This window comes from Chiloscyllium plagiosum, unplaced genomic scaffold (assembly GCF_037043375.1).
Source record: "Chiloscyllium plagiosum isolate Xiang-an unplaced genomic scaffold, Cpla_swu_hap1 HiC_scaffold_52, whole genome shotgun sequence".
In the NCBI taxonomy this organism is placed as follows: Eukaryota; Metazoa; Chordata; class Chondrichthyes; order Orectolobiformes; family Hemiscylliidae; genus Chiloscyllium; species Chiloscyllium plagiosum.
Genome location: NW_028270190.1, coordinates 8,633,534 through 8,705,622, shown reverse-complemented (window position 1 = coordinate 8,705,622; position 72,089 = coordinate 8,633,534). Strand labels below are relative to the sequence as shown.

The window sequence follows — 72,089 nt, the reverse complement described above, 5'->3', positions numbered from 1 at the left end:
AGTGAGAGCCTTTTTCCTCGGATGGAGATTGCTAGCACGCAGGGGCATAGTTTAAACTGAGGGACGATGCATATAGGACAGATATCAGAGATAGATTCTTTACTCAGAGAGTAGATTAGATTAGATTAGATTACTTACAGTGTGGAAACAGGCCCTTCGGCCCAACAAGTCCACACCGCCCCGCCGAAGCGCAACCCACCCATACCCCTACATTTACCCCTTACCTAACACTACGGACAATTTAGCATGGCCAATTCACCTGACCTGCACATCTTTGGACTGTGGGAGGAAACCGGAGCACCAGGAGGAAACCCACGCAGACACGGGGAAAACGTGCAAACTCCACACAGTCAGTCGCCTGAGGCGGGTATTGAACCCGGGTCTCTGGCGCTGTGAGGCAGCAGTGCTAACCACTGTGCCACCGTGCCACCCACGTAGGAAGGGCGTGGAATATCCTGCCTGCATCAGTAGAGGATTCACTAAATTAAAGGGCATTTAAATGGTTACTGGATAAACATATGGATGATAATAGAATAGCGTAGGATAGATGGGCTTCAGATTGATTTCACAGGTCGGCACAATATCGAAGGCCGAAGAGCCTGTACTGCGCTGTGTTGTTTTATGTACTAACACACCCTACTTTGTAAGCTAGTTCGATCTCTCAAACATTCTGCATCTATGTTCTATCTCTCGTTGTAAGACTGAGACTGAGAATGTGAGGCCAGTATTGGGTTGCACTTGCAGATGCGTTGATGGACGGGAAAGCAAGGTTGTGAATGGAATTGATTTTGATTGTGAGGGATTCTTGAATTTATTGAGTTGATAACGGACTTTTGTTTCTCTGATGCCATCTACTACCGATCAGTAGAAACAATATCAATGTATGTTAGTAATTTTCTTTCACTGAAGTGAAATATTATTGATGTATTTGAATAGGCACGGAACCCATTTACAGAAATCCCTAGATCCCTTAACATGTTAAATCAATTCTTGGAGCCTGTCCAATGCAGTATTCTGGAGCGGAGCATTCTCCACACCTGACTGGGTATTCCACATCACACCTTCTGACATGAAACTCGGTATTCTCCACTGCAGCCAGCTTTTCCCGATTTCCTGATGTCTGCTCTGATCCGCATCATGTGCAAATATTTTACTGAATACAAAATACTTGTTAATGTCTAGTTCATTCCATATGTCCCGAAATGGAACCTTTGCAAGGCAGGGATGATCTCACAATTCCCCGTGTTACTGAAACAGTGATCTAGACATGGGCTGTAGGTGGTGTAGAGAATGATACAGCCCACTGGCTGGTTATTGTGCTGGGTTGTGTTATTCAGCAGAGTTTGGAAAAGCTGAGCTACGGTGCGGTTCCCGTTGATCTGGGCGCGGTTCAGCAATTTACTTTCTGGGCAATGACTGCCGCTGTTCGGGAAGACAGCGAGGTCATTTCCACCTGGTTGGTTCAGGAAAATGTTCACATCGCAGGTAATAAAAACATGTCTTGATATGCGGGAGTTCAGCTCTACATCTAAGTTTATCTTTCTGCACTGGGAAGCAGGTAAACCCAGCAAGAAGGTGAAACGTCCTCTCCCATAATCAGACGCCCGGTGCCCAGTCATCATGCAGAAACTGAAAGGGGCAAATTCAGGGTGCGAGTCAGGGAATGGAATTTGGGTGAAACATTCTCTGTCCAGTGTCAATGGGCCCAGCTTGAGATGTGTTACTTAGAACAACGCCAGTTATCTTAGAGACATCGGGAAAGAACAATAATTCACATTTCATATTTATTCATTGGAAGGTCAGTGTTGCTTCACTTTGTATCCCTATCCCAGTGTTGTAGTAAATTCTGGGATCAGCGAGGGGTTTAAACAGAGATCCGGGTAATGTGACAGAGGGCAGAACAATGTTACTTATTTTTGTACAAATCCTCCAGCAATGAATCAGAGAATGCCACGAGCATTCTGGAAAACTTGCTGTAGCTTCATTTTAAGGTCCTTTTCCTGATGCCCTACTTGATGCCACATGCCACATGTGATGATTAGAAATAGATAGAGACAGGGAGATAGAACGAGAGAGAATGCGAGATTTAGGAACTGTCAGCTGCAATGGGAGGCCATAGAGTCATAGAGATGTATCGCATGGAAACAGACCCTTCGGTCCATGCCGACTAATATCCTAATCCGATCTACTTCCACCAACCAGCACCCAGCCCATAGCTCTCCAAACCCTTCATATTCATATACCCACCCAGACGTCTTTTAGGTTTTGCAATTGTACTCGCCTCCAACACATCCTCTGGCAGATCATTCCATGCATGTACCACCCTCTGCGTGAAAAAGTTGCCCCTTAAGTCTTCTTTATATCTTTCTGCTCACACCCGAAACCTATACTCTCCAGTTCTGGTCTCCCCGATCCCAGGGAAAGGACTTTGTCTATTTATCATACCCACGCCCCTCATAATTTTGTAAACCTCTATCAGGTCACCCCTCAGCCTCCGATGGTCAAGGGCAAACTGCCCCAGACTGTTCAGCCTCTCCCTATAGCTCAAATCCTCCAACCCTGGCAACATCCTTGTAAATCTTTTCTGAACCGTTTCAAGTTTCCCATCATCTTTCATATAGGAAGGAGACCAGAGTTGCATGCAATATTCCAAAAAAATGGCCTAAGCAATGTGCTTAACATGACTTCCCAACTCCAGGGTTCAAGACTCTGACCAATACAAGAAAGCATACCAAACGCCTTCTTCACTATCCTATCTACCTGCGTGTCCACCTTCAAGAAGCTTTCAACCTGCACTCCAAGATCTCTTTGTTCTGCAACACTCCCTAGGACCTTAAAATTAAACGTAGGCGTCTTGCTAAGATTTGCTTTCCCAAAATGCAGCACCTCGTATTTATCTGAATTAAACACCATCTGCCACTTCTCAACCCTTTGGCCCATCTGATCAAGTCCCCGTTGTAATCTGTGATATCCTTCTTCGCTGTCCACCACACCTCCAATGTTGGTGTCAGCTGCACACTTACGTACCATACCTCTTATGCTCGCATCGGAATCATTTACACAAATGACAAAAAGTTGAGGACCCCGCAGCGATCCTTGTGGCACGCCACTGGTCACAGGCCTCCTGTCTGAGAAACAACCTTTCATCACCATTCTCTGTCTTCTATCTTTAAGCCAGGTCTGTATACAAATGGCTAGTTCTCCCTGCATTCTGTGAGATCTAATCTAACTAAACAGTCTCCCAATGGGAATATTGTCAACGCCTTACTAAACCCCATATAGATCACGTCTACTGCTTTGCCCTCATCAATCCTCTCTGTGATTTCTTCAAAAAAATCAATCGAGACTGTGTGAAAGGTTCCTCAAATGCTGGAATAAATTTTAATCGTTCAGATTTTACGTCTGCCTGTGGTATTCCGTTAATCTGACAAGGATGAAACACCTGGCAAAATGCAACTACATCCTTGTGTAATGCAGGCCAGTATAAATGTCATTGTATTTTAGCCTGTGTTTCCCTCAAGTGGTAGCGCATGCAGCACTAGCAGCACCTCCTTTCTATACCCGACTGGCAAAACGATTTGATGAATGTCTGACTATTATCATTTGCTTGAATGCATGATTGTCTGCATTTCCTCATTAATATATCATATTTTAAGTAATAGCAGACAGGAATGGATTCATTTTCTTTCTCGGTAAATACGCTTTGATCTAACTCTGCAACTTGCTGCTGTAATTCAATCAGCTTAGTAAAGCAAAAGATGCTTGCATGTTAACCGGTTTGCTCCTTTTCTATTCCACTTTAGTGATCAAAACAGGTTTTGGATAACACGACGTCAGTTTATTTATTTGTGCCTTTTAAAGCCTCCTGCTTCAATTTATGCCTCTGTGATCTGTGATCACGCAATCAGGAAAGATTCCTGGATAAACACTCTCTAGGTCTTCAGTTGCCGTCATCGCCACTGCCTTTTCAATGAGAGTAGGCATCACACCTATTGGGAATCCGTTTTATCATTTGCAAGGACAAATTGTATTCCTAGATCTGAGAACTTTTCCAGTACTCCGACCTCAAATTTTCCACTCTTCTCTAGATTCTCTGGCCTCACTTCTCATAATTGAGTGCTTTATGTCTCACCATGAATTCCACTTACCAATATATTTTCTGGCAATAATCATTCAGGGGTGAGTATCTTTTCGTTCTTCAGTATTACAGAGTGAGAGAATCATTTGTCTCTTCATGTTGTAACCTCCTTACCTACTGCTCCTGGCCTATGCGAAGAAAACACGACACTTGCATGTATATTTCGAGCAGATCTGACACTTCGTCCTTAATCAACCTCTGATCGTCCTGTACACTCTGACGCAGTTGTTTAACTTCCCTTGTGCTTTTTGGTACTTGTCCAACTAGTTTGATTTTCTGACATTTGACTTAATCCTACCCAACCAACACTGTGATTTCGTGTGACCCACTTTATTGCAATAAAAACACCAGAGCTTTTTACGTTCTTTATCCCATTCAATCGTTTAATTTGTACCCTGTGGTAAGTTATCTTTATGATCTTCACTGAGACCGACATTTCCTTTTCCACCTGAGGATTTCTCTTTACCCCAGTTACTGTCCCTCATGGACTAAAATTGATTCTGGAAGCCAAACCGTGTTTTATGGACCAGCTCATAATCATCAGCACTTCCGCTGCTAACCTTGCTATTTTAACTGTTTGCTCTTCCACATGAGTTCACGCTTTTCAGGCAGTGAATTTTTTGAATTCCTCCAAAATAATTACTTCTCCGAGGGCATCATAGGTTTGCTCTATTTTTAAAGCTCTAATCCATCTCTTGAAATTAGTATGACCCATCCTTTCAAACTCAGTATAGGTTTGTCCAGAGACTTTCCTTAGATTCCTGAAACGTTGCCGATAGGCTTCTAGTGCAAGCTAATACGTACTTTAAATGGCCCTTTCCACCTGCTCAAACTCGCCAGATGCATCGTCTGATCGCAATGCGAAGACCTCATGAACACGATCTACATGTGTTGTTTGGATCAACAAAACCCACGTGGTCACTATCCACTGCATTTGCTTCGCCATTCTTTCAAATAAGATGAAATAGGCTTCTACATCTTTCCCATCAAATGTACGCAATGATTGAACATACATAAACAGTTTCCCATCAGGTTTTCGGGACCATGGATTTGCTGAGCCCCACTGTCTTCCTCACTAGAGTTGCCTTCAATCTTCTTCTCAATATTTTTAAGCGCATTTTCCTTTCGAAGCGTCAGTTTTTGAAGTTCAAAGTTCCTCTCTTTTTCTTTCTCGTCTGCGAAAGCTCTTTGTTGTTTTTCTTTCTCTTCTGCTTTTAACCGTCCCTCAAACTGTTTGTTTTCTGCGGCCGTTTCCTTCTCTCTCGCTCTAACTCAAACTGCTTTATTTGCAGTTGAGTTGTTGCCATCTCTACATTTACTGATGGTGTTTGAAGCAAAGTTAAATTCTGAACTACTGCTGGAATCATCTAATCTTTCCTCACATTAGGTTTTAAACAGATAAAACTTTATTCACAAAATTACGGAATGAAACATAAAGAACAGTTTAAAGAACAGTTTCTTTCCAAACTAGACTGAATGATGCTGTTCCTGAAATACACAACAGTCCAAAAAACAAACCCGCTTAAACACAAAGTCAAAATGAAGCAAAGACTTCCAGTCAAAGTTAGAAAGGGAGAAGGAGAGTGCGAGTCTCCCAGCGTGTTTTCACACAGCTCCATTGCTGAACGAACTGAAACAAGACTTCAGCTTTTAGGACTGACCACTCCCCTTTCATTCATGCGTTCACATATAAACAAAAAGGCATCTCAGTAAACCCTTACATCTCTGTTCCAAATCAGTCATTTTGAAGCCCGAATTTTATAAACGACACCAGGAAAAACATCGAGGACACTGTTTCTGTCAGAAAGGGAACAGCTTTTAGAAAAAAAGGACCAGCTTTGTGACAATGAACCGAAAAGGTTAGAGAAATGGGAGGGAGTGGGGTGTAGGGGCTAGACGTTTCAGAGAACGGGAGGGGTGTAGAAGTTCGAGGTTACAGAGATAGAGATGGGGTGCAGGGGCTGAAGGGGGTTACAGAGTTAGGGTGCAGTGTAGGAGCTGGAGGAAGTTATAGCGATAGGGCGGGGGTGTGGGGGCTGGAGGGAGTTATAGAGATGGGTGGTGTGGTGGCTGCAAGGAGTTGTAGAGATAGAGAGGGGGTGTGGCGGCTTGAGTGTGTTGCAGAAATAGCTAAATAGTGGAGGGACTGGAGGGGGATGCGAGATAGTGAGGATGTTTAGGGGCTGGAGGAGCTTAAAGAGATAGGGAGTGGGTGACGGTGCTCGAGGGGGTTACAGAGATTGGTCGGGGGAGTAGGCGCTGGAGGGGGTTAGTGAAAAGGAGGTTGTCTGGTTTGAAAGGGTTTACAGAGATAAGGAGAGGATGCAAAGGCTGGCGGAGTTTGCAGAGATAGTCAGAAGGTGTCGTGGATGGAGGGGTTCTGCAGGAAGGGAAAGGCTGTAAGGGTCGAAGGTGGTTACAGAGAAAAGGAGGGGTGTAGGGAATAGAGTTTACTGAGTTAAAAAGGGGGGTGTACTGGCTGGAAGAGTTGACAATGATCCAGAGGGAGTATACGGGCGAGACGTTAAACCGCTCGGGAATGGAGTTGGGGCTGGAAAGGTTGACAGAGACAGGGAGGAAATGAGAGAGATATGCAGTGTTTTAGGGGCTGGAAAAGTGACAGAGGTGGCATGGAGTTGAGAGAGATAGGGAGTAGTGTAGTTGCTGGAAAAGCTGAATGAGATAGGAAGGAAGTGAGAGAGATAGGTATGAGTGTAGGGACTTGTAAAGCTGACAGAAAGGGATAGGGATTGGTGTAGGAGCTGAAGGAAGTGACACAGGGAGGCAGGCCTGTCGGACCTGGAGGAGGTCTGCCTTGAAGGAATTTGTGCATCGTGAGGGTCAGAGTAGATGGCAGAGGTTACAGAGATAGGGAGTGTTGTGGAGCCTCTAAGAGGTGACAGAGATAGGGAGAAATGGAAGCGCAGGAACGAGTTTAATGAGATAGCGATGGGTGTAGGGGCTGGAGGATGTGACTTAAATAGGGAGAGGTTTAGGGTCTGGAAGATGTGGCAGAGATTGGGAGAGTTGTAGGGCCTGAAGGTTGTTAGAAAGGTAGGGAAGGCGAAAGGGGCCTGAAGGTGTCAGAGAGATGTAAGTGGTAAAGGAATTGGAGGAAATTAGAAAGACATGAAAGACTGCAACGCCAGGATGGTAGGGGGAGATTTAGGGAAGAGTGTAAATTTGGAGGAATTTTCGATGATCGATAGGTCTGGGATAGACGATGAATATTACGTAGGAGAAAGGCGACTGACTGTGTGGAGTTTGCACGTTCTCCCCGTGTCTGCGTGGGTTTCCTCCGGGTGCTCCGGTTTCCTCCCACAGTCCAAAGATGTGCAGGGTCAGGTGAATTGGCCATACTAAAATTGTCCATAGTGTTAGGTAAGGGGTAAATGTAGGGGTATGGGTGGGTTTCGCTTCGGCGTGTCGGTGTGGACTTGTTGGGCCGAAGAGCCTGTTTCCACACTGTAATGTAATGTAATCTAATCTAATCTAATCTAATCTAAAAAGTGAGGTCTGCAGATGCTGGAGATTAGAGCTGAAAATGTGTTGCTGGAACAGCGCAGCAGGTCAGGCAGTATCCAAGGAGCAGGAGAATCGACGTTTCGGGCATAAGCCCTTCTTGAGGAATTCCTCAAGAAGGAGAGTAACCCCTCTCCTTCAATCCCATGGTGACAGACGAAACACTCACATGCAGACCTCCTGCTGACCTCCTGCTGACACCCCTCCCTCAGCCTCATAGTGTCAGATCAAACACTGATACGGAAACCACTTGGTCACCCCTCTCCCTCAGTCCCATGGTGTCAGATCAAACACTGACACGGAGACCTCCTGCTGACTTCCCTCCCTGAGCTTCACAGTGCCAGATCAAACACCGACACGGGAACCTACTGCTGATTTGCCTCCCTTATACTCACGGTGTCAAATCAAACACTGACAAAGAAACCTGCTGCTCACTCCCTTCCGTCAGCCTCACGATGTCAGTTCAAACACTGACATGGGAACCTCCTGTTGACTCGCCTCCCTCAGCCTCACGGTGTCAGATCAAACACTGACAGGGAAATCTCCTGCTGAATCCCCTCACTCAGCTTCAAGGTTTCAGATCAAAAATCAACACAGATACTCTTGCTGACTCTCCTCCCTCAACTGAAGGATCAGTGTTCGTCCATATTGAAAAACACTTACAGGAAGCACTGAGAGAGTAGCGAAAGTAGAAACTGTATACGGGTTGGCCACTTCAAAACCACCACCAAGAGCTGCTCAGCAGTAGTATTGCTGATCGAAATGGTCGGTCAAAAGGACACAGCTGTTAGATTGGGTCTGCACTGGATGGGGAGGGTCTAGATTAGAGTGGTGCTGGAAAAGCACAGCAGTTCAGGCAGCATCATTGGAGCAATAATATCGACGTTTTGGGGAAAAGCCCTTCATCTTTTGCCCAAAACGTCGATTTTACTGCTCCTCGGATGCTGCCTGAACTGCTGTGCTTTTCCAGCACCACTCTAATCTAGAATCTGGTTTCCAGCATCTGCAGTCATTGTTTTTACCTGCTGGATGGGGAGGGAGCGACAAAGGGGAGGGAACATCTTTGACCTCAATCTACCAGCTGCAGACACATTATCCAGTGACCATATTGATAACAGTGATTACCGCAGACAGCATTTGTAGAGACAAAGTCCCACTTTGACATTGTAAATACCCTCTGTCATTGTGTGACACTTTCACTGTGCTGAACGGGGCAGATTTCGAATAGATCTAGTAACTGAACTCTTGGCTGTATGTGATGATTCGGGTCAGTACCAACAGCAGCAGATTTGAGCTCCTGCACAATTTTGACCATCACTGCCTGGCATATGCTGCACTTTACACTGACCATTTAGCGAGTGCATTAACCCTTGCTCAATGGAGAATACAGGAGCGCCTGACAAGAGCAGTACCAGGTACACCTAAAAATGAGGTGAATTTTACAAACAGGACCGCATACTCACCAAATCGCGTAAACTGCAAGTGATACAAAGATTTAGCCAATGAATCACACCTAATGTCTGCAATCCTGTCACATGCAGACAGGTGAACAGTAGCAGACAATTAAACAACTCATTCGAGAAAGTGGATCCACAAATATTGCCTTCCTCAATGGTGGAAGAGACCAGCACAACATTAGAAAACAAAATACTGAAACATTCACAAAAATGTTCAGACAAAGTGTCGATGCAATTACCTGTATTAGTCTCCTGCAGATGACAGTCTTCAGCTGAATCGATTCCTTTTTGCATGGTATCTGCAAGCGGTTGGAGAGATTGGAGAATGCAAAGGCTCTGGGCCCTCAAAACATTCCATTGAAGCTGTTCTTGCTCGAATTCAGCACTGGCACCTTCGTGACAATGTTGGGAAACTGGACACACAGAGACAGAACATCAGACAATCAATGATTGCCCCATTGGTTTAGAACAAATAACATAGAGCAATACAGTACAGAACACGCCCTTCGGCCCTCGATATTGCGCCGATCTGTGAACTATTCTCAGCTCACTCCCCCTCCACTCTATCCAAAAATCATCCATGTGCTTATATAAGGATTGTTTAAATCACCCGAATGTGGCTGAGTTGACTACATTAGCAGGTAGGGCATTCTACGCCTTTACCATTCTCTGCGTATAGAACCTGCCTCTGACATCTGTCTTAAATCCATCACACCTCAATTCGTAGTTATGCCGTTTCGTACAAACTGACGTCATCATCCTAGGAAAAAGCCTTTCACTGTCTCCCTTATCTAATCCTCTGATCATCTTGTATGTCTCTGTCAAATCCCCACTTAGCCTTCTTCTTTCCAATGAGAATAGACTCAAGTCTCTCAGCCTTTCCTCATAAGACCTTCCCTCCAGACCAGACAACATCTTGATAAATCTCCGATGCACCTTTTCCAATGCATCCACATCCTTAATGTAATGGGACCAAAAGAACCGTACACAATATTCCAAGTGTGGCCGCACCAACGTTTTGTACAGTTGCAGTGTGATATTGCGGTTCCGGAACTCAATCCCTCTAACAATGAAACCTAACACACCATATGCCTTCTCAACAGCACTATCCACCTGGGTGGCAACTTTCAGGGATCTATGCACATGGACTCCAAGATCCCTCTGCACATTCACACTTCCAAGAATCTTTCCATTGACCCAGTACTCTGCCTTCCTGTTATTCTTCCCAAAGTGCATTACCTCACAATTAGCTGCATTGAACTCAATTTGCCACCTCTCAGATCAATTCTGCAGTTGATCCAACTCCCCCTGCAACCTATAACATTTTTACAAACTGTCCACTGCTCCACCGACTTTAGTGTCGTCTGCAAATTTACTAATCCATCCACCGATGCCTGCGTCCAAGCAATTTATAAAAATGACTAGCAGCAGTGGTCCCAAAACAGATCCTTATGGCTCACCACTAGTAACTGGACTACAGACCGAATATTTTCCATCAACCACCACTTACTGCCTTCTTTCAGAAAGCCAGTTTCTAATCCAAACTGCTAAATTACCCTCAATTCCATGTCTCTGCATTTTCTACAACAGCATACCATGTATACCACATCAACTGCCCTATCCTCATCGACATTCATAAACTGATGGAAGATGTCATCTACAGTGGCGTCATCAGCAAGTCCTCATCACTAACCTGCTCACTGAAGCGCAGTGTGTGTTCTGCCAATGCCACTCATCCTGTGACCTCATTGAAGCCTTGATTTAAAGAAAGACAACAAGAAAACACACAGCTGCATTCTAGAGGTGAGGCAAGAGTCACTGCACTTAACATCATCATACTTGCCTTTGAAAACCTGTGGCATCAAGGATTAAGAGCAAATGGGAATACAGAGAAAACTCTGCACTGGTTTAAGATATACGTTGTACAAAAGAAGGTGTTAGGATTTGGTGGGTTTGGGAAATGGAAAAGTAAGGCACCATACTCTTCAGGGTTGATAGGGTTGTTCTTTCGTGTGACAGAGACCTCTGGTGGTAGTTTAACTGGATAGTCATCATGCCTCAAGTAAGGGAAAGGTTATTTCGGACTTTCCTTATAGTTATCTCAGTAAATGCAGGAATTGAACTCACACTGTTTGCATTAACCTGTAAGATAAACTGGACATTCACCTGATTGAGCTAACCAAGTCCCCACTGAGCTCCTTCGGGTAGATATTCGAATATTAATCTTTTCAATAATGCTATTACACAGCTTTGGAGCAGACTGAACATGAAGCAAGCACGGTGTCTCAGTGGTTAGCCCTGCCGCCACACAGCACCAGGGAACCGGGTTCGCTCCCAGCCTCGGACGACTGTCTGTGTGGAGTTTGCACATTCTCCCCGTTTCGACGTGGGTTTCCTCTGGGTGCTCCAGTTTCCTCCCACAGTCCAAAGATGTGCAGGTTAGGTGTAGTGGCATGCTAAATTGCCCATAGTGTTAGGTGCATTAGTCCGAAGGAAATGAGTCTGGATGGGTTACTCTTCGGAGGGTCAGTATGGACTTGTTGGGCCAAAGGGCCTGTTTCCACACTGTAGGGAATCTAAAAAAAAAGCTTCCCAGATTTGATGGAGTGACACTATCAGTGAGATATAAGAGTGCCCTCTGCCCTCTGTCCTCGGCCCAGCAGTTTTTAAGTGCTTCATAAATAGCCATCCATCTACCATAAACTCACAAGTGTGGGTGTTCGCCAATGATTGCACAATGATCACGATTTGACAATGTTCGCGATTATGCATGTATGCAAAACGTGCAAGCGTGTGCACAAAAGTGACAAGTGACATCTGCATTACACACGATACAGAACTGAAGCATCATCCACTACCAATATCCCGGGGATTAATGTTAACCAGAACTGGACTGACCAGATGAACTAATTCTCCATGTCTGTGAAGCCTTTATCTCTGAAACGTCGACTCTCCTGCACCTTGGATGCTGTCTGACCTGCTGTGCTTTTCCAGCGCGCCACATTTTGACCTATAGACATTCATTGGTAACAACAAAATGTCAGGGGCGAGGAACTCGGCCGGAATAACTTGCATCATGATTTTCAAAAGCCTGCCCACCATCTATAAGACACAAATTGAATATGTGTGTTAATACACAATTCCTCCATTTGTCTGGCTGAATGCAGGTTCACTCATCATCCACTGACACACAGTAGCAGCAGTGCCTGCCATCTCCGTGGTAATCTGCAGAAATTTACCAAGGCTCCTTACGAAGTCCCTCTGAAACCGCGACCACCATAATTGGACAAGGGCAGCAGATATATAGAAGTTCCATTCCAAGCCACCCAAAACCCTGATTTGGAAATGCATTGCTGTTCTTTCAACTTCACTCACTCATGACCGACAGCACATGCAGCGGCTCAACGTGTCAGCTCAACCCCACTTTCTCAGGGGCAACAATGGACAGGCAGTAAATACTGGCCCAATGACCTTCCATGAATAAATCAGAATGAAAAATGTTGCCTAAACATGATCTATACTGGACTCTGAGTTTTGGGTTTTGTGAGCGGATGATGGTTGGGTCCAGTCAGTGCCTTGCCTGTTGTGAATTGCTAAAGTGATATTCTGTTTGAAACAATCTGTCAATTGTTCAGAGGCATGGCTTGCATACTAAACATCACACAGACACTGACATTTTCATGTCATATTGACTGGCATGGTGGCTCACTGGTGAGCACGGCTGCCTCACAGCACCGGTGTCCCAGGTTCAATTCCTGCCTTGGGGACTGTTTGTGTAGACTTTGCACGTTCGACCTATGTCTGCGTGGGTTTCCTCCCAAAATCCAAAAATGTGCAGGTCAGGTGAATTGGCCATGCTAAATTGCCCATCGTGTTTGTTGCATGAGTCAGAGGGAGATGGGTCTGGCTGGGTTGCTCTTCGGAGAGTCGTTGTGGACCCTTTGGGCCAAAGGGCTTGTTTGCACACTGTCAGTAAACTAATCTAATTTTAATGAGTTGTGAAATATATAGAATCATTTGAAAATGCAATTGTATGCGACTGTAGAATGTTCAAACACACAGTGGTGCTGTTGCGTGAAAATGTTTGTGTGACTATTAACAATCAATATTAGTACAAGCAAAATGTTTGCATATTTTCAAAGTCCTTGCACTTAAGAATAATTTACTCTTGGGTGTGAAAGGCCCTTACTGAGATTTGTACACGACTTTTATCATATTATCGTCATAAAACGTATTGAGGGATTGTGTGAATAACTGTCCAGCTCCAGTTTGAAAGCTGTTTGGACAGATTTTGGAGATGGTCACATAGAGGTCGTGGTGAGGCTCAGTGGCACGGTGTCTTAATTGATGCTTTCTTCAATGCCATTTTCAACAGCTTTGCTGGCTGCAAGATGATATGTTGGAGGCTGAGGGAGGGGAGTCAACAGGAGGTTCCCATGTCAGTGTTTGATCTAACATCGTGAGGCTGACGGAAGGGAGTGAACAGCAGGTTTCCGTGTCAGTGTTTGATTTGACCCCGTTAGGCTAAGGGAGGCAAATCAGCAGTAGGTTCCCGTGTCGGTGTTTGATCTGGCACCGTGAGGCTCAGGGAGGGGAGACAGCAGGAGGTTTCCCTGTCAGTGTTTGATCTGACAACGTGAGAATGAGGAAGGCGAGTCCACAGGAGGTTCCCATGTCAGTGTTTGAACTGACATGGTGAGGCTGACGGAAGGGAGTGAGCAGCAGGTTTCTGTGTCAGTGTTTGATTTGACCCCTTGTGGCTAAGTGAGGCAAATCAGCAGCAGTTCCCCGTGTCGATGTTTGATCTGGCACCATGAGGGTGAGGGAGGGGAGTCAGCAGGAGGTTTCCGTGTCAGTGTTTGATCTGACGTTAAGATGCTGAGGGAAGGGAGTCAGCTGGAGGTTTTTGTGTCAGTGTTTAATCTGTCACCATGAGGCTGAGGGAGAGGGGTTACCAAGAGGTTTCCGGGTCAGTGTTTGACCTGACGCCATGAGGCTAGGGAGAGGAGTCAGGAGGAGGTTTCCATGTCAGCATTTGATCTAACACAATGAGGCTTACTTATGTCACATTGTTACTTGAACTGTCTGTGGGGTAGCTCTCCCAACTCTGGCCCGAGCACACAGACGTTAGGAAGAAGCGCTTTGCGGTGTCGAAACGGCTTTTTACTTTTTACATTAACTGAATGGCCTCGCCTGTGCTGTGTGACATTGTCTCTATGACTCTTGTGATTGGACCCTCTTTCAGTTACTTCCAGTCCCTTGTCTGTTGAATCGATTCCTACAATTTGTTCTTCATTGAGTCATTGTGGAATTCTATTTTCAAGCTGCCTCCCTGGCCATCTGCATCTTTGATTGCCAATGCCACCTGCGGTTATATCCATCTCTATCTCTGCAACCAAACTTACCTCCACAATATTCATCATCTATCCCAGACCTATCGATCACCGAAAATTCCTCCAAATTTACACTCTTCCCTCAATCTCCTCCTACCACCCTGGTGTTGCACTCATTCAATTCTTTATAACTTCCTCCAATCGCTTTACCACTTACATCTCTCTGACACCCTCAGGCCCCTTTCGCCTTCCCTACCTTTCTAACAACCTTCAGGCCCTACATCTCTCCCAATCTCTGCCACAGCTTTCAGACCCTAAACCTCTCCCTATTTAAGTCACATGCTCCAGCCCCTACACCCATCGCTATCTCTTTAAACTCTTTCCTGCCCTTCCATTTCTCCCTATCTCTGTCACCTCTTAGAAGCTCCAGTACCCTCCCTATCTCTGTAATTTCTGCCAGCCACCATGACCCTCACGATGCACAAACTCCTTCAAGGCTGATCTCCTCCAGGTCCTCCAAGCCTGCCTGCCGGTGTCACTTCCTTCAGCTACTCCACCAATCCCTATCCCTTTCTGTTAGCTTTACAAGTCCCTCCACTCTTACCTATCTCTCTCACCTCCTTCCTATCTCTTTCAGCTTTTCCAGCACCTACACTGCTCCCTATCTCTCTCACCTCCATGCCACCTCTGTCACTTTTCCAGCCCATAAAACACTCCATACCTCTCTCATTTCCTCCCTGCCTCTGTCAGCGTTTCCAGCCCCTCCACAACTCTCTCGCTGTTTAACATCTCGCCCGTATACTCCCTCTGGATCATTGTCACCTCTTCCAGCCAGTACATCCCCCTTTTTAACTCAGGAAACTCTATTCCCTACACGCCTCATTTTCTTTGTAACCATCTCCGACCCTTACAGCCTTTCCCTTCCTTCATAACCCCTCCATCCACTGCACCTTCTCACTATATCCGCAAACTCCGCCAGCCTTTACACCCTCTCCTTATCTCTGGAAACCATTTCAACTCCGACACACCCTCCCTTTCACTAACCCCCTCCAGCCTCTAAACTCCCGACCAATCTCTGTAACGCCCTACAGCACCGTCAACCACTTCCTCTCTCTTTAAGCTCCTCCAGCCCCTAAATATCCTCGCTATCTCGCATCCCCCTCCAGTCTCTCCACTACCTAGCTATCTCTGTAACCCCCTCAATCCCCCACACACCTTCTCTATCTCTGCAACACCTTGCAGCCACCACACCACTCATCTCAATAACTCCGTCCAGCCCCACACCCCCGCCCTATCGCAATAACTTCCTCCAGCTCCTACACTGCTCCCTATCTCTGTTACCCCCTTCAGCCCCTGCACCCCCTCTCTATCTCTGTAACCTCGAACCTCTACACCCCTCCCGTTCTCTGAAACCTCGAGCCCCTACACTCCACTCCCTTCCATTTCGCTCACCTTTTCGGTTCATTGTCACAAAGCTGGTCCTTTTTTTCAAAAAGCTGTTCCCTTTCTGACAGAAACAGTGTCCTCGATGTTTTTCCTGGTGTCGTTTATAAATTTCGGGCTTCGAAACAACTGATTTGAAACAGAGATGGAAGGGTTTACTGAGTTGCCTTTTTGTTTATATGTGAACGGATGAAACGTTTGGCAAAAGCTTTCATGCCTTATGACTGAACTGTACAATGAAAGGGGAGTGGTAAGTCCGAAAAGCTGAAGTCTTGTTTGAGTTAGTTCAGCAATGGAGCTGTGTGAAAACACGCTGGGAGACTCGCACTCTCCTTCTCCCTTTCTAACTTTGACTGGAAGTCTTTGCTTCATTTTGACTTTGTGTTTAAGGGGGTTTGTTTTTTGGACTGTTGTATATTTCAGGAACAGCATAATAAAGTCGAGTTTGGAAAGAAACTGTTCTTTAAACGGTTCTTTATGTTTCATTCTGTAATTTTGTGAATACACTTTTATCTGTTTTAAACCTAATATGAGGAATTATGAGATGGTTTCAGCAGTAGCTCAGCGTTTAATTTTGCTTCAAACACCATCAGAAAATGTAGAGATTACAATAATGCAACTGCAAATAAAGTAGTTTGAGTTAGAGACGAGAGAGAAGGAAACGGCCGCAGAAAACAACCCGTTTAAGTGAAGGTTAAAATCAGAAAAGAAAGAAAAAAACAACAAAGAGCTTTCACAGAAGAGAAAGAAAAAAAGAGATACTTTGAACTTCAAAAACTGACGCTTCGAAAGGAAAATGCTCTTCAAAATATTGAGAAGAAGATTGAAGGGAACTCTAGTGAGGAAGAGAGTGGGGCTCAGCAAATCCATGGTCCCGAAAACCTGATGGGAAACTGTTTATGTGTGTTCAATCACCACGTAAATTTGATGGGAAGGATGCCGAGACCGATGTTAACTTATTTGAAAGAATGGCGTAACAATGCAGTGGATAGTGACCACGTGGGCTTTGTTCATCCAAACAATACATGTAGATCGTGTTCATGAGGTCTTCGCATTGCGATCAGACGATGCATCTGGCGAGTTTGAGCAGGTGGAAAAGGCCTTTTAAAGTACGCATTAGCTTGCACCAGAAGCCGATAGACAACGTTTCAGGAATCTAAGGAATATCTCTGGACAAACCTATACTGAGTTTGAAAGGATGGAACAGACTAATTTCAAGAGATGGATTACAGCTTTAAAAATAGAGCAAACCTATGATGCCCTTGGAGAAGTAATTATTTTGGAGGAATTCAAAAAATCCACTGCCTGAAAAGCGTGAACTCAAGTGGAAGAGCAGACAGTTAAAATAGCAGAGTTGTCCTGGAGCTAAGATTACGGACATGCAATATACACAACCAATTTCATCTGCATCATCCTCCCTCCCTGTGCTGATCCAAGTAAGAACAAGTATGACAAAAGTGCCTTGATTCTCAAAGGGTTTTACAGCATGAATATTGTTTAAAAAGCCACACCCAACCCCAGGCTTGAAGAGTTACCAACAAATGAAATGTTCACTGGTTTTATCTGCACAGATGCAGCCAGATTTGCAGAGTGTGTCCAACAGTCAGTCTGTGATTTTCCTAGATTTATTTCAAGCTCAGATGATGATAAATGTATCATTAAATCATTTTGGCTCATTGAACATATATGGCAGCCCACGAGAATTAAAGAAAACAGAATCAGGAGTTGGACATTCAGCCCAACAATGCCTGCTAAGCCATTTCATGTGATCATGGCTGATCATCCAACTCAGTCCCCTGTCCTACTTTTACAAAATCCGTTTCGCCCCAAGAATTATATCTGTCTCCGTTCTGAAAGCTTTCAGTGCTATAGCCTCATCAAATTTCTGTGTCAGTGAATATCAAAGGCTCAGTGCTCACTGGGTGAAGAGATTTCTCCTCATTTCAATCCTAATTGATCCAGCCTGTATCCTTAGACTATGATCTCTGTTTCTGGGCTGCCTGGTCATCAGGAACATCCTTCCTGTGTTTACACTGTCTGATCAGGTTGGAATTTTGCAGGTTATGAGATCCAACTTCATTCTTCTCAACAGCAGTGAATATCGTCCTAACTAATATAATCTCTCTTCATAACCATCCGTGCCATCCCAGGCATCAATCTGGTAAACCGTTGTGCTCCCTCAGTAGCCAGAGCATCCTTTCCCAGATAAAGGAAAACAACACTGCACATAATACTACTCCACGGGGGTGGTCTCACCAATGCCCTGTACAACAACAGCAAGCCTTCCCTGCTCCTGTACCTGAATCCTCTCGCTATGCCGGCGAACATACCGTTTGCCTTCTTCACCGCCCGCTGCCCCTGCCTGTGACATTCACCGAATGGTGTACAAGGACAGTCAGCTCTGACTGAAACACCCTCCTGTTCCCAGTCGAGCATCATTCAGTCAATAAACTGCCTTCCCAAAGGGGACACACATTTAACCACGTCTTCAGTCCCTGGTGCTCCTTCATGCTTACTTTCCCTGACTGGTGCACGAGGACACCGGGTCTTTTTGTGCCTCACCATTTCTCAATCTCTCACCATTCTGTGAATAATCCACTTTCCTGTTCTTCCTCCCAAAGGGGACAAACTGATATTTACCTCCTCTCTACATCACCTGCCATGCATTTACCCACTCACACAACTTGTCCCAGTCAGACTGAAGCATCTCTGTCCATTCCTCATAGCTCACCCTCCCACTCCGCATTGTGGCACCTGCCAATTTGGAGGTTTTTACATCTAATTCCTTCCTCTTAAATCGTAAACATATATTGTGAATAGCTGGGGCCCAAGCACTGATACCCACTGGCTGCCATTCAGAAAAAGACCCGTTCATTCCTACACTTTGTTTCCTGGCTGACAACCAGTTCTCTCTCCGTGACAGCACACTACACCAATTTCATCGGCTTTAATTTTCCTTTCTAAACTCTGACATGGTTCCTCATTAGCCTTCTGAAAATCCAAGTAAACCACATCCACTCGCTCCCGACCAGTTCAATGTGAGAAATCCCAGGGTATTGCAGTAGTCTTGTCAAGCATGGTTTCCCTTTTGTAAATGCATGCTGACAGTGTCCAGTTCTCGCACTGTGTTCCAGTTGTTCTGCTGTTATATCTTATATGATCGATTCCAGTATTTTTCCCACTTCTGATGTCAGACTAACCGGTTTGTCATTCTGTTCACTCCTTGCTTCAGTTTCAAAAGCAGTAGGATGCCGTAGCTGCCTGCCAATCCATGGGAACTGTTTGAGAGTCTACAGTCTTGAAAGATGACCACAAACACATCCAATACGTCTCGGACCACTTTCATATGTAATGCAGCACTGGAAAAGCACAGCAGGTCAGGAAACATCCGGGGAAAAGGAGAGTCGACATTTCTGGCAAAAGGAATGTGGAGATGGAAGGGACCTGAGAGATAAATAGAGGTTGGATCTGGGATGAAGGTGACAGGTGTGTGCAGGTTGGAGGGAATTCTGATCGGTGAGTGGCGATGGTGCAGCGGATAGGTGGGAAGGAAAATGAACAGGTATGACCATGTCAAGTGGGCAGTGCCGAGTTGGAAAGATTGATCTAGGATTAGGTGTGGGCGAGGATAGATTTTGAAACGACTGAAGTCACTGTTGATGCTGTTTGGCTGGGAGGTCCCAAGGCGCAAAGATGAGGTGTTCTTCCTCCAGTTCTTAGGTGGCTTTGATTCGGCGGTGGAGGAGGCCCAGAACTTGCATGTCCTTGGCAGAATGGGAGGGGGAATTGAAATGTTCGGCGACATGGGGGTGGGGTTGTGTGGTGCATTTGTCCAAAAGATGTTCCGTGAAACGTTCCACGAGTTGGCATCCTGTCTCCAAGATAGAGAGGAGACCACATTGAGAGCAACTGACACAGTAGGTGAGGTGTTTGGATGTGCAGGAAAATCTGTGCGAATGTGAAAAGATATTTTGGTGTCTTGGATGTGAGGTGAGAGTGGAGATGTGGGCGCAGGTTTTACACCTCTTGCTACGACATGGCAAGGTGCCAGGAGTGGAGGGTGGGTTGATGGAGAGCATGGACCTAACGACGGAGTCACGGAAGTGACAGTCTCTGCGGAACGCAGATAGGGATAGGGAGGGAAATATATGTTTGGTGATAGGGTCTGATTACAGGTGGTGAAAATGGCAGAGGATAATCCTCTGTAACCGGAGATTACTGGGATGGAAGCTGGGGACCAGTGGGATTCTATCCTTGCTGCAGTTGGAAGAATGAGTTTCAAGAGAGGAGGGAAATTGCGTCCATTCCCATGTGATCAACAATGCCCTCCAGCATATCGCCTTCACTTCCTGCATCTCTGCCCTTGAACCCCATCCACCCACCTCATCCATTGTGTCCAATGCTCTCGATGTGGTGCCCTCTATATCGGGGAGACAGGACGCTAACTCGCAGAGCATTTCAGGGAACATCTCTGGGATACACGCACCAAACAACCCACCGCCATGTAGGCAACCACTTCAACTCCCCCTCCCACTCCCCCAAGGAAATGCAAGTTCTGGGCCTCCTCCACCACCAAATCAAAGCCACCCGAGAACTGGAGGAAGAATACCTCATCTTCTGCCTTGGGACCCTTCACCCATCCAGCATCAACATCGACTTCACTAGTTTCGAATTACTCACCCCTCCCCACCTCATCCCAGATCAAGCCTTCCAACTCGGAACCGCCCTCTTGTCCGGTTTACCTTCCTTCCCACCGATCTGCTCCACCCTCCCTACCGACCCACCACCTTCCCACCCCCCACTTGCATCCACCTTCCCAACCACCTTCCCCACCCCACTCCCAACCCCCTCTATTTATCTCTCAGTTCCCTTCCCCTCCAGATTCCTGATGAAAGGCCGATGTCCGAAACATTGACTCCCCTTCTCCTCGGCTGTTGCCTGAGCTGCTATGCTTTACCAGCGGCATATATTTCGACTCTGACTCTCCAGCATTTGCAGTCCTCACTATCTCCCACTGCCATAAGTGCCTTGCGAAGATCAGGATACGTATCCCAGCTCAAAGGAAGACTCAGTGAGAAAGAGATAGGGATCATTGGGACAGCATATCCAGAGTTTTTTCAAGCTCCATCTTACAGCTAGACATTTGTTCTTTATTTCCTGAGCTGTATCATTTCGGTTTTATTCAAGGGTACCGTTTGCAGATCAGTAAGGGTGAGTGACGAGGTGCTGCTGAGTGGAGATTGCTCTTTGACCCAGGATGAGGAGCTCCTCGAGGAGAAGCTGAGCTGCTGCATTGCCATCATGGTTGGAATCATGCAACTTTACGGGGGATTTGAGATAACTCATTCTATCTCACAATCATAGAATGATCCATACAGGAGAGGGGGCATTCCACCTTATCGTGACTGGGCTGAGCTTTGAGAGAGTTTTCCAGTTCTCCTCATTTTATGGTTTTGTTCCTAAATCCAATTGTTTTCAGGAAGTTGCTATTGGACCTGTTTCCACTTCCCTCTCTTGCAGTGCTTGATGGGTGACAAGAGGTCACTGTGTACACTTTTGCTCTTCTTTAGGAGTTTGAATTCTGCCAGTAAATCTTTCTCTATTCTAAACAGAGCACCCTGACATTCCCTGAATTCCCAAATCCCTGAAACCGTTCTCATCAATATGTTCTCTAACCTCCTCATGGATCGTGGTGTCTTTTTTCATAACCGGGAAAGAATTAAAATTCCCCAGAATGGGCTGTAATCAGTATTTTATGCAATTATACAGCTAATTGTATGTATTTGACCTGTCCTACCTGTTTCATGTTTTGTTCGAACAAGTGAAGGAAATGAGTTTTGCTGAATTGGCCTTTACAAAGGGTGTATTTCTGCGATGCTGCTTCACTGGAACAGTGTGAATAGCAGTTAAATCACACGTTATTTTGCGAATGCTCCTTTGTTTGCATTTGAACTGCAGTATAAGTATAAGTTTACAGCCCAGTAGTTTAACCAATCAAATCACATCCGGGACGCATTATCTGACATATCCAGAGACTGACTCCTTGAAATGTTTTGAGGGGGTTTCATCTGGTTCATAACAAACGTAAACAACTCGGCCTTACATTCTCTGAGAATTGAACTAATCCAGTCAAGTCTCCCTAATTCTGCATTCACTTTGTTGTTGTGTCATTTACTTTCAGTTCAATTATCAAACTCGAGAGTGTGGTGCTGGAAAAGTACAGCAGGTCAGGCAGCATCCGAGGAGCAGGAGAGTCGACGTTTCAGGCCTAAGACCTTCATGAGGTCTGAAACATCGATTCGCCTGCTCCTCGGATGCTGCCTGATCTGCTGTACTTTTCCAACACCACGCTCTCGACTCTGAGCTCCAACATCTGCAGTCCTCACCTTCTCCTATTCAGTCATCAAACAGCCTGATTAACAAAGCGTACAATATGTCGAGAACTCTGAGACACTTTAACCTCTCACCTCTCCCTGGAGTTGGAAACTAGATTCTGCACAGTATCTCAGTGGTCAGCACCTCCTGCCTCACAGTGTTCGGGACCCGGGTTCGATTCAAGCCTCAGGTGACTGTGTGGAGTTCGCACGTTCTCCCCGTGTTTGTGAAGGTTTCCTCTGGGTCCTCCGATTTCCTCCCACAGTACAAAGATTTGCAGCTTAGGTGAATCAACCATGCTAAATTGTCCATCGTGTCCAGGGATGTGCAGGCGAGCTGGATGAACCACGGGAAATCAGGATTACCGGGAAATGCTGGGGGGAATGGGTCTGGGTGGGATCCTTTTCGGAGGGTCAGTGTGAACTGGAATCGACCAAATGACGTGCTTCCACACCATAGAGATTCTGTGAAAATAAGCGTTGAAGAAATGGCTTAGAAAATGGTGACCTAATCTGAGCTCAGTTTTTCTTGATCTGGCAAACAGACAATAATTTCTAAGTAGGATTGCTGGGACAGTGTCAGTTCACTGTTTGCTACACACACTGATGTAACCTCACTGTCTCATCTTCGTACTTGTATCTGAAAGTGCTGCTAACTTCTGGGAGAAATATTTCAGGCCTGCGTGATTCCACCAGACCGCAGAAATGTTCAAAATCTAACAGGCGTTCGACAAATTAAAAGGAAGGTGAGTGGATGAAGGAGGGTGGAGTAGAAAATGGGACCATAAAACAATACTGGGGGAAACATTAATGCAGCACAGCTCACAATTCCTCTGCATCCAAATAAACAGGTTCTCAATAAATCCCTTTTCGAGCAATGGCTACCCAAATGATAAGGAAAATTTGTAAATATGAGGAGTATGCAATTTGTAAATGCTCTCAACGGGCTGTGTCACAGGGTATTCATATCAGACAGGGAAAGGTTATTCTAAAGGTCACGGTTATCATTTGAATGTGATGAATTGAACGAAAACCACCCATTGTGCAGCTCCAATGATTGGAGAAGTTAAACTGCTGGGCCCTCCTCGGTCCAGTCAATAACTGAGCAGCTCAGACATTTCTCTGGAAATCCCAAGGGATTTCTCTGGAAAGCTGTGACTCCGGCTCACCTGTCCATCCTCCAATCCTCAGATGCAATGTGGCAGCCTCTCGATTTGAGAATGTTGGATATTTCACAAACGGTTTTGTCGATGTGCAGGCACTGAGATGGAGACCTCGGTGTCTTTCCTGGTGAAGCAGCTGAGTTTGAATCTGCTAAATCGACTGTTTAAAGAGATACAATGGGAACAATTATTCCCCAGCCCTCTGTGAACCTGCAGCTGGTTATCCCACCACATACTGTGAGGAAGTGCATTCCACACCAGCTCCTGCCTTGTAATATCATTCTGTCTGTGCACGGGGAGAGACACAAGGGAGTTTCTGGAAAATACCTCCTTTTTGTAAACCAGCAGTGTAGGTGCAGAAAAAGTAATGTGCCTAAGATAATACAGACTGGGAGATTGTTCAGGTGCATGAAGAGAAGTCAAGATAAAACACACTTCTTAAAAATAAAAGATAAATAATTAAACTCCCACCTCGAAAATGAGCAGAACTGATCATTCTGCTTTTCTACTGAACAGCTCACTTCCCTGAATCCCAGCCTGCACGCTGTACGTGAGCTGCTGAGAGTCTATCCTCTGAGGGAGAAAGGGCACACTCTCTGGAAACATACGGCCCGAATCTTCCTGTGTTTCCTCATACCAAAGGCTGCGCAAAATAACCCATCTGTCCTTCCCTGGGTTGGAACGTTCCAGAAAAACCCTCTCTTCTTGCTGGAGGAGACCGAGATTTAGAACAAGTCACATGGTTTCCCTCCAGGCAAGACTCCAGCCCTGTCGTGTTCCCTAGTTATTCACATTCTCCTTTAGGGCAATGTCCATCCCAACACAGGTCAGATTTTTATTATCTATAATTTTTAAAAAGATCATTTTGGACACTTCATAGCAGCATTAACTTCACCTTCCCGATGGCCCCTAAGCCACTTAGCTGGGAATACCTTCAGTGACCCATTCTTCCCTGCTCTCTTGGGAAGAGAATTCCACAGCCCCACAACCATGCATGGGAAGGAATTGAGGTAGTATGGGCTGAGGTTCGAACAGGAAAGGAGAGGTCACCCTGCTGGGAGTTTTCTATAGCCCTCCAAATCGTTCCAGAAATGTAGAGGAAAGGACAGCAAAGATGATTCTGGATAGGAGCAAGAGTAATAGGGTAGTTTTTATGGGTGACTTTAACTTTCCAAATATTGACTGGAAATACAATAGTTCGAGTACTTTAGATGGGTCAGTTTTTGTCCAATGCATGCAGGATGGTTTCCTGATACAGTATATAGAGAAACCAACAAGGGGCAAAGCCATATTGGCTTTGGTACTAGGTAATGAACCAGACCAGGTGTTAGATTTGGCGGTCGGTGAGCACTTTGTTGATAGTGACCACAATTTGGCTATGTTTGGTTTAGCAATGGAAAGGGATAGGTATATAACGCAGGGCAAGAGAAATTGCTGGGTAAAAGGCAATGATGAAGTAATTAGGTAACAGTTAGGATGCATAGGATGGGAAAGGAAACTGTAGAGGATGGTCACAATTGAAATGTGTAGCTTATTCAAGGAACAGCTATTGTGTGCCCTTGATAAGTATGCACCTGTCAGACAGGGAGGAAGTAGTTGAGTGAGGGATCCGTGGATTAAAAGAGAAGTTGAATCTCTTTTCAAGAGTAAGGAGAAGGCTTATGTTTTGGATGAGACGTGATGGCTCAGTTGGGGCACTTCAGAGTGACAAATTAGCCAGGAATGAACTGAAGAGAGAGCTAAGAAGGGCCAGGAAGGAACAAGAGAAGTCGTTGGCAGCTAGGATCAAAGGAATCCTTAAGACCTTCTATAGGTATATCAGGAATAAACGAATAACGAGAGAAAGATTCGGGGCAATTATGGATAGTAGTGGGAAGTTGTGCGTTGAGTCCGAGGAGATAAGGGAAGCGCGCAATGAATATTTTTTGTCAGTAATCACACTGGAAAAAGACAATGGTGTCGAGGAGAATACTGAGGCGAGACTAGACAGGATTGAGGTTCACAAGTGGAATGCGTTTGCAAATCTGGAGTGTGTGAAAATGGATAAGTCTGGGCCGGCTGTGATTTGTCAGAGGATTCTCTGGGAAGCTTGGGCGGAGACTGCCGAGTCCATGGCTTTGATCTTTATGTCGTCATCGTCTACAGGAATAGTGCCAGAAGACTGCAGAATGGCTAATGTTGCTCCCTTGTTCAAGATGGAGAGTTGAGACAACCCTGGTAATTGAAGACCATTGAGCCTTACGTCGTCTGTGGGTAAAATTTTGGAGAAGAGATAGGATTTATAATAATTGACAGAGAAATACATTGTTTAGGGATAGTCAACATGATATTGTGAAGGGTAGGTCATGCCTCATAAATCTTATTGAGTTCGATGAGGTGGTGACCAGACAGGTGGATGAGGGCAAAGCGGTTAATGTGGTGAATATGGATTTCAGTAAGGCGTTTGATAAGGTTCTCTACGGTAGGCTATTGCACAAAAGACGGAGGCATGGGATTGAGGGTGGTTAATGGATAGGATCAGAAATTGGCGAGTTGAAAGAAGATGGTGGTTGAGGGGAAATCTTCATCCTGGAGTTGAGTTACTAGTGGGGTTCTGCAAGGATCTGTTTTGGGGCCACTGTTGTTTGCCATTTTTATAAATTCCCTTGATGAGCGCGTAGGTTGGGTTAGTAAATTTGCCGGTGAGACTAAGGTTATTATTGGAGCTGTGGACACTCGTGAAGGAACTTGCTGGTTACAGAGAGACATAGATAAGATGCAGAATTGGGCTGAGAGGTGGGAAATGGGGTTTAATGTGGAAAAGTGTGAAGTGATTCACTTTGGAAGGAGTAACAGAAATAAAGAGTACTGGGCTAATGGTGAGAATCTAGGTAGCGTAGAAGAACAGAAAGATCTCGGTCTCCATGAACATAGACCCCTGAAAGTTGCCACACAGATTGATAGGGTTGTTAAGATGACAAACGGTGTGTTCGCTTTTGTTGGTAGAGGGATCGAGTTTCAGAGCCACAAGGTCATGCTGCAGCGGTACGAAACTCTGGTGCGGCCGCATTTGGGAGTATTGTGGACAGATCTGATCACTGCATTATAGGAAGGATGTGGAAGCTTTGGAAAGTTTGCAGAGATTTACTGGCATGTTGCCAGGTATGCAGGGCAGGTCTTATGAGGAATGGCTGATGAAATTGAGGTTTTTGTTAGAGAGAAGAATATCGAGAGATGACTTAATTGAGGCATTTACGATAATCAGAAGGTTAGATGGGATGGATAAGGGGAGCCTTTCTCTCAGAAGGTGATGGCCAACACGAGTGGATGTACCTCTAAACTGAGGGATGATAGATGTCGGACAGATGCCAGAGGTAGTTTCTTTGCTCAGGGAGTAGCATGGGCCTGGTGTGCACTGCCTGCAACAGTAGTAGACTTGCCAATTTTAAGGGCATTTAACTGGTCTTTGGATAAACATTTGGATGAAAATACAATAGTGTAGGATAGATGGGCTGTGGACCATTTTCACAGGTCAGTGCAACATCGAGAGATATCGGGCCTGAACTGCGCTAGAATATTCTATGAAATTTCACTCTTCCCAGTCTTTGATGGGAGACTCCTTACTCTGAAGTGTGCCCCCTGGTTCTTGTTTCTCCCACTGGGGACACAGCCTCTCAGCATCACCCCTTTCTCATCCTCACAGAATCCGAGGATGTTCAATCAGGGCACATGCTATTCTGCAACTCTCCAGTCAAAACACAGAATGTGCTGGACTCATCCCCACAAGGGAACCCTCAACAGTCTGACACTGAGCGTGACCTCATTGACACGCCTCCCAGAAAGTGTGATATCACTGTAAGCAGTCTCACAGTGAGTCTGGCCTCAACTACACATTCTCAGTAACTGTACGGTTAATGTAAACGGTCTGTCAGTGACCGTGGCCTCATCGACACACCCGCCAGTTAATCTCCCGCGATTGTAAACAGTCTCACAGTGACTCTGACCTGATCTATAGACCATCCAGCAACTACGTGATGACAGCAAACAATCTCACACTGACCCTGCTCCCAACTCCCAGTAACCATGCAGTCACAGCAAACAGTCTCATAGAGAGCCTGTCCATATCTACACACCCCCCAGTGACCATACTGTCACTGCAAACAGTCTCATTCAGAGCCTGTCATAAGTCATAGAGATGTACAGCATGGACAAAAGACCCTTTGATCCAACCCGTACATGCCGACCAGATATTCCAACGTAATCGAGTCCCACCTGCCAGCACCCGACCCACATGCCTCAAACCATTCCTATTCATTTCACCATCCAAATGCCTCTGAAATGTTGCAATTGTATCGGCCTTTAACACTTCCCCTGGAAGCTCATTCCAGACACGTACCACTCTCTGTGTGAAAAGGTTGCCACGTACGTCTCTTTTATATCTTTCCCCTCTCACCCTAAACCTATGCCCTCTAGTTCTGGACTCCCCGACCCCAGGGAAAAAGACTTTGCCTATTTAAACTATCCATGCCCCTTATAATTTTGTAAACCTCTATAAGGTCATCCCTCACACTCCGACGCTCCAAGGAAAACAGCCCCAGCCTATTCAGCCTCTCCCTATACCTCAAATCCTCCAACCCTGGCAACATCCTTGTAAATCTTTTTTGAACCCTTTCAAGTTACACAACATCTACCCGATAGGAAGGAGACCAGAATTGCACACAATATTCCAACAGTGGCCCAACCAATGTCCTGTACAGCCGCAACATGACCTCCCAACCCCTGTACTCAACACTCTGACCAATAAGGGAAAGCATACCAAACGCCTTCTTGAAATGACAAAAAGTAGAGGACCTAGCACTGATCCTTGTGGCACTCCACTGGTCGCAGGGCTCTAGTCTGAAAAACAACCCTCCACCACCACCCTCTGTCTTCTACTTTTGAGCCAGTTCTGTATCCAAATGGCTCGTTCTCCCTGTATTCTATGAGATCTAACCTTGCTAATCAATCTCCCATGGGGAACCTTGTCGAACGCCTAACTGAAGTCCACATAGATCACATCTATCGCACTGCCCTCTTCAATCCTCTTTGTTACTTCCTCAAAAAGCTCAATCAAACTTGTGAGGCATGATTTCCCACACATAAGGCCATGTTGACTCTCCCTAAGCAGTCCTTGCCTTTCCAAATATATGGACATGATGTCCCTCAGGATTCTCTCCAACATCTTACCAACACCAACGTCTGGCTTACTGGTCTATAGTTCCCTGGCTTGTCCTTACCACTCTTCTTAAACAGTGGCACCATGTTAGCCAACCTCCAGTCTTCTGGCACCTCACCTGTGGCTAACGATGATACAAATATCTCAGCAAGAGGCCAGCAATCACTTCCCTTGCTTCCCACCGAGTTCTAAGGTACACCTGATCAGGTCCTGGAGAGTTATCCACATTTACCCATTTAAAGACATCCAACACTTCCTCCTGTTTAATATGGACATTCTGCAAATGTCACCATTTATTTCCCTACAGTCTCCATCTTCCATATCCTTTTTCACAATAAATACTGAGGCAAATTATTCATTTAGTATCTCCTCCATTTTCTGTGGCTCCACACAAAGGCCGCTTTGCTGATCTTTGAGGGGCCCTATTCTCTCTGTGACAGTAAAGGATTTTACAACAAAGAATACTCTGTTCAAGTAAACAAACAAAACATTGGAAATGACTTGAACCAAAAACCAAAAACGCTCTCTTACACGCACAAAATTATACCTACGGGAATCACTGGGAGGGTCTGATAACTGAGCGAACCCCAATTTCCCTTCAGCAGGAAGACCTGAGATAGTGGTCTTCCCCAGTACATCGTGGCAGCAAGATCTAGTCCATCCCTCAGCAAATGAAGTTAAACAGACAGAGAGAAGCATAAAAAAGAGTCACCAACCTGAACCATCTCTACTCTGAACCAGTTAATGACTCTGCCCTTGAGTCCTCAACTTATGTCACTGTCCCTGTTGGGCCTCTCCTTTTGATACAGCCAGGCATTTACATCTTACAAAACAATCATTGTGGCAAAATGAACCGCAACATGTCCATCCATCTCTTAGGTCAACAGGGATAGAATGCAAAGTGTAAAAACAATTTGATTCCATTTGCATGTTCCTTTGCTTGAAATTAATTTAATGCCAATGCACCGGTGTCTTGTTCCAAACTCTGCTCACGGTGAGACATTTATTCAGCAACCATCAACTCAATGTGTGTGTTTAATTAAATTACTTCCACTTGTGTTTTTAACGAGGTAAATAGTTTTGCATGCAATACTTACTGTCACAAGCAGCACTTCATCTGAGGAAATACTTTTATGTTGATCTCTCCATCGACAGCATACCCTTCCCTCATCAGCTCAGCGATAATGAGCATTTTACTCAAAGACACAACTCAGCTGACATCTGGTAAGTGGACAACCTGACAGTGAAGCATTGCCTCCCCACTGCTGCTGAAAAAGTGACAGTCTTCATCCTCTGTAGTCTTTAGATTAGACTGGTGCTGGAAAAGCACAGCAGGTCAGGCAGCATCCAATGAGCATGAAAATCGACGTTTCGGACAAAATCCCTTCATCAGGAATAGAGGCAGGAAGCCTCCAAGGTGGAGCGATAAAGTTGGGGGGGGAGGCTGGGGAGAAGGTAGAAAAGAGTACAATAGGTGAATGGGGGTGGGGATGAAGGCGATAGGTCAGAGAGGAAGGTGGGGTAAGGTAGCAAAGAGTGCAATTGGTGAATGGGGTGGGAATGGAGGCGATAGGTCAGAGGGGAGTGTGGAGCAGATAGGTGGGAAGGGAGATTGACAGGTAGGACAGGTCATGAGGACACTGCTGAGCTGGAAGGTTGGAACTGGGGTAAGGTGGGGGAATCTGTTGTCTGCTTTGTTAGCAATTAAATGAAAGATTGTAACTGTTTCATCATTTGAAACAAATTTAAGTTCCAATCATGAGCAAAAGCTCAACAAAATTTAATCATGCAATCCAGCGGAAGGTAAAGATTGTTGTTAATTAATGAAAGTAGTGTATAAAGCTGATGTTGGGTGGGATGGGTGTCTTGTGGTGCAGTGGGAATGAACAGGTTGGTTTATAAATGCTGGTGTTAAACCCCAGGCCTGGGGATTCAGAACACATTTTTAAATTCAGTACAGTTGGACGATAAAAATTCATTAAGAAAGAAAACAACATGAAATTAAACCAGTGATAGAGATGAAATTGTTTGAAAAAGCTTTCTACAGAAAAAGCAAAAGCTGATCAGAAAAGACAAATATGTACCAGTGTGGCAGCGAAAGATCATGATCACTGCAACCAATATTCTGAGGATTCCGAATGTTGATCTTCAGATTCTAGGATTATATTAATTTCCCAGTACTACTTCTGTTCACTAATGACCAATTCATCGATCTGCTCATTTTCACTAAGACATTGCTTCTCTTCTATTATTGAGAAGTGGAGTGATTGTTCCTCTCTGAAGACAGACCCAAAATATCATTTTTATTTCTCTGTTATTCATACCGTCACAATTGCAGGTTTCCTTGCCTCTGCCAGTTGTCGGTGCATATCTGTCTTTTATGATTACCTTTTAGTTTATCTTGAGAAAGCTGTTAAAACACTTGTTTTTGTCTCTCACTAGCTTATTTTCATGTTGTTTCTCTCCTCTTTCTGCATTATTTTCATTAAACGTGCTTTACTGAATTCGAAAGTGTTCCGAATCCCCAGAAGCAGGGTTTAACGTCAGCTTTTTAGAAAAACTAACCTTTTTTTCTAATCAACCTCTTCGGAGATGTTAACACACACCTCTGGAGCACGGGTTGGGACACTTCCACTGTACCACAATTCGCTCCTCCCACCCAACATCAGCTTTATACACGTCTTCCTTTAATTAACAACAATTTTTACCTTCCCCTGGATTCCATGATCAGATCGTGTTGAGCTATTGCTCATGACTGGAACTTAAATTTGTTACAAATGATGCAACAGTTAAAGTCTTTGATTTAAATGCAAGCAAACCAGACGACAGAGTATACAGACTGTCACATTATCAGGAGCAGTGGGGAGGAAATGCTTCACTGTCAGGTTGTCCACTTGCAAGATGTCAGCTGCTTTTTGTCTTTGAGTAAAGTGCACCTTATCGCTGATATTGTGAGGGAAGGTAATGCTTCCAGTGGAGTGATCAGCATGAAAGTATTTCCTCAGATGAAGTCCATGCTTCTGACAGCAGCATTGCACACAAAACCCTATTTCCGTCATTAAAATAAAAGAGTAGACTTTATTTAATTAAACACTCACATTGAATTGTTGGATGCTGCATAAATGTCTCGCCTCGAGAAGAGTCTGGAACCAGCCACGAGAATGTCGTCATCAAATGGGTCCGAAGCAACGGAACATGCAAATAGAATCTAATTGCTTTTACACTTTGCATACTGTCCCTATTGACTTAAGAGATGGGTGAATGTGCTGTGGTTCATTTGGCCAAGAGAGTGTTTTGCAAGTTGTACTAAGTTGGAGGAAGGCAAATTTTGATGGTATTTGGCAAGAATATTCAAAAGTTGATTGGAGCAGTTACATGCAGGTGAAGGAACAGCTAAAAATGGGAAGCTGCCAAACATGAGATAATCAGAATACAGAACCAAGATGAAATACAGGGCTGGTAGGTGTTAGGTGGGGTACAAATTCCCATGAGACACCTTGGACTAAAACACTCCAGACTTGGACATGGGTTTGTGGAATTAACATTTAAACGAAGAGTCACTGAGTTCTCTGGCTAAGACAGAGTAGGCAATAAGCAAGCCTAGGGGCAGCAGTCTGGAACAGGGGTAAGATAAAGGAAGGCCTCCACAAATATCTCAGCTAAAAGACAGTGAAGGAGCAAGTGAGGGCTGCAGATCCTTGCGATCAGAGTCGAAATGTTTGGTGCTGGAAAAGCACAGCAGTTCAGGCAAGATCCGAGAAACAGGAGAGTCGACGTTTCGGCCATATGCCCATCATCAGGAATGTGGGACGGGGGGAAGGGAGCTGAAAAATAAACGGGGTGTTTGGTGGCGAGGCTGGGGGTGGTATGTGGGAAGGTGATAGGTAGATGCAGGTGGAGGAGAGGGTGTTAGGTCGGAGTGGAGGGTGCAGTGCATAGTTGGGAAGGAAGATGGACAGAAAGGACACCTCAAGAAGACGGTTCCAAGTTGTAGGGTTGGTTCTGGGGTGAGGTTGGGTGGAAGGGCGATGAGGAGACTGGTGAATTCAATGTTGATGCCATGTGGTCGGAGGGTCCTAAGTTGGAAGATAAGGCGTTCTTCTTCCAGACGTTGAGACACTTGGATTTAGTAGTGGAGGAGGCTCAAGACCTGCATGTTCATAGCGGAGTGGGAGGGGCAGTTGAAGTGTTCAGTCACAGGGCATTGGGTTTGTTTCGTGCATGTGTCCCAGCGATGTTCCCTGAAATGATCTGCGTGTTAGTGTCCTATCTCCTAATGTCGAGGAGACCACATCAGGTGCAACGGACACAATAGATGAGTTGTTCAGATGCGCAGGAAAATCTCGGCCAGATATGGAAGGATCCTTTCGGACCCTGGTCAGAGGTGAGGGAGAGGTGTGGGTGCAGGTTTTACAGCTCTTGCGGTCAGAAGGGAACGTGCCGGGAGTACAGTGTGGATTGGTGGGAAGTGTAGACTTAACCAGTGAGTCACAGAGGGAACAATATCTGCTTCCAAATCCGCTCTGTGACTCTCTGGTGATATCCACGCCACCCCCGCCCCCCCCCCCCCAACACCCCACCATCACCCTGCAGCTTCCCCTGCCACCGCACGAAGTGTAAAACATGCACCCACACTTCCCTGCTCACCTCTGGCCAAGGCCCCAAAGCAACCTACCACATCTGGCAGAGACTTTCCTGCACATCCAACCACCTAATCTACTGTGTCTGTTGTTCTTGATGGTATCCTTTCTCCATTGAGGACACAGGACACTAACTTGAGGAAAGTTTCAGGGAAAATCCCTGGGACACACGCACCAAACAACCCCACTGCCCTGTGGCCAAGTCCTGGTCCTCCTCCACTGCCAAATCCAAGACCCCGACGTCTGGAAGCAGAACACTTCATCTTCTACCTTACGACCCTCCAACCACATGGCATCAACATCAACTTCACTAGTTTCCTCATTTGCCCTCCACCCCACATCATCCCTGATCCAACCCTTCAACTCAGCACCACCCTCCTGAACTGTCCTACATATTCATCTTTCTTCCCACCTTTCACTCCACCCTTTGCTCCGACCTATCACCATCATCCCCCCGCCATTATCTACCAATCACCTTTCCAGCTACCTTCTCACAACCCCACTCTCACCCTCCTATTTATCTCTCAGCACCCTTCCCCCAGCCCCCTATTCCTGATGAAGGGATTATGCCTGAAATATCGACTCTCCTGCTCTTCGGATGCTGCCTGACTTGCTGTGCCTTCCCAGCACCACACTCTTCAAGACAATAAGCACCAGCCTGAAGAGCAAACAACAGAGGCATTCTGCAGCTTGCAAAATTACACAATCATTCAACTTTTAATCATTTGCTTGGATGCAGAGATACTGAGTACTCCACGCTTTTGTACGACATGCAAATCTGTTTGTCTTAAATGGGAAGGCCATCAAACTATCCGCAACATCTTAACATACACACATCGAAGAGAAATAATGGACATTTAAAACTATGGTCCACCCACTGACTTTAATTGGAGAACCATTCACACTCATCGAATACTCAGGAAGCTCATTCAGCTCCGAGAGGAGTGACAATAGCTCAATGATCCAACCAAGATTTGGCGGGAGATTGGGGAAACCTCCAGCCAGTATAACTGGGGAACCCTGATCTCTGGGGTTTGTTGAGTAAGTGGTCTGACCAGCATCAAGGAAATCGGCTACAGCCAGTCACAGACTCAGGAAAAGGAGAGCGAGCAATCTTCACATCCACAACCCTCAATGTACTGGTGAGATGTGACTGGAGAGACGAGAGACCAACTGGGGGTAGTGCTAGGGACATCCACCACTCTCCAAACCAACAGAAACCACTCTGGGGATGGGAAGAAGGTAATCGAGACCCTCTGTCCCAGCTCAGTATAAGAGGGGAGAAATGGTGGGCTTCAGGGCTGACGGTGTAGGGCAGGGCCCAGGGAAAGGAAACCCGAGAGGACCCCAGGATTCGTGTTTATTCACTCTCTCTCTCCTTTCCCCTGTCACCCAGTAATTAACAGCTCTCTGTAAGTCAAAATCCACTGTACCAAGTTAGAGCCTTCAGGGTGAACTTGGGAGTTAACAGCTGTGAGACAAGTCTCAATTCACTTGATGCCTCGCACTGGTTGTTCTGAATATTTATTTTCTTGTCAATGTTTTAATACAATCGGAGTTTCCCTCTGCCTCTGAAGCATCTCCCTCCTGTGTTTTTCACCACACCACATCTCAGCACATAAGCCCAGTGTCAGAACCAAGGAGCTACTGGATAATAAACTGACCCTCTCTCCCTGCATAGGTGCAGGGAGTGCTGGGGGACTGGAGAAGGTAAGGTTTTAGTCATGTTAAAGAAGACAACATACGTCAGGAATAGACAGCAGGGATTGTGTGTATCCCTTGAGAGTATAAAGGCAGTACACGTACATTTAAGAGGGAATTCTGGAGGGCCAAAAGTGGACATGGGATAACTTTGGCAATAGGGTTTAAGAGAATGCAAAGGAATTTTACAAATACATTGAGAAGATAGAGGTAATGAGAGAGAGAATAGGGCCACTCTAAGATCAGTCTATGTGTAGAATTGCAGGAGGTGGGGCGATAATAAATGAATATTTTGCCTCAGTGTTCACTTTGGAAAAGGATATGAAAAACTAGAGATTTGGAAAAATAAATGGTGACATCTTGAATAATGTCCACATGACAGATGGAGACGGTACTGGATGTTTTAAATCACGGAAACGATGATGAAAACCCGGGACGTGGTCAGGTGTACCCTAGAACTCTATGGGAAGCTGTGAAGTAATTTCTGGGCAATTTGCTGAGATATTTGTATTGTCGATAGCCATAGATGAGGTGGCGGAAGACTGGAGGTTGGCTAACGTGGATGGGAAAGACTGGAAGGACAACCAAGGGGAACTATAAACCACTGAGTCTGATATCAGTAGTGGAAAGGTTATTGGAGTGAATCCTGATGGACAGCACTTACATGCATTGGGAAACGCAAGGACTGGTTCGGGATAGGCAATATGGCGCTGTGCATGGGAATTCGTGTCGCACTGACTTGGTCTTTTGAAGAATTTTTGAAGAGGATTGAAGAAAGCAGAGTGGTGGTCGTGAACTATATGGACTTCAATAAGGCACTTGACAAGGTTCCTCATGGTAGACTGTTTAACAAGGTTGGATAACGTGACATAATGGGTGAACTAGTCACTTTGATGTAGAATTGGCTGAACAAGAAGAGACAGAGGGTGTTAGTGAATCGGTCTGGAGGTCTATAAACAGCGGTGTCCCACAAGGATCGGTTATGGGTCCAATGTGCTTTCTCAGTTATATAAATGACTTGGATGTGAACATAGGAGGCACAGTTACTAAGTCGCAGATTTCACCAAAATTGGAGGTGCAGTGGATAGCGAAGAAGCTTACCTCAGATTACAACAGGAGCTTGCTCAGATGGACCAATAAGCTGAGGAGTGGCAGATGGAGTTTAATTTAGGAAAATGTAAGGTGCTGCACTTTGGGAAGGCAAATCAAAGCAGGATTTAGACAGTGTAGGGTAAGGTCCTGGGAGGTGTTACTGAGCATAGTGACTTTGGAGTGCAAGTTCATAGTTCCTTAATAGTGGCGTTGCAGGTACTCGGGAGAGTGAAGAAGCCATTGGTATGCCTTCCTTTGTTGGCCAGAAAATTGAGTAAGGGAGGTGGGTGTTGTGCTGCGGCTGTATCGGACATAGGTTAGACTATGTTTGGAATACTGTGTTCATTTCTGCTCTTCCTGCTGTAGGAAGGATGTCATGCAACTTGAAAGCATTCAGAAAAGATTTCCAAGGACGTTTCCAGGGTTGGAGTGTTTGAGCTATTGGGAGAGGCAGAATTGTCTGGGGCTTTTTTCCCTGGAGTATCGGAGGCTGAGGGATGACCTTACAGAAGTTTATAAAATTATGGGGGGAGTGGATAGGGTGAAGAGCTAAAGACTTTTCCCCGGTGTTGGGGGAATTCCAGAACTCCTCATTATGGAAAGGTTTCTAAAATGTCTGGTCTGAAAATCAACTTCCAGCTGACATGTTTAATGTTTGCATCTTGCTGAGAGAGAGAGAGAGAGACAATCTGTGGGATCTTGCTGTGCCATCTCTAAAAATGTCTTGCTCTTTCTTTTAATTGATCCATCTCTGTTATCCCAGGGAATTAATATTCACTATGAAAATCCAAAGATAGAGAGAGTTTGGGGCAAGGTCAACTTGAACAAGAACATCCTCCAAGAGGGCACACAGTCCTGAGTCCTATTCCATAGTCCGCACTCCGTGGGGCCCCACCTCAGTTGGGTCTCTTTATTTCCCCAAAGAGTGGGTGCCTCTGTTGGACCCTTTTTTTAACAGGCCTCTGGTTAACTGGGTCCTGTAAGATTGTGGCCTTGTCATTTTAATACAGGTTTGAAGCCTGGGGTTAAAGGATAAAGGGCTTTGAATTTGACACAACCTTGTAAACACCCCAAGTCCCCACCCCCAGCAAGTGTCTGAGAGACAGGACATTCCAAAGAGGAAATTGAAACCTTAAATGTCGACTTGTCTCTGAAAGACTTATAATGTCTGAGTAATAATGTGTGAATGTTCACATTAACATTGGGAGTGTGAGAGAGAGAGACTTGTAAACGTGAGAGAGGCAGGAGAAAGGGAGGGAGAGGCATTTGAGATTGTGAAATAGCAGTTATGTCAGTGCCTATATTTGCAACAAATATTGAACTTTTAAACAGCTGCCATCAGAAAAATGGAGCTGATCTTGCTGCTGACATGTTGCTGCCTGTGAGATCCTGCTGTGCTCTGACAGCCTGTGGCAATGCGATCGAAGCAACAACTGTTCTGATAAACCCATAGCTTTAAGTCTGCCCGATGGATCTGGGATTGAAATTCCCGAACTTTTTTCACAATTTGTTCGAACTTGGGTTTGCTGAGGGATGTTATGTATGAAGGAATGACCGCTTGCTGTGTAATTTATTTGAAAATCTCCTCCCATTTCCAGTTCCAATCATCTCTTTCTCTCCCACTCTCTGCACCCACCCCTTTCAGGAATTGCTGTTTTGAAGCTACGACAGGATAAGAAATCCTTCCCTTGGACAAACCTTTCCTCCAGAGGGGATGGGCGGAATCAGCCTGTTTGTCCTTGGTAGAGTGGGAGGGGGAGGTGAAGTGTTCAGCCACAGGTCAGTTGGGCTTGTTTGGTGCTTGTGTCCCAGAGATGTTCCCTGAAACAATCTGCGAGACGGTGTCCGTTCTCCGAATGTAGCAGAAACTACATCGGGTGAACGGACACAATAGATGAGGTGTTTGGATGCGCAGAAAAATCTCAGCCGGATGTGGAACGATCCTTTGAGGCCTTGGTCGGACGTGAGCGGGAGGTGTGGGCGCAGGCTTTAACCTCTTGCGGAGGCGGGGAAGGTACCAGGAGAGGAGTATGTGTTGGAGGGGAGTGTGGACTTAAAATCAGTGAGTCACAGAGGGAACAGTCTCTGCAGACTGCTTCCACATTCTCTCCATGACTCCCTGGTGAGGTCCACATCCCCACCAATCCCCTCCTCCACTCCTGGCACCTTGCCCTGTCACCGAACAAAGTGTAAAACCTGCACCCACACCTCCATGTTCAAGGCCCCAAAGGATCCTTTCCCATCTGGCAGAGATTTTCCTGCACATCCAACCACCTCATCTACTGTCTGTTGCTCTTATTGGTGTCTCCTCTACATTGTGGACGCAGGACGCTAACTTGAGGAATGTTTCAGTGAACATCTCTTGGACACACGCACCAAACAACCCCAACGCCCTGCAGCTGAGCACATCAATTCCCCCAACACTCCGCCAAAGACATGCAAGTACTCGGCCACCTCCACGACCAAATCCAAGCCACCCGATGTCTGGAGGAAAAAAAAACAGTTTTAGAAGATACTTTTAGAAAATAATGACAGAAAGAGTTGGCGCAGTCTTGGAGGGTGGAAGTGCCAGTTCCTGTGCTGTGTTGTTCTGTGTTCTCGAATCCAAGGCCTGAGCAATCTGCAGCTCCATGAGTTTGCTCCATAATTTGTCCACAGTGTGAATGTCAATATCCCTTCCACAGTAGGAGAGAGAGGGAGAGCTATTTGAGATTGTGAAACAGCAGTAATGTTAGATTCTGGCATTAGAGTAAATAATTAACACTTGATCAGCATTGCAGAGGAGAAAAGAATCAGATGATGTGGCTCCTGCTACATGCTTCCATATGGGATCTTGCTGTGCATCAACTGACACCAGGCTACCTTTAGAGGCAGTGAGTCTTCTCATCAGCTAAAACTTCATAGTGTAAAGAATTCAAAATTGTCTGGTCTGAAAATTCAACTTTCATCTGACATGTTTAACGTTTGGATGTTACTAGGAGAGGAATTCGCATGGAATCTTCCTGTGCCATCTCTCTGAGCGTTTTTTTCTCCGTCCTTTAATTGACCCTGTCTCTTTTATCCCAGGGAATTATTATTCGCTTGGAACATCCAAAGAGAGAGAGATAGTTTGGGACAAGGTGAACTTTGAACAAGAGCATCCTGCAAGTTTGGCACACAGTCCTGAGGCCTATTCCACAGGCCGCACTCTGTGGGACCCCACCTCAGTTGTGTCTTTTTATTCCCCAAAGACTGGTTTAATCTGCTGGACCCTGTTTTTTTTAACAGGCCTCTGGTTACCTGGGTCCTGTCAGATTGATGCCTGTCATTTTAAAACAGGTTTGAAGCCTGGGGTTAAAGTAACCAAGGTCTTCGGATTTGACACAAACTTGTTAACCCCCATGTCCCCACCCGCAGCGGGTGTCTGAGAGACAGAACTTCCCAAAGAGGAAATTAAAACTCTAAATTTCAAACTGTCTCTTAAAGACTTTTTCGAAAGTAATGATGTGTGAATGTTCAAATTGACAGTGGAAGTGAGAAAGAGACTTCTGAACGAGAGAGAGGAAGGAGAAAGACAGAGAGGGAAGGAGGGAGAGGCATTTGAAATTGTGAAATAACAGTTATGTCAATGCGTGTAGTTGCAACAAATATTGAACTTTTAAGCAGCCCCTATCAGAAATATCGAGCAAATCTTGCTGCTGACATGTTGCTGCCTGTGAGATTTTAAGGCTGCCCGATGGTTCTTGGATTGAAATCCCCAAACTTTTCTCCCAATTTGATCATACTTGGGTTTGCTGAGGGGTTTTTTATGTGAAGGAATGACATCTTGCTGTGTCATTTGTTTGAAAATCACCCCCCCCCCCCCCCCCGCTTTTCCAGTTCCTATAATCTTTTTCTCTCTCACTCTCTCCACGCACCCTTGCAGGAATTGCTATTTTGAGACTATGACAGGACAGGAAATCCTTCCCTTCGCTAGAAGCTTCCTCGAGAGGGGAGGGGCGGACATCAGCCTGAGGCCTATTCGACAGGCTAAACCCCATGGTGCCGTGTGAGTTGTGTCTATTTGTTACCCCGAGGTTTGATTTCCTCTGGGATACCCTGGATTTTTAAGGGTCTCTGGTTAACTGAGATTGATTGTGGCTCTGCCATTTTAAAGCAAGTTTTAAGCCTGAGGTTAAAATAACCAGGGCCTTGGGATTTGACACAACCATGTTAAGTGTCTGACACACAGGAGCAAATTAAAACCCTGAATGTGAAATTCTCCTCAAAGGCTTGGTGTAATGTCAGAATAATATGTGATGTGTGGGCCGGGATGGACGAGATACGGATAAAGACAGAGAGAGAGAGGGATAGAGAGAGAGTTATATCTGGGAGTCACACTGACTCCAGGAAAATCCCAAGAGGGAACCTCAGCAGCTATCCCCACGGTTCGGCCAGTTTTGTGTTTGGTGGTAGATTTAGGGACAGAGAATCTTCGAGGCTCCTGAGGGGTCAATGGTTAATATTTTCAAACTGCACTGAAATACATTACAAAGCTTTAAAAAGCCTGAAAAGGAAACAGGGAATGATCAAGCTTTCCTGTGCTAGAATTAACATGACAATGTTGAGGGAAATCCAACGAAGTTCATGTCCTGACACTAACATCTCAATGGGACAGACAGCTTTGTGGGAGGGGACTGAGAGACATTGCAATGTATCCTGCACACTGGGGTGGAGACAGTGAACCCCTCACGGAGAATAAATCTTCAGTAGAATATGACAAAGTAATTCTCAACGCATGTAAATTCTCGCCCTGTCGTCAGATACAGCAGCTGGCTCTGGTTGAGATTATCTGTGTGGGGGGAGACAGAGAGAGAGAGAGATGCAGACAGAGAGAGAGAGATACAGATAGAGGTAAATAGAATTATACGTGTGTGTAGAGAGAGAGGGTTAAACGCACCAAATAGAGTCACAGAGTCACGGAGCCGTTCAGTACAGAAACAGACCTTTCAGTCCCACTCGTCTATTAAGACCAAATATCCCCAATTAATCCAGTTCCATTTGCTCGCATTTCGCTAATTTGCTCCCAAACTCTTCCTATTGAAATACCCATCCAGGTGCCTTTTAAGTGTTACAATACACACATCCACCACTTTTTCTGGCAGCGCATTTCATACACACACCACCATCTGCGAAAATAGTTTGCCCCTTAGATCTCTTCCAATTCTTTCCCCTCTCCTTTAACCTATACCCTCCAGGATAGGGGAAAAGTCTTTACATCTTCATCCTATCCATGCCCCTCATAATTTTATAAATTTCTGTAAGGTCACCCCTCAGCCTCCGATGCTCCAGGGGAAATAGCCCCAGTCGATTCAGCCTCTATCTACAGCTCAAACTCTCCAACACTGGCAACATCTTTATAAATCTTTTCAGAATCCTTTCAAATCTCACAGCATCGTTCCGACAGCAGGAAGACCAGAAGTGAAAACAGCATTCTAAACGTGGCCTAACCAATGTCCTGTGCAGCCAAAACATGACCTTCTGATCAATACAGGAAAGTATACCAAATGCCTTCTTCACTATCCTGTCTACTTACAATTCCATTAGCAAGGACTATGAACCTGCACTCCAAAGTCTCTTTGTTCAGCAACACTCCACGGGACCATTCCATAAAGTGTACAAGTCCTGCCCTTATTTGCCTTCCCAAATTACAGCAATTCACATTTATCTAAATTAAAATCCGTCTGCCACTCCTCAGCCCAGTGGCCCATCAGATCAAGATACTGTTGTACTCTGAGGTTAGCTTCTTCGCTGTCGACTGCACCTCCAACTTTATTACCATCTTCCAGTTAGGAACTATGCCTCTTATATTCACATCCAAGTCATTTATGTAACTGACAGAACACAGTGGACCCAGCACCGATCCTTGTGCGATACCGCTGGTCATAGGCCTCCAGACTGAAAAATAACCATCCACCCTCTTTGAGACACTTCGACAGTGAAATAGCTAGTCCTCCCGATATTAAACATGATCTTAATTTGCTAAACAGTTTACCATGAGGAACCTTGTCAAGTGCCTCACTGAAGTCCATATAGATCCCGTCCACTGCTCTGCTTTCATAGAGTCATAGAGATGTACAGCATGCCAACAAGACTCTTCGGTCCAACCCGTCCCTGCCGACCAGATATCCCAACCCAATCTAATTCCCCCTGCCAGCACCCGGCCCATATCCCTCCAAACCCCCACTCCTATTCATGTACCCATCCAGATGCCTTTTAAATGCTGTAAGTTTAACAGCATCCACCACTTACTCTGGCCGCTCATTCCAAACGCACACTACCCTCTGTGAGAAAAAGTTGCCCCTTCGGTCACTTTTATATCTTTCTCCTCTCAGCCTAAACCTTTCCCCTCCAGTTCTGGGCTCCCCCACACAAAGGAAAATACCTTGTCTATTTCTCCTATCAATTCTCCTCATCATTTTATAAAATTCTACGCGGTCACCCCTCAGCCTCTGACACTCCAAGGAAAACAGCCACAGCTTATTCAGCCTCTCCCTGTTGCTCAAATCTTCCAACCCTGGCAACATCCTTGTAAAACGTTTCTGATCCCTTTCAGGTTTCTGAACATCCTTCCAATAGAAGGGAGACCAGAATTGCACAAAGTATTCCAAGAGTGGGCTAACTAATGTCCTGTACAGCTGCAATATGATCCCCCACTCCTATACTTAATACTCTGTCCAATGAAGGAAAGCATACCAAACGCCTTCTCATCAATCCTCTACAAAACATCAAGTCAGTCAGATACGAAATCGCATGCACAAAGCCATATTGTCTGTCCCGAATCGGTTGTCGTCCTGTATCCCCAATGTGCAGGATACACCACCAAGAGCAAAAGACACAGCAGATGAGGTGTTTAGATGCACAAAACAATCGTTGCCAGATGTGGAAGGATCCTTTGGGGCCTTGGACAGGGGTGAGCAGGAAGGTGTGGGTGCAAGTTTTACACTTCATGCGGTGGCAGATGAAGGTGCAGGGAGTGACGGGTCGGTTGGTGGGGGGGGCGTGGACCTCACCAGGGAGTCACGGAGTGAATCTGGAAGCAGTCCACAGAGATTATTCCAAAAGTAATTGCCTGGTTAGTTCCACACACCTCACCAACCCACCTTCCACTTCGACATCTTCCCTCATCGCTGCAAGCTGTGTAAAACCTGCATCCACACCTCCCCCCTTACCTCTGACAAAGGCCCCAAAGGATCCTTCCACATATGGCAGAGATATTTCTGTGCATCCTAACAACTCATCTATTGTGTCCGTTGAACCCGAAGTGGTCTCTTCTACATTTGGAGACATGTCACCGTCTTGTGGATTGTTTCAGGAAACAACTCTGGGACACAGGCACCAAACAACCCTGTGGCTGAACACTTCAACTCCCACTCTGACAGTCACAAGGGCATGCAAGGGCTGGGACGCCACCACTGCCAAATCCAAGCCACCCAATGCCTGGAGGAGGAACGCCTCATCTTCCACCTTGGGACCCTCCGACCTCGCGAAATTAACATCGACTTCACCAGTTTCCTCATCTCCCCCATCCGCACCTCATCCCAGAACCAAACCTCCAACTCAGCAACAGCCACTTGACGTGTCCTAACTGTCCATCATCCTTCCCAACAATCTGCTCCACACTCCCCTCCGACCTATCACCCTCTCCCCACCTGCATTTACGCATCACCTTCCCAGCTACCTTCCCCAGCCCCACCATCAACCCCCCCAGTTTATCTTTCAGCTCCCTTCCCCCCGCCCCACATTTCTGATGATGGACTGATGGCCGAAATGCTGACTCTCCTGCTTCTCGGATGTTGACTGACCTGCTGTGCTTTTCCAGCGCCACTCTTTTCCACTCAGATCGCTAGCATCAACAGCCCTCACTTGATCCTCACTGTCTTTTATCTGAGGCATTTGTGGGGGCCTTCCTTTATCTTACCCCTGTTCCAGACTGCTGTCCCTGAGCTTGCATATTGCCTCGTCTGTCTCAGCCAGAGAGCTCACTGACTCTTAGTTTAAATGTGAATTCCCCGTCTCATGAGGGTTTTAGTCCAGGGTGTCTAATGTGAATGTTTACTCCACCTTACACCTACCCGCCCTGTATTCCACCTTAGTTCTGTACTCTGATTATCTCATTTTTGACGGCTTCCCATTTTTTTAGCTGTTCCTTTACCTGCGAGTATCTGCTGCCAATCAGCTATTAAATGTTCTTGGCAAGTACCCATCAAAATTTGACTTCCTCCAATTTAGTACAACTTGCAAAACAATCCCATGGCCAAAGGAACCACAGCACATTCACCCATCTCTTAGGTCAACATAGGTAAATGCAAAGTGCAAATACAATTTGATTCCATTTGCATGTCCTTTCCTTCGGACCCATTTGATGACTACATTCTCGTGGATGCTTCCAGACTCTCCTCGTGGCGAGACATTTATTCAGCATCCAACAATTCAATGTGCGTATGTTTAATTAAATAAACTCTGCTCTTTTTTTTAATGCGGTAAACAGTGTTTTGTGTCCAATACTACTGTCAGAAGCGAGTACTTCATCTGAAGAAATACTTTTATGTTGATCTCTCCACTGGAAACATATCCTTCCCTCATAAGATCAGCGATAATGTGCACTTTACTCAAAGACACAACCTAGCTGACATTGTTCCCTGCCCAGCACTACCGCAGCAGCCGGCCCGAGAATCTGATTCCTTTCTCCTGTGTTAAGCTGTTTCAGTGTCAACTGTTGCTGCAGATACCAAATAATCTCAAAAGTCTCTCTCTGTGTATCCCTCTCTCTCTCCACACACATGTACATCAATCTATCTGTCCCTCTCTGTCCCACCCCCACCCGGGCACACCCCCCCCCCACCACAGACAATCTCTACCAGGCAGAAGGAGCTGCTCTCTCTCGACAGAGAGAGAAATAACAAGAGAATTAATTTGACATATTATTCTGCAGATTTATTCTCCATGAGGGGTTACTGTCTCCACCCCAGTGTCAGACACATTGCAATGTCTCTCAACCCTCTCCCAGAGAGCTGCCTGTCATGTTGAGATGTTAATGTCAGGATTAAACTTCGTTAGATCTCCGTGAACATTGTCATGTTAACTCTAGCACAGAACAGCTTGATCATTCCTTCTTTCCTTTTAAACGTTTAAACATTTTTATGCTTTCTAATGGTTAGCTGTGCAGTTTGAAAACAGTAAACAATGACACCTCAGTAGCCTCGAAGAACTGGTCGGACCGTGAGGATATTTGCTGAGGTTCCCTCTTGGGATTTTCCTGACGTCAGTGTGACTGCCAGCTACAACTCTCTCTCTCTCTCCCGCGCTCTCTCTCTGTCTCTCTGTCTTTATCCTGTCTCGTCCATGCTGCCCACACACCACACGTTATTCTGACATTATACCAAGTTTTTAAGGAGAGTTTCACATTCAGGATTTTAATTTCCTCTTTTTGGAGTTCTGTGTGTCAGACACTGAACATGCTCGTGTCAAATCCCAAACCCTGTTTATTTTCACCACAGGCTTCAAACTTGCATTAAAATGACAGAGCCACAATCAATCTCAGTTAACCAGAGACCTTTAAAATCGAGGGCATCCCAGGGGAAATCAAACCTCAGGCTAACAAATAGACACAACTTAAACGGACCCCATGGGGTGCGGCCTGTCGAATAGGCCTCAGGCTGAATTCTGACATTTCCCTCTGGAGGAAGCTTCTATCCAAGGGAAGGATTTCTAGTGCTGTCATAGTTTCAAAATAGCAATTCCTGCAAGGGGTGGGTGGAGAAAGTGGGAGCGAAAAATGTTATTGGAACTGGAAAGGCGGCTTGGTTTTCAAACAAATTAGACAGCAAGTGGTTTTCCTTCACACAAAACATTCCTCAGTAAACCCAAGTCCGATCAAACTGGGAAAAACAAGTTCAGAGATTATAATTACAGACCCACCGGGCAGCATTAAAGCTATTGGTTTATTGAAACGCTCGTTTCTTCGATCGCATTGCCGCAGGCTGTCAGTTCACAGCAAGATCTCACAGGCAGCAACATGTCAGCAGCAAGATCAGCTCGATATTTCTGATGGGGGCTGCTTAAATGTTCAATATTTGTTGCAACTACAGGCACTTACATAACTGCTACTACACAATCTCAAATGTCTCTCCCTCACACCCACCTTCTCTGTCTTTCTCCTGCCTCTCTCTCATTTACAAGTCTCTCTCTCACTCTCAATGTGAACATTCACACATTATTACTCTGACATTATAACAAGTGTTTAAGAGACAGCTTGACATTTAGGATTTTACTTTCCTCTTTGGGAAGTTCTGTCTCTCAGACACTCGCCGTGGGTGGGGACGTGGGGGTTAACAACTTTGTGTCAAATCTGAAGACCTTGGGTACTTTAACCCCAGGCTTCAAACCTGTTTTAAAATGACAGGCCCATAATCTGACAGGACCCAGTTAACCAGAGGATTGTTAAAAAACTAGGGTTCAACAGATGAAACCACTCTTTGAAAAAAAAAATAAAGGGACACAAGTGAAGTGGGGCCCCACGGAGTGCAGCCTGTGGAATAGGCCTCAGGATTGTGTTATCCTCTTGGAGAAAGCTCTTTTCAATGTTCACCTTTCCCAAACTGTCTCTCTCTCTCTCTTTGGATTTGCCATGCGAATAATAATTCCCTGGGATAAAAGAAACGGGATCAATTAAATGACAGATTTTTTTTTTCGAGATGGCAGAGCAAGATCCCCGGGATTGTCTCTCTCTCTCAGCAACATCTAAGCATTAAACATGTCAGCCAGAAGTTGATTTTCAGGTCAGACCTTTTTGAAACCTTTCCAAAATGAGGAGTAAGCTGATGAGAAGATTCACTGCGTACAAAGGTGGCATTACGACAATTGATGCACAGCAAGATCCCATATAGAGCAATGTAGCAGTAGCTAAATCATGATTTCTTTCTACTCTGCAATGCTGGTCAAGTCTTGATTATTTGCTGTAATGCCACAAACTAAAATTAGTACTGTTTCACAATCTCATATAGCTCTCCCTCTGTCTCCTCCTGTGGAAGGGGTATTGACAGTCGCTCTGTGGAAAGGGTATGGGAACAATCTCGTGGAGCTGCAGTTTGCTCACGTCTTGGATCGTAGAACACAGAGAGAAGAATACTTTTCGTCAGTAATCACTCAGGAACAGGACATTATTGCCGATGTGAATACTGAGTCACAATTAATTAGAATGGACGGCTTTGAGGTATGTAGGGAAGAGGTGTTGGAAATTCTGGAAAGGGTGAAAATAGATAAGTCCCCTGGGCCTGATGGCATTTATCCTAGGATTCTCTGGGAAGCAAGGGAGGAGATTGCAGAGCCATTGACCTTGATTTTTATGTCCTCGTTGTCTATAGGAATAGTGCCAGACGACTAGAGGATAGCAAATGTGGTTCCCTTGTTCAAGAAAGGGAGTAGGGATAACCCTAGTAACTATAGGCCAGCGAGTCTCACTTCTGTTGTGGGCAAAGTCTTGGAGAGAATTGTACGGGATAGGATTTATGAACATCTGGATAGGAATAATGTGATCAAGGATAGTCAGCATGGTTTTGTGAAGGGCAGGTCGTGCCTCACAAAGCTTATTGAATTCTTTGAGAAGGTGACTAAGGAGGTAGACGAGGCTAAAGCGGTAGATGTGGTGCATTTGGATTTTAGTAAGGCGTTTGTTAAGGTTCCCCAGGTACGCTACTGCAAAAAATACGGAGGTATGGCATTGAGGGTGAGTTGGAGGTTTGGATTAGGAATTGGCTGGCTGGAAGAAGACAGAGGGTAGTAGTTGATGTTAAAGGTTCATCTTGGAGTGCAGTTACTAGCGGTGTTCCACAAGGATCTGTTTTGCGATCATTGCTGTTTGTCATTTTTATAAATGACCTAGAGGAGGGGCTAGAAGGTTGGGTGAGCAAGTTTGTGGATGATACGAAAGTCGGTGGCGTTGTTGACAGTGAGGAAGGATGTGTCAGGTTACAGCGGGATAAAGATAAGCTGCAGAGCTGGGCAGAAAGGTGGCAAATGGAGTTCAATGTCGGTCAGTGTGAAGTAATTCACATTGGTAAGAGTAACAAGAAGATGGGGTACTGGGCTAATGGTCGGATACTTGGTAGTGTGGATGAGCAGAGGGATCTTGGTGTCCATGTACACAGACCTTTGAAAGTTGCCACCCAGGTAAATAGTGCGGTGAATAAGGCATATGGCGTACTGGCTTTTATTGGTAGAGGAATTGAGTTCCGGAGTCCTGTGGTCATGTTGCAGTTGTATAAGACTCTGGTGCGGCCGCATCTGGAGTATTGTGTGCGGTTTTGGTCGCCATACTATGGGAAGGATGTGGAGGCACTGGAACGGGTGCAGAGGATGTTGCCTGGTATGGTAGGAAGATCGGATGAGGAAAGGCTGAGGCACTTGGGGCCGTTTTCATTGGAGAAAAGAAGTTTGGGGTGACTTGATAGAGGTGTACAAGATGATTAGGGGTTTCGATAGGGTTGACCATGAAAACCTTTTTCCATGTATGGAGTCAGCTATTACAAGGGGGCATAGCTTTAAATTAAGGGGTGGTAGGTATAGGACAGATGTTAGGGGTAGATTATTTACTCAGCGAGTCGTGAGTTCATGGAATACCCTGCCAGTAGCAGTGGTAGACTCTCCCTCTTTATGGGCATTTAAACGGGCATTGGATAGGCATATGGAGGATAGTGGGCTAGTGTAGGTTAGGTGGGCTTGGATCGGCGCAACATCGAGGGCCAAAGGGCCTGTACTGCGCTGTATTTTTCTCTGTTTTATGTTCTAAGAGAACTAAGAACAACGCAGCACAGTAACAGGCCCTTCGGCCCTCCAAGCCTGTGCCAAGTCATTTTGTCCTTACTTTCTAAAACTGTCTTCAATTACAGGATTCCTATTCCTCTCTTCCCTTCCTATTCATGTATTCGTCCAGGTGTTTCTTGAAAGCTGCTATCGTGTCTGTTTCCACCACTTCCTCTGGCAGCACATTGCAGGCACTCAGCAGCCTTTCTGTGAAAAAGTTGTCTCTCACATCTCTTTTAAACTGCTCCCTTCCTCCGTCACTCGCACCTTGAACCTGTGGCCTCTGTACCCCTTCAACCCTGGGAAAAAGCCTCATATTGTCCACTCTGTCCACGCCATTAACAATCTTATAAACCTCGATCAGCTCCCTCAACCTCCTGCATTGTATTGTGAACAGCCCCAGTCTATCCAACCTTTCTTTACAGCTAAACTTCCCCCATACCAGGCAACATCCGGGTAATCATTTTCTGTACCCTCTCCAAGGATCCACATCCTTCCGATGACCAGAACTGCACACAGTATCGCAAGTGTGGCCTCATTAAAGTTCTAAGATGCTACAGCGTAACTCATCTATCCATATCCTCAATGCCCCTTGCAGTGAAGGCAAGCATGCCATAGGCCTTTTTGACTACCTTAAAAGCCTGAGCTGCCACTTTCAATGATCTGTAAACCTGCACACCCACATCGCTCTGCATGTTTATACTCCTAAGGGTTCTACCATTCAATATTAAATCTACACTTAACCTTTGAAAATGGATTACCTCACATTTGTCCGGATTAAACTCCAACTGGCGTTTTTTTCGGCCCATGTCTCCAAGTAATCTATATCCTGCTGTATCCTCTGACAATCTTCCTCACTATCTGCAATTCCACCAATATTTGTATAATATGCAAACCTATTAAATAACCAACCACGTTTTCCTCCAAATCGACCATAAACAGCAGAGCTCCCAGCACTGATCCCTGCAGAACACCAATAATCACAGTAAATGAATGGTTCCTTAAACCGTCCATTCACTGCCCCCTCTGTCTTCCTAATACTCCAGTTCTTTATACATCTTGCCATCTCATCCCTGATAGCAAGCTTTTGTACCAGTCTGTCATGAGGAGGACTGAAGTCAATATCGTCCACTTTTGTCAATATCGTCCATCTTTGTCATGTCCTCAATAAACTGAATTCATTAACTGAGGCATGGCCTTTTCGACACAAAACCATGTTTTCTATCGAGCTGTATTCGACACGGTGGGATTTGACTGGCCAGGACCTGCAGGAGATGTATGACAGTTTGTTTCTGGCAGGAGTCATGAGCAAATCCATCAGGAAAGTATTCATCATGCTCATCCACAAGCCGAAGGGGGAGGAGGGCGGAAATTAGAAATTGGAGCCAATATCATTGCTGCATGTAGACGACAAAATACTGTCTTAAGGTCATCACCAACTGGGTCAGGACTTCTCTGGGATCGGTGATCCATTCCAACCAAACCTGTGTTGTACTGGGCAGGACAATCTCTCTGAGAGTCTTATGCTCCTGAGGGATACGATCACCGACATACAGGTCAGGGGGGTGGACACCTGCCTCATTAGCCTGGGCCAGGAGAAGGCTTTTGACAGAATATCACACACACCTCCATGTGGGACCTACTCTCCAAAATTGGCTTTGGGGAGGGAGTCTGCAATTGCATCAGAATGCTCCTCAACAACATCGTTCGCGCAGTCTCAATAAATGGGTGGGATCTGGAAGCCTCCCCGTCAGATCAGAGTAAGGCAGGGCTGCCCACTTTCACCGGCCTTGTTTGTGTGTTGTATAGAGCCCTGCTGAGTCCATCAGGATGGATGTGACCCTGACAAGGGAGACTATTCCAGGCAGTAGAGGCCTGCAGGTCAACGCCTCCCCGAACAACGTTTTGTCACCGTTTTCTGCTGGGACCCGCTGTCAGTGCACAGACTTATGACCATCTGGTATCAATTCCAACTGGCTTTGGAAACCAAGGGAAATTGAGGCAAGAGTGAGCCCATGTTCTGTGGGAACTCGGCTGACTGATCCTTCATTCCCTAAACAGTCAGGACAGATTACCTGACGGTGCTGGGAATATGGCTCAGAGGGGTTGATGTGTGCATGAAATCTAGCAAGGAGTGCACGGCCAAAGTGAAGCAGACACTGGTCTTTTAGAAGCACCACTCCCTCCCCATTTATTGGTAAAAACCTGGTTACCAGGTGTGATGCACTCTCTGTTCTTGGACTTGGCGCTGATCTGGCCCATCCCCCAAAACTGCACTGTTTCAGTCACCCGAGGCAACTTCCACTTCATCTGTCAGCCTAAGATAGACTGTGTCTGCAGGGAATCCAAATACAAAACCGTAGTTTAGGAGGGGGATGAACATACCCAACACTGCTCTCACCCTGATGGCCCCTTTGTGTGCGGCTGCATCAAGCTGTGTGTACTCCTCTGGGTGGGGGTGGGGTGGGGTGGTGTGTTTCGAATTGGGCAAAGTGTTCAGGAGCGTGTGAGGACGGCTGCGTGTGAATTGGTGCAGAATCAAGTTTTGCAGAACCAACCAAGCTACTGGTTTATTGAAACGCTCGTTTCTTCGATCGCATGGCCGCAGGCTGTCAGAGCACAGCAAGATCTCACAGGCAGCAACATGTCAGCAGCAAGATCAGCTCGATATTTCTGATGGGGGCTGCTTAAATGTTCAACATTTGTTGCAACTACAGGCACTGACAAATCTGCTACTTCACAATCTCAAATGTCTCTCCCTCACACCCACCTTCTCTGTCTTTCTCCTGCCTCTCTCCCATTTACAAGTCTCTCTCTCACTCTCAATGTAAAGATTCGCATATTATTACTCTGACATTATAACAATCTTCAAGAGACAGTTTGACATTTAGGATTTTACTTTCCTCTTTGGGAAGTTCTGTCAGTCAGACACTCGCTGTGTGTGTGGACTTGGGGGTTAACAGCTTTGTGTCAAATTTGAAGACCTTGGTTACTTTAAGCCCAGGATTCAAACCTGTTTTAAAATGACAGGCCCATAATCTGACAGGGCCCGGTTAACCAGAGGACTGTTAAAAAACTAGGGTCCAACAGATGAAACCAGTCTTTGGGGAAATAAAGGGACACAACTGAAGTGGGGCCCCACGGAGTGCGGCCTGTGGAATAAGCCTCAGGACTGTGTTCTCTTCTGAAAGGATGCTCTTTTTAAAGTTCACCTTGCCCAAACTCTCTCTCTCTCTGTTTGGATTTTCCAAATGAATAATAATTCCCTGGGATAAAAGAAATGGGATCAATTAAAAGACAGGGAAAATATCTTTAGAGATTGCACAGCAAGATCCCAGGGATTGTCTCCCTCACCAACATCTAAATATTAAACATATCAGCCAGAAGTTGATTTTCAGGCCAGATCTTTTGGAAAACTTTCCAAAACGAGGAGTAAGCTGATGAGAAAACTCACTGTGTGCAAAGATGGCATGATGACAATTGATACACAGCACGATCCCATATAGAGCAATGTATCAGCAGCTAATTCATGATTCCTTTCTACTCTGCAATGCTGGTCAAGTATTGATTATTTGCTGTAATGCCAGAAACTAAAATTACTGCTGTTTCACAGTCTCAAATAGCTCTCCCTCTCTCTCCTCCTGTGGAAGGGGTATTGACACTCGCTCTGTGGAAAAGGTGTGGGAACAAACTCGTGGAGCTGCAGCTTGCTCACGTCTTGGATCTTAGAACACAGAGAGGAAGAGAACTAAGAACAACGCAGCACAGCGACAGGCCGTTCGGCCCGCCAAGCCTGTGACAAATCATTTTATCCGAACTTTCTAAAACTGTCTTCACTTACAGGATTCCTATTCCTCTCTTCCCTTCCTATTCATGTATTCGTCCAGGTGTTTCTTGAAAGCTGCTGTCGTGTCTGTTTCCACCACTTCCTCTGGCAGCACAGTGCAGGCACTCAGCAGCCTTTCTGTGAAAAACTTGTTTCTCACATCTCTTTTAAACTGCTCCCTTCCTCGGTCACTCGCAACTTGAACCTGTGGCCTCTGTACCCCTTCAACTCTGGGAAAACGCCTCATACTGTCCACTCTGTCCACGCCAGTAAAAATCTTATAAACCTCGATCAGCTCCCTCAACCTCCTGCATTCTATTGTGAACAGCCCCAGTCTGTCCAACCTTTCTTTACAGCTAAACTTCCCCATCCCAGGCAACATCCGGGTTAACATTTTCTGTACCCTCTCCAAAGCATCCACATCCTACTGGTGACCAGAACTGCACACAGTATCGCAAGTGTGGCCACACTTAAGTTCTATGATGCTCCAGCGGAACTCATCTATCCATATCCTCAAAGTCCCTTCCAGTGAAGGCAAGCATGACCTAGGCCTTTTTCACAACCTCAAAAACCTGAGCTGCCACTTTCAATGATCTGTAAACCTGCACACCCACAGCGCTCTGCATGTTTATACTCCTAAGGGTTCCAACATTCACTATTAAATCTACATTTTACCTTTGAAAATGGATTACCTCACATTTGTCCGGATTAAACTCCAACTGGCATTTTTTCGGCCCATGTCTCTCAATGATCTATATCCTGATGTATCCTCTGACAATCTTACTCACCACCTGAACTTCCACCAACATTTGTATAATATGCAAACCTATTAAATAACCAACAACGTTTTCCTCCAATTCGACTATAAACAGCAGAGCTACCAGCACTGATCCATGCAGAACACCAATATTCACAACTCACCTCCCTTCAACCATCCATTCACTGCCCACTCTGTCTTCCTACTACTCCAGTTCTGTACACATCTCGCCATCTCACCCCTGATAGCAAGCTTTTGTTCCAGTCTGTCATGAGGAGTACTGAAGTCAATATCGTCCACTTTTGTCTCACCAATCATCATTGTCATGTCCTCAATAAACCGAATTCATTAACTGAGGCATGGCCTCTTCGACACAAAACCATGTTTTCTATCGAGCTGTATTCGACTCGGTGGGATTTGACTGGCCAGGACCTGCAGGAGATGTATGACAGTTTGTTTCTGGCAGGAGTCATGAGCAAATCCATAAGGAAAGTTTTCATCACGCTCATCCACAAGCGGAAGGGGTTGGTGGGAGAAAATTAGAAATTGGAGCCAATATTATTGCTGCACGTAGACTACAAAATACTGTCTTAAGGTCATCACCAACGGAGTCAGGTCTTCTCTGGGATCGGTGACCCATTCCAACCAAACCTGTGTTGTACTGGGCAGGACAATCTCTCTGAGAGTCTTATGCTCCTGAGGGATACGATCACCTACATACAGGTCAGGGGGGTGGACACCTGCCTCATTAGCCTGGGCCAGGAGAAGGTTTTTGACAGAATATCACACACACCTCCATGTGGGACCTACTCTCCAAAATTGGCTTTGGGGAGGGAGTCTGCAATGGGATCCGACTGCTCCTCAACAACATTGTTCGCGCACTCGCAATAAACGGGTGGGATCTGGAAGCATCTCCGTCAGATCCAGGGTTAGGCAGGGCTGCCCACTTTCACCGGCCTTGTTTGTGTGTTGTATAGAGCCCTTTGCTGAGTCCATCAGGATGGATGTGACCCTGACAAGGGAGATTATTCCACGCAGTAGAGGCCTACAGGTCAACGCGTCCCTGGACACGGATTTTGTTGTCGTTTTCTGTTGGGACCCGCTGTCAGTGCTCAGACTCATGACCATCTGGGATCAGTTCCAACTAGCTTTGGGAACCAAGGGAAATTGAGGCAAGAGTGAGGCCATGTTCTGTGGGAACTAGGCTGACTGATACTTCATTCACTAAACAGTCAGGACAGATTACCTAAAGGTGCTGAGAATATAGCTCGGAGGGGTTGGGGTGTGCATAAACTCTAGCGAGGAGTGCACGGCCAAAGTGAAGCAGACACAGTTCTTTTAGGAGCACCACTCCCTCCCCATTTATGGGTAAAAACCTGGCTACCAGGTGTGATGCACTCTCTGTTATTGGGCATGGCGCTGATCTGGCCCATCCCCCAAAACTGCACTGTTTCAGTCACCCGAGGCAACTTCCACTTCATCTGGCAGCCTAAGATAGCCTGTGTCAACAGGGAGTCCAAGTACAAAACCGTCGATTAGGTGGGCGGGGGGGGGGGGGGGGGGGTGAATGAACATACCCACCACCGCCCTCACACTGATGGCTCCTTTGTTTGCGGCTGCATCAAGCTGTGTGCACACAAATACCAAGTGTCACTCCGTAGTGATGGTTCTACCTGTCCCCGATGCTGGGAAGGATGGGATTGGCCTCGTTGCCTTGCAACGCTCCAAATAGAGTCACAGAGTCATGTGGGTGTTCAGCACGTAAACTGACCCTGAGGTCCAACTCACCATTAAGACCAAGTATCCTCAATTAATACAGTCCCATTTGCTTGCATTTCACCCATATCCCCCCTAACTCTAGGGAAGCTTCTTCGCTATCCACTGTACCTCTATTTTTAGTGAAATCTGCCACTTAGCTACTGTGCCTCCTATGTTCACATCCTATGTTACAATTTACGTAACTGAAAAACACAGTGGACCCAGCACCGATCCTTGTGGGACACCGCTGTTTATAAGCCTCCAGAACGATCCACTAACACCCACTAAAGCGAGAGGGAGGGTGTGGGGGTCAGGGAAAGAGAAACAGTGACAGGAACAGAGAGACAGATACAGTGCCACACAAAGGTGGCGGTAACAGTGTCTCAAACTCGAGAGCCTCTGGTTTCTAACTGCAGGATGTATTCTTATTATCATTGCAACGGTAGTCCTCTGAGTGGGGGTGGGGTGGGGTGGAGTGTTTCGAATTGGGGAAAGTGTTCAGGAGCGTGTGAGGGCGGCTGCGTGTGAATTGGTGCAGGATCTAGTTTTGGGTTTTCAGAAGTGGCCACAACGTGGCGACGGCACAATGGATGGGGAAGGAGCCAAACGAATATCGAATGCGAATATACCCAACATCGCCCTCAACCTTATGTTCCCCCCACCACCACCTTTGTATGGAGCTACATCAAGCTGTGCATAGACGCTCAGTCCACAAACACCAAGTGTCACTGCGCACTGAGATTCTACCAGTTCCAGGTGTTGGGAAGGATGCGACTGGCCACGTTGCCATGCAACATTCCAAATAGTGTCACAGAATCATGGGGCTGATCAGTACCCTTCGGTCCCACTCGTCTATTAAGACCAAATATCCTCAATTAATCCAGTTCCATTTGCTCGCATTTCCCCCATTTCCTTCCAAACTCTTCCAATTGAAATATCCATCCTGCTGCCTTTTAAAAGTAACAGTACACACATCCACCAATTCCCCTGGCAGCGCATTTCATACACACACCAGAATCTGCGTGAACATTTTGTCCATTAGATCTCTTCCAAATCTTTCACCTCTCCTTAAACCTATGCCCTCCAGTTCTGGAATCCCCCACACAGGGGAAAAGTCCACTGCTCTTCACCCTCTCCATGCCCCTCTTAATTTTAAAAAAAACTTCTGTAAGGTTACCCCTCAGCCTCCGATGCTCCAGGGGAAATAGCCCCAGTCAATTCAGCCTCTCCCTCCAGCTCAAACCCTCCAACACTGGCAACATCCTCATAATTCTTCTCAGAACACTTTCAAATTTCACAGCATCGTTCCTACATCAGGAAGACCAGAAGTGAACACAGCATTCTAAACGTGGCCTAACCAATGTCCTGCGCAGCCAAAACATTACCTTCCAACTCCTATTCTCAATGTTCTGACCAAGACAGGAAAGCATACCAAATGCCTTCTTCACTATCCTGTCTACCTGCAACTCCACTATGAAGTAACTATGAACCTGGACTCCAAACTCCCTTTGTTCAGGAACACACCATAGGACCACTCCATAAAGTGTACAAGTCCTGCCCTAATTTGCCTTCCCAAAATGCAGCACTTCGCATTTATCTAAATTAAAATCCATCTGCCATTCCTCAGCTCAGTGGCCCATCTGATCAAGATCCTGTTGTACTCTGAGGTTAGCTTCTTCGCTGTCGACTGCACCTCCAACTTTATTACCGTCTTCCAGTTAGAAACTATGCCTCTTATATTCACATCCAAGTCATTTATGTAACTGACGAACACTGTGGACCCAGCACCAATCCTTGTGCGACACCGCTGGTCATAGTCCTCCAGACAGAAAAAGAACCATCCAACAAAACCCTCTGTCTTCTCCCTTTGAGCCAATTCTACAGTGAAATGGCTAGTTCTCCCGATATTGCACATGGTCTTAATTTGCTAAACAATTTACCATGAGGAACCTTTTCAAGTGCCTCACTGACGTCCATACAGATCACGTCCACCACTCTGCTTTCATAGAGTCATAGAGATGTACAGCATGGAAACAGACTCTTCAGTCCAACCCGTCCATCCCGGCCAAATATCCCAACCCAATCGAGTCCCTCCTGCCAGCATCCGGCCCATATCCCTCCAAACCACTCCTATTCATGTACTCATCCAGATGCCTTTCAAATGCTGTAATTTAACAGCATTCACCACTTACTCTGGCCGCTCATTCCATACACACACCACCCTCTGCGAGCAAAAAGTTGCCCCTTCGGTCACTTTTATATCTTTCTCCTCTCACCGTAAACCTACCCCTCTCGTTCTGGGCTCCCCCACCCCAGGGAAAATACCTTGTCTATTTATCCTATCCATTCTCCTCATGATTTTATAAAATTCTACACGGTCACCCCTCAGCCTCTGACACACCAGTGAAAACATCAGCAGACTTTTCAGCCTCTCCCTGTCGCTCAAATCTTCCAACCCTGGCACCATGCTGGTAAATCTGTTCTGAACCCTTTCGAGTTTCTGAACATCCTTCCAATAGAAGGGAGACCAGAATTGCACATAATATGCCAAAAGCGGCCTAACCAATGTCCTGTACAGTTGCAATATACTCTCCCAACTCCTATGCTTAATATTCTGTCCAATGATGAAATGCATACCAAACGCCTTCTCATCAAACCTCTTCAAAACATCAAGTCATTCAGAGACGAATTCGAATGCTCAAAGCCATATTGCCTATCCCGAATCGGTTGTCGTCCTGTATCCCCAATGTGGAGGAGACACCACCAAGAGCAAAAGGCACAGTAGATGAGGTGTTTGAATGCACAAAAAAATCGTTGCCAGATGTGGAAGGATCCTTTGGGGCCTTGGACAGGGGTGAGCAGGAAGGTGTTTGAATGCAGGTTTTACACTTCATGCGGTGGCAGGTGAAGGTGCAGGGAGTGACGGGTCGGTTGGTGGAGGGGCGTGGACCTCACCAGGGAGTCACGGAGTGAATGTGGAAGCAGTCCACAGAGAGTATTCCAAAAGTAATTGCCTGGTTAGTTCCACACACCTCACCAAACCACCCTCCACTTCGACACCTTCCCTTATCGCAGCAAGCTGTGTAAAACCTGCATCCACACCTCCCCCATTTCCTCTGCCAAAGACCCCAAGGATCCTTCCACATCTGGCAGATATTTCTCTGTGCATCCTAACACCTCATCTGTTGTGTCGGTTGCACACGAAATGGTCTCTTCTACATTTGGAGACAGGACACCGTCTTGTGGATTGTTTCAGGAAACATCTCTGGGACACAGGCACCAAACAAACCCGACTACCCAGTGGTTGAACACTTCAACCCCCACTCTGACAGTCCTAAAGACATGCAAGACCTGGGACTCCACCACTGCAAAGTCCAAGCCACCCGATGCCTGAAGGAGGAACGCCTCATCTTCCACCTTGGGACCCTCCGACCACGCGAAATTAACATCGACTACACCAGTTTCCTCTCTCCCCTACCCCCACCTCATCCCAGAAACAAACCTCCAATTCAGCAACACTCACGTGACATGTCCTATCTGTCCATCTTCCTTCCCAACAATCTGCTCCACACTCCCCTCCGACCTATCACCCTCTCTGCATTTACCCATCACCTTCCCAGCTCTCTTCCCCCCAGCCCCACCACCAACTAACCCCCAGGTTATCTTTCAGTTCCCTTCCCCCCGTCCCAGATTCCTGATGATGGGCGGATGGCCGAAATGCTGACTCTTCTGCTTCTCGGATGTTGCCTGACTTGCTGTGATTTTCCAGCGCCACACTTTTCCACTCAGATCGCCAGCTTCTGCAGCCCTCACTTGCTCCTCTCTGTCTTTTATCTGAGGCATTTGTGGGGGCCTTCCTTTATCTTACCCCTGTTCCAGACTGCTGCCCCTGAGCTTGCATATTGCCTCGTCTGTCTCAGCCAGAGAGCTCACTGACTCTTAGTTTAAATATGAATTCCCCATCTCATGATCCAAGTTCAGAGGGTTTTTGTCCAGGGTGTCTAATGTGAATGTTTACTCCACCTTACAGCTATACACCCTGTATTCTACCTTACTTCTGTCCTCTGATTATCTCATTTTTGACGGCTTCCCATTTTTTAGCTGTTCCTTTACCTGCTGGTATCTGCTGCCAATCAGCTATTAAATGTTCTTGGCAAGTACCGTCAAAATTTGCCATCCTCCAATTTAGTACAACTTGCAAAACAATCTCATGGCCAAAGGAACCACAGCACATTCACCCATCTCTTAAGTCAACAGGGGTAAATGCAAAATGCAAATACAATTTGTTTCCATTTGCATGTCGCTTTGCTTCGGACCCATTTGATGACTACATTCTCGTGGATGCTTCCAGACTCTCGTCGTGGCGAGACCTTTATTCAGCATCCAACAATTCAATGTGCGTATGTTTAATTAAATAAACTCTGCTCTTTTTTTAATGAGGTAAACATGGTTTTGTGTCCAATGCTACTGTCAGAAGCGAGTACTTCACCTGAAGAACTACTTTTATGTTGATCTCTCCACTGGAAGCATATCCTTCCCTCATAAGATCAGCGATCGTGTGCACTTTACTCAAAAACACAACCCAGCTGACATTGTTCACTGCCCAGCACTACAGCAGCAGCCGGCCCGAGAATCTGATTCCTTTCTCCTGTGTGAAGCTGTTTCAGTGTCAACTGTTGCTGCAGATACCAAATAATCTCTCTCTGTCTATCCCTCTCTCTCGACACACACATGTACATCAATCTCTCTGTCCCTCTCTCTCTCCCCCCAACCCCGGAACACCCCCCACCACAGACAATCTCTACCAGACAGAGAGAGAAATAACATGAGAATTAATTTGACATATTCTTCTGCAGATTTATTGTCCCTGAGGTGTTTACTGTCTCCACCCCAGAGTGTCAGACACTTTGCAATGTCTCTCAATCCCCTCCATGAGAGTTGCCTGTCCTGTTGAGATATTAATGTCAGAACTTCAACTTCGTTCGATCTCAGTGAACATTGTCATGTTAACTCTAGCACAGAAAAACTTGATCATTCCTCCTTTCCTTTTAAACATTTTAAGCATTTGTATGCTTTCTGAAGGTGAGTTGCGCAATTTGAAAACATAAAACAATGACCCCTCAGTAGCCTCGAAGAACTGGCCGGACCGTGGGGATATTTGCTGAGGTTCCCTCTGGGATTTTCCTGATGTCAGTGTGACTGCCAGCTGTAACGCTCTCTCTCTCCCACGTGCTCTTTCACTCTGTCTTTATCCTGTCTCGTCCATCCTGCCCCACACACCACACATTACTCTGACATTATACCAAGTTTTTAAGGAGAGTTTCACATTCAGGGTTTTAATTTCCTCTTTTTGGAGTTCTGTGTGTCAGACACTTAACATGCTTGTGTCAAATCCCAAGGCCCTGATTATTTTCACCACAGGCTTCAAACTTGCATTAAAATGACAGAGCCACAATCAATCTCAGTTAACCAGAGACCTTTAAACATCGAGGGCATCCCAGAGGAGATCAAACCTCAGGCTAACAAATAGACACAACTCACACGGGCCCCATGGGATGCAGCCTGTCGAATAGGCCTCAGGCTGATGTCCGCCACTCCCCTCTGGAGCATAGGTCTATCCAAGGGAAGGATTTCTTGTACTGTCATAGTTTCAAATAACAATTCCTGGAAGGGGTGTGTGGAGAGAGAGGGAGTGAAAAAGGTTACTGGAACTGGAAAGGCGGCTTGGTTTTCAAACATATTACACAGCAAAAGGTTTTCCTTCACACAAAACATTTCTCAGCAAACCCAATTACGATCAAATTGGGAAAAAAAGATCGGGGATTTCAATTATAGACCCACCGGGCAGCATTCAATCTATTGGTTAATTGAAACGCTCGTTGCTTCGATCGCATTGCCGCAGGCTGTCAGAGCACAGCAAGATCACACAGGCAGAAACATGTCAGCAGCAAGATCAGCTCGATATTTCTGATGGGGGCTGCTTAAATGTTCAATATTTGTTGCAACTACAGGCACTGACAAAACTGCGACTTCACAATCTCAAATGTCTCTCCCTCACACCCACCTTCTCTGTCTTTCTCCTGCCACTCTCCCATTTACAAGTCTCTCTCTCACTCTCAATGTAAAGATTCGCACATTATTACTCTGACATTATAACAATCTTTCAGAGACAGTTTGACATTTCGGATTTTACTTTCCTCTTTGGGAAGTTCTGTCAGTCAGACACTCGCTGTGTGTGGGGACTTGGGGGTTAACAACTTTGTGTCAAATTTGAAGACCTTGGTTACTTTAACCCCAGGCTTCAAACCTGTTTTAAAATGATAGGCCCATAATCTGACAGGACCCAATTAACCAGATGACTGTTAAAAAAACTAGGGTCCAACAGATGAAACCAGTCTTTGGGAAAATAAAGGGACACAACTGAAGTGGGGCCCCAAGGAGTGCGGCCTGTGGAATAGGCCTCAGGATTGTGTTCTCCTCTTGGAGGATGCTCTTTTTAAAGTTCACCCTGCCCAAACTCTCTCTCTCTCTCTCTTTGGATTTTCCAAGCGAATAAAATTCCCTGGGATAAAAGAAACGGGATCAATTAAAAGACAGGGAAAATATTTTTAGAGATGGCACAGCAAGATCCCAGGGATTGTCTCTCTCTCTCTCTCTCTCTCTCTCTCTCACCAACATCTAAGCATTAAACATGTCAGCCAGAACTTGTTTTTCAGGTCAGACTTTTTTGAAACCTTTCCAAAATGAGGAGTTGGTTGATGACAAAACTCACTGCGAGCAAAGATGCAATGATGACAATTGATGCACAGCAAGATCCCATGCAGAGGAATGCAGCAGTAGCTAAATCATGATTCCTTTCTACTCTGCAATGCTGGTCAATTCTTGATTATTTGCTGTAATGCCAACAACTGAAATTACTGCTGTTTCACCATCTCAAATAGCTCCCCCTCTCTCTCCTTCTGTGGAAGGGGTATTGACACACGCTCTGTGGAATATGTATGGGAACAATCTCGTGGAGCTGCAGCTTGCTCAGGTCTTGGATCTTAGAACACAGAGAAGAAGAGAACTAAGAACAACGCAGCACAGTGACAGGCCGTTCGGCCCGCCAAGCCTGCGCCAAGTCATTTTGTCCTTACTTTCCAAAACTGTCTTCACTTACAGGATTCCTATTCCTCTCTTCCCTTCCTATTCATGTATTCGTCCAGGTGTTTCTTGAAAGCTGCTGTCGTGTCTGTTTCCACCACTTCCTCTGGCAGCACATTGCAGGCACTCAGCAGCCTTTCTGTGAAAAACGTGTCTTTCACATCTCTTTTAAACTGCTCCCTTCCTTCGTCACTCGCACCTTGGACCTGTCGCCCCTGTACCCCTTCAACCCTGGGAAAAAAAGCCTCATACTGTCCAATCTGTCCACGCCAGTAAAAATCTTATAAACATCGATCAGCTCCCTCAACCTCCTGCATTCTATTGAGAACAGCCCCAGTCTATCCAACGATTCTTCACAGCTAAACTTCCCCCATACCAGGCAACATCCGGGTTAACATTTTCTGTACCCGCTCCAAAGCATTCACATCCTTCTGGTGACCAGAACTGCACACAGTATCGCAAGTGTGGCCTCACTAAAGTTCTATGATGCTCCAGCGTAACTCATCTATCCATATCCTCAATGCCCCTTCCAGTGAAGGCAAGCATGCCATAGGCCTTTTTCACCACCTTAAAGGCCTGAGCTGCCACCTTCAATGATCTGTAAACCTGCACACACACATCGCTCTGCATGTTAATACTCCTAAGGGTTCTACCATTCACTATTAAATCTACACTTGACCTTTGAAAATGGATCAACTCCCATTTTTCCGGATTAAACTCGAACTTCTGTATCCTCTGACAATCTTCTTCACTATCTGCAATTCCACAATAATATGCAAATCTATTAAATCACCAACCACGATTTCCTCTAAATCTACCATAAACAACAGAGCTCCCAGCACTGATCCCTGCAGAACACCAATAATCACAACTCTCCATTCCTTAAACCATCCATTCACTGCCCCCTCAGTCTTCCTACTACCCCAGTTCTGTATACATCTTGCCATCTCGCGCCTGATATCAAGCTTTTGTACCAGGCTGTCATGAGGAAGACTGAAGTCAATATCGTCGACTTTTCTGTCACCAGTCATCTTCGTCATGTCGGGGAGAAAGTGAGGTCTGCAGACGCTGGAGATCAAAGCTGAAACTTTATTGCTGGAACAGCACAGCAGGTCAGGCAGCATCTAGGGAACAGAAGATTCGACGTTTCGGGCACATGCCCTTCTTCAGGAATGAGCAGAGAGTGATCAGCAGGAGAAGATAAAAGATAGGGTCTTCTCCTGCTGAACACTCTCTGCTCATTCCTGAAGAAGGGCATGTGCCCGAAACGTCGAATCTTCTGTTCCCTAGATGCTGCCTGACCTGCTGTGCTGTTCCAGCAATAAAGTTTCATCTTCGTCATGTCCTCAATCAACTTAATTCATTAACCGAGGCATGGCGTCTTCTACACAAAACCATGCTTTCTATCGAGATGTATTCGGCTCGGTGGTATTTGACTGGCCAGGTCCTGCACGAGGTGTATGACAGTTTGTTTCTGGCAGGAACCATGAGCAAATACATCAGAAAGGTATCATCACGCTCATCCATAAGCGGAAGGGGGAGGAGGGAGGAAATTAGAAATTGGAACCAATATCATTGCTGCGTGTAGACTACAAAATACTGTCTTAAGGTCATCACCAACTGAGTATGGTCTGCTCTGGGACCGGTGATCCATTCCAACCAAATCTGTGTTGTACTGGGCAGGACAATCTCTCTGAGCGCCTTATACTCCTGAAGGATATGATCACCTACATACAGGTCAGGGGTGGACACCTGCCTCATTAGCCTGGGCCAGGAGAAGGCTTTTGACATAATATCACACACACCTCCATGTGGGACCTACTCTCCAAAATTGGCTTTGGGGACGGAGTCAGCAACTGGATCCGACTGCTCCACAACAACATCGTTCGCGCAGTCTCAATAAACGGGTGGGATCTGGAAGCTTCCCCGTCAGATCCAAGGTGAGGCATGGCTGCCCACCTTCACCGGCGTGTTTGTGTGTTGTACAGAGCCCTTTGCTGAGTCCATCAGGATGGATGTGATCCTGAGAAGGGTAACTATTACAGGCAGTAGAGGCCTGCAGGTCAACGCCTCCCCGTACAAGGATTTTGTCACCATTTTCCGCTGGGACCCGCTGTCAGTGCTCAGACATGACCATTTGGGATCAGTTCCAACTGGATTTGGGAACCAAGGGAAATTGAGGCAAGAGTGAGGCCATGTTCTGTGGGAACTCAGCTGACTGATCCTTCATTCCCTAAACAAGCAGGACAGATTACCTAAAGGTGCTGGGAATATACCTCGGAGGGGTTGATGTGTGCATAAAATATAGCGAGGAGTGCACGGCCAAAGTGAAGCAGACACTGGTCTTTTAGGAGCACCACTCCCTCCCCATTTATGGGTAAAAACCTGGATACCATGTGTGATGCACTCTCTGTTCTTGGGCATGGCGCTGATCTGGCCCATCCCCCAAAACTGCACTGTTTCAGTCACCCGAGGCAACTTCCACTTCATCCGGCAGCCTAAGATAGCCTGTGTCTGCAGGGAGTCCAAGTACAAAACCGTAGGTAAGGGGGGATGAACATACCCAACACTGCCCTCACCCTGATGTCCCCCTTTGTCTGCGGCTGCATCAAACTGTGTGCACACAAATACCAAGTGTCACTCCGTAGTGATGGTTCTACCTGTCCCCGATGCTGGGAAGGATGGGATTGGCCTCGTTGCCTTGCAACGCTCCAAATAGAGTCAGAGTCATGTGGGTGTTCAGGACGGAAACAGACCCTTCGGTCCAACTCACCATTAAGACCAAGTATCCTCAATTAATACAGTCCCATTTGCTTGCATTTCACCCATATCCCCCCTAACTCTAGGGAAGCTTCTTCGCTATCCACTGCACCTCCAATTTTAGTGAAATCTGCCACTTAGGTACTGTGCCTCCTATGTTCACATCCAAGTAATTTATGTAACTGAGAAAACACAGTTGGCCCAGCACCGATCCTTGTGGGACACCACTGTTTATAAGCCTCCAGAACGATCCACTAACACCCACTAAAGAGAGAGGTAGGGTGTGGGGGTCGGGGAAAGAGAAACAGAGACAGGAACAGAAAGACAGATATAGTGACACACAAAGGTAGCGGTAACAGTGTCTCAAACTCGAGAGCATCTGGTTTCTAACTGCAGGATGTATTCTTATTATCATTCCACCGGTCGTCCTCTGGGTGGGGGTGGGGTGGGGTGGAGTGTCTCGAATTGGGGAAAGTGTTCAGGAGCGTGTGAGGGCGGCTGCGTGTGAATTGGTGCAGAATCAAGTTTTAGGTTTTCAGAAGTGGTCACAACGTGGCGACGGCACAATGGATGGGGCAGGCGCCAAGCGAATGTAGAATGCGATTATGCCCTCAAACTTATGTTCCCCCCACCCCCTTTGTGTTGAGCTGCATCAAGCTGTGCATAGACCCTCAGTACACAAACACCAATTGTCACTGCGCACTGAGATTCTTCCAGTTCCCGGTGTTGGGTAGGATGCGACTGGCCACGTTGCCATGCAACATTCCACATAGTCTCACAGAACCATGGGGCTGATCAGTACCCTTCGGTCCCACTCGTCTATTAAGACCAAATATCCTCAATTAATCCAGTTCCATTTGCTCGCATTTCCCCCATTTCCTTCCAATCTCTTCCTATTGAAATATCCATTCTGGTGCCTTTTAAAAGTAACAGGACACACGTCCACCAATTCCCCTGTCAGCGCATTTCATACACACACCAGAATCTGCGTGAACATTTTACCCAGTAGATCTCTTCCAAATCTTTCCCCTCTCCTTAAACCTATGCCCTCCAGTTCTGGAATCCCCCAAACAGGGGAAAAGACTATAGCTCTTCACCCTCTCCATACCCCTCTTAATTTTAAAAAACTTCTGTAAGGTTACCCCTCAGCCTCCGATGCTCCAGGGGAAATAGCCCCAGTCAATTCAGCCTCTCCCTACAGCTCAAACCCTCCAACACTGGCAACATCCTTATAAATCTTTTCAGAACACTTTCAAATTTCACAGCATCGTTCCTACAGCAGGAAGACCAGAAGTGAACACAGCATTCTAAACGTGGCCTAACCAATGTCCTGCGCAGCCAAAGCATTACCATCCAACTCCTATACTCAATGTTCTGACCAAGACAGGAAAGTATGCCAAATGCCTTCTTCACTTTCCTGTCTACCTGCAACTCCACTGTGAAGTAACTGTGAACCTGCATTCCAAACTCCCTTTGTTCAGGAACACACCATAGGACCACTCCATACAGTGTACAAGTCCTGCCCTAATTTGCCCTCCCGAAATGCAGCACTTCGCATTTATCTAAATTAAAATCCATCTGCCATTCCTCAGCTCAGTGGCCCATCTGATGAAGATCCTGTTGTACTCTGAGGTTAGCTTCTTCGCTGTCGACTGCACCTCCAACTTTGTTACCATCTTCCAGTTAGAAACTATGCCTCTTATATTCACATCCAAGTCATTTATGTAACTGACAGAACACTGTGGACCCAGCACCAATCCTTGTGCGACACCGCTGGCCATAGTCCTCCAGACAGAAAAATAACCATCTACCAAAACCCTCTGTCTTCTCCCTTTGAGCCAATTCTACAGTGAAATGGCTAATTCTCCCGATATTGCACATGGTCTTAATTTGCTAAACAATTTACCATGAGGAACCTTTTCAAGTGCCTCACTGAAGTCCATATAGATCACGTCCACCACTCTGCTTTCACAGAGTCATAGAGATGTACAGCATGGAAACAGACTCTTCGGTCCAACCCGTCCATCCCGGCCAAATATCCCAACCCAATCGAGTCCCACCTGCCAGCATCCGGCCCATATCCCTCCAAACGACTCCTATTCATGTTCCCATCCAGATGCCTTTCGAATGCTGTAATTTAACAGCATCCACCACTTACTCTGGCCCCTCATTCCATACACACACCACCCTTTGCGAGAAAAACGTTGCCCCTTCGGTCACTTTTATATCTTTCTCCTCTCACCATAAACCTATCCCCTCTCGTTCCGGGCTCCCCCACCCCATGGAAAATACCTTGTCTATTTATCCTATTCATTCTCATCATGATTTTATAAAATTCTACACGGTCACCCCTCAGCCTCTGACACACCAGTGAAAACAGCAGCAGACTATTCAGCATCTCCCTGCAGCTCAAATCCTCCAACCCTGGCACCATGCTAGTATATCTGTTCTGAACCCTTTCAAGTTTCTCAACATCCTTCCAATAGAGGGGAGACCAGAATTGCACATAATGTGCCAAGAGCGGCCTAACCAATGTCCTGTACAGTTGCAATATACTCTCCCAACTCCTATGCTTAATACTCTGTCCAATGATGAAATGCATACTAAACGCCTTCTCATCAAACCTCTTCAAAACATCAAGTCATTTAGACACGAATTCGAATGCTCAAAGCCATATTGCCTATCTCGAATCGGTTGTCGTCCTGTATCCCCAATGTGGAGGAGACACCACCAAGAGCAAAAGGCACAGTAGATGAGGTGTTTGAAAGCACAAAAAAATCGTTGCCAGATGTGGAAGGATCCTTTGGGGCCTTGGACAGGGGTGAGCAGGAAGGTGTTTGAATGCAGGTTTTACACTTCATGCGGTGGCAGGTGAAGGTGCAGGGAGTGACGGGTCGGTTGGTGGGGGGTGCGTGGACCTCACCAGCGAGTCACGGAGTGAATGTGGAAGCAGTCCACAGAAAGTATTCCAAAAGTAATTGCCTGGTCAGTCCCACACACCCCACCAAACCACCCTCCACTTCGACACCTTCCTTATCGCAGCAAGCTGTGTAAAACCTGCATCCACACCTCCCCCATTTCCTCTGATAAAGGCCCCAAGGATCCTTACACATCTGGCAGAAATTTCTCTGTGCATCCTAACACCTCATCTATTGTGTCGGTTGCACACGAAATGGTCTCTTCTACATTTGGAGACAGGACACCGTCTTGTGGATTGTTTCAGGAAACATCTCTGGGACACGGGCACCAAACAAACCCTGTGGCTGAACACTTCAACTCCCAATCTGACAGTCCCAAAGACATGCAAGAGCTGGGACGCCACCAGGCCAAGTCCAAGCCACCCAATACCTGAAGGAGGAACGCATCATCTTCCACCTTGGGACCCTCCGACCACGCGAAATTAACATCAACTTCACCAGTTTCCTCATCTCCCCGACCCCCACCTCATCCCAGAAACAAACCCCCATTCAGCAACGCCCACGTGATATGTCCTATCTGTCCATCTTCCTGCCCAACAATCTGCTCCACACTCCCCTCCGACCTATCACCCTCTCCCCACCTGCATTTACCCATCACCTTCCCAGCTCTCTTCCCCCATGCCCCACCATCAACTAACCCCCAGTTTATCTTTCAGTTCCCTTCCCCCCGCCCCACATTCCTGATGATGGACTGATGGCCGAAATGCTGACTCTCCTGCTTCTCGGATGTTGCCTGACTTGCTGTGCTTTTCCAGCGCCACACTTTTCCACTCTGATCGCCAGCTTCTGCAGCCCTCACTTGCTCCTTCACTGTTTTTTAGCTGAGGCATTTGTGGGGCCTCCCTTTATCTTACCCCTGTTCCAGACTGCTGCCCCTGAGCTTGCATATTGCCTCGTCTGTCTCAGCCAGAGAGCTCACTGACTCTTAGTTTAAATATGAATTCCCCATCTCATGACCCAATTTCAGAGGGTTTTAGTCCAGGGTGTCTAATGTGAATGTTTACTCCACCTTACATCTACCCGCCCTGTATTGCACCTTACTTCTGTACTCTGATTATCTCATTTTTGACGGCTGTTCCTTTAAATGCGAGTATCTGCTTCCAATCCGATATTGAATGTTCTTGGCAAACACCGTCAAAATTTGCCTTCCTCCAATTTAGTTCGACTTGCAAAACAATCTCATGGCCAAAGGAACCACAGCACATTCACCCATCTCTTAGGTCAACAGGGGTAAATGCAAAGTGCAAATACAATTTGATTCCATTTGCATATCGCTTTGCTTCGGACCCATTTGATGACTACATTCCCGTGGATGCTTCCAGACTGTCCTCGTGGCGAGACATTTATTCAGCATCCAACAATTCAATGTGCGTATGTTTAATTAAATAAACTCTGCTCTTTTTTTAATGAGGTAAACAGGGTTTTGTGTCCAATGCTACTGTCAGAAACGGGTACTTCACCTGAAGAACTACTTTTATGTTGATCTCTCCACTGAAGCATATCCTTCCCTCATAAGATCAGCGATAATGTTCACTTTACTCAAAGATACAACTCAGCTGACATTGTTCCCAGCCCAGCACTACAGCAGCAGCCGGCCCGAGAATCTAATTCTTTTCTCCTGTGTGAAGCTGTTTCAGTGTCAACTGTTGCTGCAGATACCAAATAATCTATCTCTGTCTATCCCTCTCTCTCGACACACACATGTACATCAATCTGTCTGTCCCGCTTTCTCTCCCCCCAACCCCGGAACACCCCCCACCACAGACAATCTCTACCAGACAGTAGGAGCTGCTCGATCTCTCGACAGATAGAGAAAAAACATGAGAATTAATTTGACATATTCTTCTGCAGATTTTAAGTCCCTGAGGGGTTTACTGTCTCCACCCCAGAGTGTCAGACACATTGCAATGTCTCTCAATCCCCTCCCAGAGAGCTGCCTGTCCTGTTGAGACATTAATGTCAGAACTTCAACTTCGTTGGATCTCAGGGAACATTGTCATGTTCACTCTAGCACAGAACAGCTTGATCATTCCTCCTTTCCTTTTAAACAGTTTAAGCATTTGTATGCTTTCTAAAGGTTAGCTGTGCAGTTTGAAAACATTAAACAATGACCCTCAGTAGCCTCGAAGAACTGGCCGGACCGTGGGGATATTTGCTGAGGTTCCCTCTGGGATTTTCCTGATGTCAGTGTGACTGCCAGCTGTAACGCTCTCTCTCTCCCCCGCGCTCTTTCACTCTGTCTTTATCCTGTCTCGTCCATCCTGCCCCACACACCTCACATTACTCTGACATTATACCAAATTTTTAAGGAGAGTTTCACATTCAGGGTTTTAATTTCCTCTTTTTGGAGTTCTGTGTGTCAGATACTTAACATGCTTGTGTCAAATTCCAAGGCCCTGTTTATTTTCACCACAGGCTTCAAACTTGCATTAAAATGACAGAGCCACAATCAATCTCAGTTAGCCAGAGACCTTTAAAAATCGAGGGCATCCCAGAGGAAATCAAACGTCAGGCTAAAAAATAGACACAACTCACACGGGCCCCATGGGGTGCAGCCTGTCGAATAGGCCTCAGGCTGATGTCCGCCACTCCCCTCTGAAGGAAAGGTCTATGCAAGGGAAGGATTTCTAGTCGTGTCGTCGTTTCAAAATAGGAATTCCTGCAAGGGGTGGACGGATAGAGTGGGAGAGAAAAAGGTTATTGGAACTGGAGAGGCGGCTTGGTTTTCAAACACATTATACAGCAAGAGGTTATTCCTTCACACAAAACATTTCTCAGCAAAACCGAGTACGATCAAATTGGGAAAAAGTTCATGGATTTCAATTATAGACCCACCTGGCAGCATGAAAGCTATTGGTTTATTGAAACGCTCGTTGCTTCGATCGCATTGCCGCAGGCTGTCAGAGCACAGCATGATCTCACAGGCAGAAACCTGTCAGCAGCAAGATTAGTTCCATATTTCTGATGGGGGCTGCTTAAATGTTCAGTATTTGTTGCAACTACAGGCATTGACATAACTGCTACTTCACAATCTCAAATGTCTCTCTCTCCCACCCACCCTGCCTGTCTTTCTCCTGCCTCTCTCCCATTTACAAGTCTCTCTCTCACTCTCAATGTGAACATTCACACATTATTACTCTGACATTATAACAAGTCTTTAAGAGACAGTTTGACATTTAGGATTTTACTTTCCTCTTTGGGAAGTTCTGTCATTCAGACACTCGCTGTGGGTGGGGACGTGGGAGTTAAAAGCTTTGTGTCACATCTGAAGACCTCGGTTACTTTAACCCCAGGCTTCAAACCTGTTTTAAAATGATAGGCCCATAATCTGACAGGACCCAATTAACCAGAGGACTGTTAAAAAATCTAGGGTCCAACAGATGAAACCAGTCTTTGGGAAAATAAAGGGACACAACTGAAGTGGGGCCCCACGGAGTGCGGCCTGTGGAATAGGCCTCAGGATTGTGTTCTCCTCTTGGCGGATGCCCTTTTCAATGTTCACCTTGCCCAAACTCTCTCACTCTCTCTTTGGATTTTCCAAGCGAATAATAATTCCCTGGGATAAAAGAAACGGGATCAATTAAAAGTCAGGGAATTTTTTTTTTCAGAGATGGCAGAGCAAGATCCCAGGGATTGTCTCTCTCACCAACATCAAACATAAAATATGTCAGCCGAAAGTTGATTTTCAGGCCAGACGTTTTTGAAAGCTTTCCAAACCTAGGAGTTGGCTGATGAGAAATCTCACTGCGTGCAAAGATGGCATGATGACAATTGATGCACAGCAAGGTCCCATATCGAGCAATGTAGCAGTAGCTAAATCATGATTCCTTTCTACTCTGCAATGCTGGTCAAGTCTTGATTATTTGCTGTAATGCCAGAAACTAAAATTACTGCTGTTTCACAGTCTCAAATAGCTCTCCCTCTCTCTCCTCCTGTGGAAGGGGTATTGACACTCGCTCTGTGGAAAGGGTGTGGGAACAAACTCGTG

The 72,089-nt window shown here is 46.0% G+C and overlaps 1 long non-coding RNA gene across 4 annotated transcripts; it reads right to left on the bottom strand.

Annotated features, from left to right (window-relative positions):
• Window positions 1-22,649: 22,649 nt before the first annotated feature.
• Window positions 22,650-70,750, bottom strand: LOC148134781 (uncharacterized). 4 transcript variants are annotated; one of them, XR_015755674.1, is made up of 3 exons: window positions 70,637-70,750; window positions 60,762-60,884; window positions 22,650-22,732 (listed from the first exon to the last, which is right to left on the bottom strand). It is a non-coding gene; the product is annotated as an uncharacterized LOC148134781 (long non-coding RNA). The 4 variants fall into 4 exon arrangements; XR_015755672.1 differs by lacking the exon at window positions 22,650-22,732 and adding an exon at window positions 23,443-23,590; XR_015755673.1 differs by lacking the exon at window positions 22,650-22,732 and adding an exon at window positions 25,547-25,677.
• Between the last annotated feature and the right edge of the window lie 1,339 nt (window positions 70,751-72,089).